The sequence below is a fragment of the Solanum pennellii genome, chromosome 9 (genome assembly GCF_001406875.1).
Source record: "Solanum pennellii chromosome 9, SPENNV200".
In the NCBI taxonomy this organism is placed as follows: Eukaryota; Viridiplantae; Streptophyta; class Magnoliopsida; order Solanales; family Solanaceae; genus Solanum; species Solanum pennellii.
Window position 1 is genome coordinate 82,543,940 of NC_028645.1, and position 72,089 is coordinate 82,616,028.

General features: G+C 30.6%; 4 protein-coding genes and 1 long non-coding RNA gene across 5 annotated transcripts in view; 4 read left to right on the plus strand and 1 right to left on the minus strand.

Annotated features, from left to right (window-relative positions):
• The first annotated feature begins 6,435 nt into the window (after positions 1-6,435).
• LOC107030716 lies at positions 6,436-9,572 on the plus strand. The gene is made up of 3 exons (XR_001458134.2): positions 6,436-6,865; positions 6,948-7,101; positions 7,183-9,572. It is a non-coding gene; the product is annotated as an uncharacterized LOC107030716 (long non-coding RNA).
• Positions 9,573-13,209: 3,637 nt separating this feature from the next.
• On the minus strand, positions 13,210-14,446 carry LOC107030840 (F-box/kelch-repeat protein At3g06240-like). The gene has a single exon (XM_015232076.2). The coding sequence runs from the start codon at positions 14,405-14,407 to the stop codon at positions 13,301-13,303; it is 1,107 nt and encodes a 368-aa protein (XP_015087562.1). The 5' UTR covers positions 14,408-14,446; the 3' UTR covers positions 13,210-13,300.
• Positions 14,447-22,058: 7,612 nt separating this feature from the next.
• On the plus strand, positions 22,059-38,084 carry LOC107029172 (chromosome transmission fidelity protein 18 homolog). The gene is made up of 23 exons (XM_027911911.1): positions 22,059-22,689; positions 23,589-23,650; positions 24,533-24,670; positions 24,983-25,252; positions 26,119-26,205; positions 26,785-26,886; positions 27,046-27,111; positions 27,748-27,858; positions 27,952-28,013; positions 30,130-30,174; positions 31,175-31,248; positions 32,308-32,375; positions 33,235-33,303; positions 33,699-33,799; positions 33,871-33,952; positions 34,068-34,146; positions 34,223-34,310; positions 34,389-34,542; positions 34,982-35,167; positions 35,296-35,355; positions 36,187-36,476; positions 37,514-37,619; positions 37,814-38,084. The coding sequence occupies exons 1-23, from the start codon at positions 22,131-22,133 to the stop codon at positions 37,865-37,867; spliced, it is 2,913 nt and encodes a 970-aa protein (XP_027767712.1). The 5' UTR covers positions 22,059-22,130; the 3' UTR covers positions 37,868-38,084.
• A 17,339-nt stretch (positions 38,085-55,423) lies between these two features.
• On the plus strand, positions 55,424-64,064 carry LOC107031316 (pleiotropic drug resistance protein 1). The gene is made up of 20 exons (XM_015232640.2): positions 55,424-55,794; positions 56,575-56,695; positions 56,810-56,983; positions 57,517-57,676; positions 57,793-57,869; positions 59,091-59,144; positions 59,343-59,735; positions 59,831-60,112; positions 60,215-60,531; positions 60,618-60,778; positions 60,863-60,966; positions 61,049-61,205; positions 61,286-61,482; positions 61,587-61,919; positions 62,036-62,326; positions 62,416-62,499; positions 62,587-62,948; positions 63,033-63,204; positions 63,288-63,542; positions 63,625-64,064. Exons 1-20 carry the CDS (start codon positions 55,424-55,426, stop codon positions 63,880-63,882), a joined length of 4,323 nt encoding a protein of 1,440 aa, XP_015088126.1. The 3' UTR covers positions 63,883-64,064.
• A 6,188-nt stretch (positions 64,065-70,252) lies between these two features.
• LOC107029669 (pleiotropic drug resistance protein 1) overlaps positions 70,253-72,089 on the plus strand; it is a 7,193-nt gene continuing 5,356 nt past the window's right edge. Inside the window, exons 1-3 of the mRNA XM_015231105.2 lie at positions 70,253-70,696; positions 71,254-71,374; positions 71,972-72,089. The exon at positions 71,972-72,089 is cut by the window's right edge and continues 56 nt beyond it. Of these exons, the coding sequence (XP_015086591.1) occupies positions 70,356-70,696; positions 71,254-71,374; positions 71,972-72,089 (580 nt within the window). The 5' untranslated portion in view covers positions 70,253-70,355. The remainder of the gene's footprint in view (positions 70,697-71,253; positions 71,375-71,971) is intronic.

Below are 72,089 nucleotides of genomic sequence, written 5' to 3' on the forward strand. Positions count from 1 at the left end.
AACCCAATATATCGTGAAAACAAATATGAGTGAACAACATGAAGAATATTTATTATGGTATAATTTATGAAGTAAAACTTAATTTACAAAAAAATAATTTTAAAAAATAAAATTCAGTTGTTCTCTTCGCATGTTCATATGACATCTACACAATTTAATGTGAAATACAAGTGCATAGCACATGTGCTTAGATGACAAGAATAATATACAAAAAATAACGTCTACAAGGTAATATTAGTGATATATACTGCAATAATATTTTGTGCAAAGTCAATTATTCAAATCTTCGCTTAAATAAACTATTTTATTTATTATAACATATATTTTTTGAATTGGTAATCACGTGCAACGCACGTGTCGAAAAACTAGTCCAGTAAAATATTAATAACTTTTTTTCATATATTTAAACAACACAAAAAGATAGGATTATGTGGTTTTAAATTATCAAAACAAAATTTGCACCACATGTAATAATAAGTTGATTTTTTACTCTCTTTTTTCTTAAATTTGACAATTATGTGGCTAAAATTCTAAAATCTTTCTTTAAAAAGGGTTTCAGTTTTGAGAACGTGAGGTTGAGCTGCAGTATGTGTGAAGTGAAAGATGGAGGGACCAATTTTTGTGGATCTTGAAGGCAAAACTTATAATTGCAAATTCTGCAAAACCTAATCAATCGTGAAAACAAATATGAGAGTCAACAACATGAAGAATATCTATTATGGTATAATTTATAAAGTAAAAATTAATATACAAAAAAATAATTTTAAAACATAAAATGTAGTTGTTCTCTTTATATGTTCATATGACATCTACACAATTTAACATGGAATACAAGTGCAAAGCACGTGTGCTTAGATGACAAGAAAAATATACAACAAATAACGTCTACGAGGTAATATTAGTGAGATATACTACAATAATATTTTTAGCAAAGTTAATTATTCAAATTATCGCTTAAATAAATGATTTTATTTACTATAACATCTATTTTTTGAATTGGCGTTGCACGTGTCGAAAAACTAGTCCATCAAAATATTAATAGCTCTTTTTTATACATTTAAACAACACAAAAATATAGGATTATGTGGTTTTAAATTATCAAAACAAAATTTGTGCTACATGTAATAATAAGTCGGTTTTTATTCTCTTTTTTCATAAATTTGACACTTATGTGGGCTTAATTCTAAAATCTTTCTTTAAAAAGGGTTTCAGTTTTGGGAATTTGAGGCTGAGCTGCAGCTTGTGTGAAGTGAAAGATGGAGGGACCAATTTTTATGGATCTTGAAGGCAAAACTTATAATTGCAAATTCTGCAAAACCCAATCAATCGTGAAAACAAATATGAGAGTCAATAACATGAAGAATATCTATTATGTTATAACTTATGAAGTATAAATTAATATACAAAAAAAAATTAAAAAATAAAATGTAGTTGTTCTCTTTATATGTTCATATAACATCTACACAATTTAATGTGGAATACAAATGCAAAGCACATGTGCTTAGATGACAAGAAAAATATACAACAAATAACGTCTACAAGGTAATATTAGTGAAATATACTGCAATAAATGATTTTGTGCAAAATTAATTATTTAAATTTTCGCTTAAATAAACGATTTTATTTACTATAACATATATTTTTTGAATTGGTAATCACGTGCAACGCACGTATCGAAAAACTAGTCCGATAAAATATTAATAGCTCTTTTTCATACATTTAAATAACACTAAAAGATAGATTATGTGGTTTTAAATTATCAAAACAAAATCTGCAGCATATGTAATAATAAGTCAATTTTTTACTCTTTTTTTTCTTAAATTTGACACTTATGTGGGCTAAATTCTAAAACCGTTCTTTAAAAGGGGTTTCAGTTTTGGGAACTTGCGGCTGAGGTGCAATGTGAAAAATGGTGGGATTATTTTTGGTGGATCTTGAAGGCAAAACTTATAATTGCAAATTCTGCAAAACCCAATCAATCGTGAAATCAAATATGAGCGAACAACAAGAATAAAATCTATTATGTTATAACTTATAAAGTAAAAATTAATATACAAAAAAAATTTTAAAAATAAAATGTATTTGTTCTCTCCACATGTTCATATGACATCTACACAATTTAACGTGAAATACAAGTGCAAAGCACGTGTGCTTAGATTACAACAAAAATATACAACAAATAACGTCTACGAGGTAAAATTAGTGAGATATACTGTAATAAACGATTTTGTGCAAAGTCAATTATTCAAATCTTCGTTTAAATAAATGATTTTATTTACTATAACACATATTTTTTGAATTGATAATCACGTGCAACGCACGTGTCGAAAAACTAGTTCAATAAGATATTAATAGCTCTTTTTCATAAATTTAAACAACACTAAAAGATAGATTATGCTGTTTTAAATTAACATAACAAAATTTGCGCCACATGTAATAATAAGTCGGGTTTTTACTCTTTTTCTGAAATTTGACAATTATGTGCGCTAAATTCTAATACTTTTCTTTAAAAAGCGTTTCAGTTTTGGGAACTTGAGGTTGAGTTGCATTTCGTGTGTAGTGAAAAATGGAGGGACTATTTTTAGTGGATCTTGAAGGCAAAACTTATAATTGCACATTCTGCAAAACTCAATGAATCGTGAAATCAAATATGAGAGTCAACAACAAGAAGAACATCTATTATGTTATAGCTTATAAAGTAAAAAATAATATATAAAAAAATAATTCTAAAAAATAAAATGTAGTTGTTTTCTTCGCAATGTTCATATGACATCTACACAATTTAACGTGGAATACAAGTTCAAAGCACGTGTGCTTAGATGACAAGAAAAATATACAACAAATAATGTTTACGAGGTAATATTAGTGAGATATAACGTATTACATGATTAGACCTTTTCTAATTGAAATAATTATATATTATAGGGATAATGCACAAGTACCCCCTCAACCTATACCCGAAATCTCAATGACACACTCATACTATATAAAGATCCTATTACACCCCTGAACTTATTTTATTAATAATTTTCTACCCCTTTTCGGCCTACGTGGCACTATCTTGTGGGCCCAACGCTGATTGATTTTTTTTTCAAACTAGTGTCACGTAGGCCCCAAAGGGTAGAAAATTACGTCTAAAATAAGTTCAGGGGGGTAATAGGACCTTAGTATAGTATAAGTGTGTCTCTGGGATTTCGGGCATAGGTTGAGGGGGTACTAGTGCATTTTCCCTATATTATATTGCATTTAACTAATAAAATTTTTCGTTGACCATCTGCAATAATATTTTGTGCAAAGTTAATTATTTAAATCTTCGCTTAATTAAGCGATTTTATGTACTATAACATATATATTTTTGAATTGATAATCATGTGCAATGCACGTGTCGAAAAAACTAGTCCAATGAAATATTGATAGTTCTTTTTTATATATTTAAATAGCACTAAAAGATAGTATTATGTGGCTTTGAAGTTTAACAAAACAAAATATACACTACATGTAATAATAAGCTACTTTATTTATTATAACATATATTTTTTGAATTGTTAATCACGTGCAATGCACGTGTCAAAAAATTAATCCAATAAAATATTGATAGCTCTATTTTATACATTTAAACATCATTAAAAGATAGGATTAGGTGTCTTCGAAGTTTAACAAAACAAAATTTGCCTCGCATATAATAATAAACGATTTTCTTTATTATAACATATATTTTCTTAATTGGTAATGAAGTGCAACACACGTGTCAGAAGAATTAATCCAATAAAATAGTGATTGCTATTTTTTATACATTTAAACAATACTAAAATATATGATTAGGTTTCTTGAAAGTTTAACAAAATAAAATTTGCGCCACTTGTAATAATAAGCAACTTTATTTGTTATTACATATATTTTCTGAATTGGTAATCGCGTGCAATATATGTGTCGAAAAATTAGTCCAATAAAATATTAATACCTCTTTATTATTCATTTAAAGAGCACCAAAAGATAAAATTAGGTGGCTTTGAATTAACAAAATAAAATTTGCACCACATATAATAATAAATCGGTTTCTACTTTATTTAATTATGGAATTTGACACTTCATTTTTGTGTGCTAAATTCTAAAACCATAAACCCCCTCAATAAACCTTTGTTCTTTTCATCTTCTCTTCGAAAAGGATTTCAGATTTTGAAATGTATTTTTCTTTTATAGTAAATATTCCTATATAATCCTTTAATCAAAAGTAGGATGATACTTGGTGATCTTTTACGTGCATTGTCAATCCCATTAAACCTCTAGACAAAGATAGTAATCAAATTAACAGCTTCCCCTTAGATAATTCTATAATATAGTAATTCTTTAAATAGAAACTCATTTAAAATATATTTTATATTTACATATATATCCAAACTAAGGTTTCAGTTAAATTTATTGTTTTTCCTTTTTTAATTTATGTAGAACACTTAGAATTTCGAGGTTCAATTTTTTAAATTTAGATCGTAAATTCAAAAACATTAGCTTTTGAAATAGAATATATATTTAAAAGAATAATATAATACAATAATTATCAATGTCATATAAATTGAAGCAGAGAAAAACAGCCAAACCCTGGCATTCCTTCTGAACACCCTTTCCACTAGGCCAAAAGCCTCTATTAATGAGGTAGTGCAAAATGAATTATATATTTGTATTTAATAAATTTTTACTTACCTTATTAGTGAAATTTTTCAATGAAGGATGGTCACGTGCACACTCTTATCAAGCTGTAGTTTCGACCCTGATTACAAACCATGAAAAATATGAAGGTGAATCAAAATAAAAAAGAAAATATTTTTTTCAATCAGTATTTTCTTTGTTTATGTCTTTTTATTTTAGGTTATGATTATTGTCATTTATAATTTTTATTTATGTTATTTTTAAATATACAAATTTGTATCAACATCACGTGTCAATTGAGCAAAAGGGATGTGTATATATTAACATGTCCTTGGGGAAAAAAAGATTTACCGTAACCAATCAAATTTCCATTTACCAACTGACAGTAAAATTTGTTAGAGTCAAGCCTAGAGTTGATAGTAAGTAAGACATTAAATTATTTCGATTTTTTGAATTTTATATTTAAGTTATTAGGGTATGAATTTTCAATCTGAATTATTATCAATAGTTTTTTAATTAAAAGTTAAAATACACCTCAATAATAAAATAGTGTTCAATTTTATGATTTAATTTCATTGATATAGTGTGTTTGTTAAGTTGTTTAAGAATAATATTGTTGAAATCGATAAAAACTAAAGGTATAACTTTTGAATTAATATTTGTGGCTAATGATAAATTTATTACATAATTTTTAGGGAAAAACATCAATTATATAGTAGTTTTACATTTTTCGCTTTATGAGTTTGAATTAAATCAGAGAGTCTGAACTATATTTAGCAATATTTCAAAACATAATGGGTAATGCATTGAGCTACTTCAGACTCTTGACAAATTATTAACATACCGCCCTAAAATTCATCAACTCCGGAATCAAAATTTTGTTTTATTTCCAATGATTATATATGATTTTTTTTGGGTGGACAAATTTTCATGTATGAGGTTTTTATTTTGCTATTAGTTTTGAAGGTATAAAGTTATAATCTTTTATGTGTATGTCAAGTTATTTTCTTCTTCATAGTTTCAACCTGCTATTTTGTGTGATTCTCTTTAGTTTTCTTATTTTGTCTATATACATTTGAGGGAAGAAATTGAGTTATGAGATTTTCGTCATTTATATTAGATATATATGATATTAGATTAGTTTTTATAAACTATCTACACAAAATTTTCTTTATTATTATAAACTATATACTAGTGTAATATATTCTATAAACTATCCCTATAGATTTCTAGTATGAATATTTTCAATTTCTTCATTGTTTTTTCAGTATAATTTGGTTTTCCCCTCACTTTCTTACTTCCCCTTCTATTATAAAATACTTAATTTAGCTATTAAAAGTAAACTTCTTGATACATATATCTATTCTTTTTGTGAATGTTGTTGATTGTATGCAATTTTTTATTGAATGTATTTATCCTTGTATACACTCATTTGTTTCTTTTGTTTGTATTTTTAGTTTATATATATGTGAATATAACAAGTTCAAGCGAACAAATCACAATGTATTCAGAAAATTTTTATATGTTAATAAAACTAGATTGAATGAATAGATACACAAAATATAGAGCGAAGAAATACCATCTAAAATAATATCTATGAGTTGTAATTAGTCAAACTATTGTTATGTTTGATAATTAGGCCTCAAATTATTGTTGTTTATGAATTTTGGGCTTAGTTTGGGCACAACTAAGGGTGTCAATATGGTCCAAAATTGATGGCCCATCTTATGTTAAACCCTAACCCTAGTTGTTTCCCCCCAATCTTATATAAAACTCTAACTCTAGCAACAAGCAGCCGCAATACATATCAAAATGCATAAAACTATACAATTCCCATGATATCATCATTGATGTACTACTAAAACTTGTGAAATCACTTCTAAGGTTCAAAAGCGTTTGCAAATCAGGGTGTTCTTTAATTGAACATGACAAATTCATCAATCTTTGTCAAGATCTATGCAATTGAACATGACAAATTCATCAATCTTTGTCAAGATCTATGCAAAAGTGATATAAATAGATAAATTGTTGGCGCTTTTGCAAATCAGGGTGTTCTTTAATTGAAGATGACAAATTCATCAATCTTCGTCAAGATCTATGAAAAAGTGATACAAATAGATAAATATTGTTGGTGTCTTTGTGTTGCAACAAGGATGATCCTTATTACTACTCCTCCGTAGACGCTTCACTTGGACATGATTTTGTTGTTTCTCTTGTTGAGGTAATCCCCTGAATCAACTATGATCAAATTTATTAACTTTCTGTGAAATCACATCTAAGGTTCAAATATGTTTGCGAATCAGGGTGCTCTTTAATTAAAGATGACAAATTCATAAATCTTCGTCAAGATCTATGCAAAACAAAAATTGTTGGTGTCTTTGTTTTGCAACAAGGATGATCCTTACTACTCCTCCGTAGACGCTCCACTTCAACATGATTTCGTTGTTTCTTCTTGAGGTAATCCCCTGAATCAACTATGATCAATTTATTAACATTATGTGAAATCACTTCTAAGGTTCAAATGCATTTGCAAATCAGGGTCTTCTTTAATTGAAGATAGCAAATTCATCAATCTTTATCAAGATCTATGCAAAAGTGATATAAATAGACAAAAATTGTTGGTGTCTTTGTTTTGCAACAAGGATGATCCTTGCTACTACTACTCCGTTGACGCTCCACTTCAACATGATTATGTTGTTTCTCCTGTTGAGGTAATCCCCCTTGAATCAACTATGATCAATTTTAGCAAGGTATGTATTATTTCTTGCAATGGAATAATACTTTTCATAGAAAGATTTTGCGCCGCTCACTAAATTCAGTGGTTAATGAGATTTGTAAATCGAATGTTCCTATTTGGAGAAGAATCAACAAAATAGATAATTACATAAAGACATATCCAAGTAAAGTATAAAAGAATTTTTCCTTTTTGATGAAGTTATTTTATGGAATCCAACTACTAGAAAATTTTTTTAAAAAAAACCTTAGTCTAATTTTTTTTTCTAATCCTTAGACATTATGGAATTGAATTTAGGTTTTACAATTCAATAAACCATAGTTTTGAATATAATATGGAAACAATACTTCCTGAATAGCATTAAATCATTTTCTCTCTGACTTTTTACTTTTTAGGGATTAAGCTAGGGAAATGTTTTTTTGATTCAGAAGAACTAATAAAACTTATTTTATTTAAATGATTGATTCCTGGTAGAGCTATCAAAAAGGATTGGCCCAGCCTAGCGGGCCCAAGCTTCGCATGTCAAGAAATTTGAAGGGCTAGGGCAGGCCGGCCCTTCATTTGCAAGGACCTAAAAATGTTCAACCCAACCCAACCCCAGAAGGGCCGAGGGTTGGGGCGGACTAGCTGTTCTTTTTTTCTTTTCAAATTTATAATTTTATAACATTAAGAAAATGAGAAGATTTTCAAATCAAATATGATGAATAATGTTGTTTCAATAACACAAGCAAAAAATTTAGTGTAATTAGCATGTATCTTGCATTACCAAATATGCTAGCGAGATAAGAGAATGACAAGTAAGATGGGAGGGAAGCGAGGGTGAGAGATTTGTGTATGTATCCTAGACACATGAGAATCTACTCGGATAGAGTGTACTTAGAAAAAATTAACTTAATTTTGAGTCCATATATATTGAGATACATGTATCTGAATGTACTAAAATTTGTTTGTGTGCATTGAAGTAACTAGATTATATATTATTGATATTATTGTAAGTTACCCTTAAATAAAAGAATGGGCTGAACCCGACCCGACCTTAATCAAGTCTCAAGGACCAAGGACTTATATAGGTCGGACTTATAAGCCCTAATTTTAAATGAGCTTGAATAATTCTATTCCAACCCTATCCCAATAACGGGTTGGGTCGGGTCGGACCCAGCCTATTTGACAGCTCTAATTTCTGATATCGGAGGCTCAAGAAGAGAGGCAACAAAATCGTATTGAAGTGTAGCGTTTATATAGCAGCAATAGTCGTCCCTGTGTCAAATAGACGACCATGCATAAAAATATTATGACGATTTACGTTACGTCTAGACATATCGTGGTGATGCTTGATGAATTAGAGATTTTCATAAAAATTAATGAGAGTCATGATTTTGCAAACGTGAATCGTAAAAGCGATTTGACCGAAAGTCTTAGAAGTATATTGATGGTGATATCATTAGGCATTTCAAAGATCTTTGGATTTAGTAATTGCTTGGTTTTGGATAGTGTTTTGAGTTTGAATTTTTCTTATTCTATAAGAGGGAGTATCTAAGCTCTTCTCTCTCAACATATTTATTTCTTCACTAAGGTAATCTTGTCATTTAATGTGTTTCATGAGGATAACGATCATCATTTCACGAGCATATGGTTGCAAGTAGAAAGTTCTTCTAAGACTTGTAGTCGAATCGCTTTTACGATTCAAATGCATTTGCAAATTATGACGCTATTTAATGGAAGATTCCTAATTCATCAAGCATCATCATGATATGTTTGAAAGTGATGTGAATCGTCATAAAATTTTAAATAATTAACTTCAAAGTCATAAATATTAAAATCAACTGTTATATTAATTTATTTTGAACTGTGCAAGATCCGTGAGAGTCAAGTGTTTACGTGTAAGAAATAAAAATAAAAAGCACATTCATAAAATAAAAATACAAAATTATTAAAATTTTTGTATATATACAACTTTAACATAATAGATCTGAATTGTAATCAAGTAAATTGTATTTAATAATAGATAACGCCTCAAACTATTATTATTTCTAAAACTATAAGCTAAATTTGGGCATAACTAGAGGTATCAAATATGATCCAAAAATAGATGGTCCGCCCAAAATGTAGGCCCACACTCATACTTTATCATATGAGTAAAAATAAGGAAAAATTACATAAATTGATATATTTTAATAAATAATTACTGATTTTAGCAATACTTTTTATTTATTACCATTTATAGCAATCATATGTTAAATTTATCATATGTATTAAAAGTGAATTATGTATGTAATATATATGAATTATAATTATTTTTTAAATATATTATGTTTGTTTGGTAAAAATTTGACACATTGTATTATAAGTGAATTAAAATGTGTAATAAATAAATTATTTATTATTAAAATTTGTATTATATATGAATAAAGAATTGTTCTTTGTAATATGAATTAAACTTGTATTATAAATGAATTAAAAGTGATCAAGTGAAAAAGAAATATTATTGCTATAAATGATAAATATTTTGTTATTATAGTATATTTATGTAAGTTTCCCTAAAAATAAGTATATGCTCACACTAGTTATAACAATTCATTTAAATCATATTCACAAATGTGTGGGGAAAAAGAGAGAGAGATTAGTAGTAGTTTATCCTTAATTTTTTTTTTTGAGTAAATTTTAGATTTAGCAAACATAAAAATTATATTTGTATGTTATAACTATAGTTTGTATTATTACGCTTTATAGCAAATTTTTTGTTTGCTATGGCTATTATTCTGTATATTTTGGTATACATATGTATTTGATCTATTTGTATATTCGGTATACAAATGAGTCTTCTATTTGTATATTTTGGTATATAAACGGGTTCTGCATTTGTATATATCAGTCTATTTATATATTTAGTATACAAATGGGTCCTGCATTGTATATTTTGGTATTCAAATGGGTCCTGTATTTGTTTATTTCGGTATACAAATGAGTCCTGTATTTGTATATTTTGGTATACAAATGGCTTGGCAAAAACTATGAAGTGTTTGCCGCGAATTACAAATAAAAAACTATGGATATCACATTTAATTTGAATTAATAGTTTTGTTATTTCGTACAATTTTCTTTCCTTTTTTTTTCAATTGTTAAATTGAAATATGTGTATTGCATTAATTATGGTTTACAATTCAATAAAGGGCAAAAGACAGAAATCACATACTTTTAAAGTAAAATTATCATTTGTTCCTTATAAGTTTATAATAACAAAAAATCCTCAAATGATACAATAATACAAGGGTTCATACATTAATATGATGCGCTCCATACATTAATTGTTAAGTAAGATACATTACATTTTATACATGATACACTAATTTGATATACATTTTATACACGATACATTAATTTAATGCGTGTGATACATTAATTTGATGCGCGAGATACATTAATTTGATGCACGAGATACATTAATTTGATGCGTCAATACATTAATTTGATGTGTGAAAATAAGGGATTTTGAAAATTTATAAAACTAATTGGAGATAATGGTAATAAGAGACTTAAAGGTGAGATTTCTGTCATTTATCCTTCAATAAATCATAAATTTGAAGAAGTTAAAGTTAGTGGGCTTGTACCTTACTACACTTTGTTCTCTCTTCATTAAATTGTGCTTCATCCTTAACCAATAATCTCGAGTAATGAAATTGGTTCACTCTTAATCTAAATATTGGGTTCAAGATTTGGGAGTTCGGTTACACGATTTGAAGTTAGGAAAAAGGCAAATGATCTTGGAGTTTATGTTTCTTCTCTAATTGATAATTTAATTTGCTTTTAGTTATCTTTCATTGATTTTTCTCCAGTTGTTTCCTGTGTTGTAGTAAGATTATTTTTAGGAAAAAATGATCAAAACACATAATTTATTTTACCATATTCGCTAAAAAAATTTATTCTCTCTTCTATTCTCGAATACATCATTCTTGACATGACATATCGAGACATGTGTATTTGTATCAACAAAAGTAATATGTCGGGACGCAATGTATTGGAAAGTTGAGGGATGTGTTTGCAATACCCTAAAAAATATTTGAACTAAGACTCGAACTATCCTTCGCTGTGAGTAGGATTCTACCAATGAATTTGTTAAGTGTTAAGGTCACTAGATATAGCACCTTGAATTCAAAAAAGAACTAAAGAGAATTCATTCAAGTTATTTGTAAGTTCTTTACGTTTTGGGTCAACTTCAAATGACCATAATTTTCGATACAAGATAGTTAGATAACCCATAAGATATCAAATGAAACTCAAACAATGAAATTTGTTTATTAAAACATACCTCAACAATTGATTATTGTTCATTTTTTATAGTTAACTTAATGTTCGGGTATGAAACTCAAACAATTAATAGTTGAAATGTTATTTAATAAACGATATGAAACTTAAGAAAATTAGATACTTCTTATATGGCGACCCACATTAAAAAAAAGGAAAAAAATTTATATATAGTACCTTAATATAATACTACTAATTTCTTGACACGTGCATTGCACATGCAATATATGTATATGTCTGAATTTATATAATATACAATTTTATAAATAATACATTAGAAAGGATTTTCTCAATTTGTGCTACTCTATAATATATTTATTTTTTATCAAAAGTTTGATCAAATACGTTTACTTTTAAAAAATAAGCACTTCTTATAAGAAAATAATGATATTATTTGTAACCTCTTAATTTAGTAATTGTAATTCGAGTTGATATAGAATTTCTTAATTAAAATTTTAATCAATTTTAAATATTATTATAAAAAGTAAAGATTTAATAGAAACTCTAATTAATTTTGAAATCTTAAATAATTATTTTCAAAGTCATAAATATTAGAATTAACTGGCATGTTAATTCTATTTTGGACCGTACAAGACTCGTGAGGATCAAGTGTTTTTTTTGTAAGAATTAAAAATAAAAAGCACAGTCATGAAATAAAAATACAAAATCCTTGATTAAATTTTTTGTATATATATTAACTTCAATATAATATCTATGAATCGTAATTAAGTAAACTGTGTTTGATACTAAGGCTTCGAACTATTATTATTTCTAAAAATTTGATCTAAATTTGGGCATAACTAGAGTTATCAAATATTCACAAATGTATAAAATAAAAAAAGATTAAAGGTAGTGTTTGCAATAAATTTTAAACATATGAAAAAATAAATAATCCACACAAATAAAATATGAAGAAACATGAGATTTTATTAATCAAGATTGTGAGTACAAATCTGTTCCTCCTTGATTCTCCTCTAAAAAGATTTATCCATGATTCGAGGGCGTTAGTGTCGTATTTCTCGAACTATGATGATTTAGATTTAACCTCTATATGAATATTCCATAACTTTTATGGAATATTTCGAGATCTTGATCTCTTTATGAATTTTTTGAGATGCATTTTAAGGGAATTTGGTACCCTTTATATAGGCGTGAACTAGGATTTAGGGTTGAGCAGCCTCCAAAAAATTCTAATTGGAATTAAAAACACCTTGTAAAGTCCAATTCGAATCAAACACATCTTATAAAGTCCTACAAAATTTTAATGTCTACAGATAGTTTTCGATCCTTTAATTATTTTTTTTCAATTGTCAATTTGAAATTTGTATATAAAATTCACTTCTTTATCAAGCAACTCAAAATCGAAGCATCCACAACATCAAATTAGGCCCTGAAATCCAATAATTTTGAGCAATCTAACATGCGAAAATTGAAAAATATATCTTTATATATCTGCATCAAGGTTTTCATAATAAATTTAGAGAAACATCAACGAAAAAAGAAAATTAAAATATTACAAGATGATTTGATCATGTCAATCACAAAAGATAAAAGTACATTGAAATGATTACTAAACAAAAGTTAACTAGACCATAAGGTTACATTCATTTTCTTGAACTCTTAAATCCGTCTCTGTTTAGGAGAAAACAAACTTTCTACATATGGTACAATACAATTGAAGAAAAGGGAAGACTGAAGCCCAGGAACTTCAACTATTTCGATTTGCTCTCCATCTGAATTATAGATCTCGAAATCACCCTTATGCTTCAGAAGCATTATGTATCCATCAATCTTCATCAAACACACGGGACTCAAGCAACGTCCACAATGCATCGATGGAATCGTCAAGATCTTACTCCATATGTTGTTCATTGATCCGTCTTTTATCATATGCCAAACTTCAAAATCTCGACTAGTTAGATTCTGCATCCTAGTCAAACAAAGATTTTCTCCTAAAACATACAAAATAGGATCTTGGAACTTTTGAATTTGATCCGGAAACAAAACATACTCAAACTGTTCATTTTCCAAGCTAAAACTTAATATAGTAGCTCGATCAATATTTCTAGTAAAATCCGCCATCTCTATCATATAAACGATACCATCGATGGTAACGATGCCCCCTTCGAAGCAAAAGTTGTTAGGAGAAAACATGCCAATTAATTTCCAAGCGTTACTTTTGGTCGAAAATAATTCAATCTCAAAATGTGCATGTGAGTTATATTTTCCCCCTATCCTAAATATTTTATAATCATCGATAGATGAAACATAGCCAAAACCATAAACAGCAGGAAATTGTCTTCTCTCTGACTTTTTCTTTTTAGGAATAGGGCTAGGAATTTTTCTTGATTCTCCGGTGGCCGGGTTCCATAAAATGATTAAATCATAAGGAAAAACTATAAGAATTATTCCATTACTGGAAGAACTAATAAAACTTACTCTACTTAAGGTATTGATTCCGGGTACCGGAGTCTCGAGAAGAGAGACAACAGAATCATGTTGAAGTGGAGCATCTACAGAGTAGAAATAGTTGTCCATGTTGTCAGATACACCTCCTGTTATAAAGATTTTATGACGATTCACATCACTTTTAGACATAGCATAGTGATGCTCAATGAATTTGGGATCTTTAATTAAAGTGCGCCATGATTTACAGACACATTTGAATCGTATAAGCGATTTGACAGGAAGTCTTAGAAGTATATCAAGGATGATATCATCATGCATTATTTTTTTTAATTTGGATTGAGAAACTAATAGGTTCTGGGTAGTGTTTTTCTTTGTGATTTTGTTATTCCACAAGAGGGGTATTTAAGCTTCTCTTAGTTATAGTCAGTTCACATGCTTCTGGTTGAATGTAGAAGAATCTATTGTCTAAACACGTGTATCCTAATGTTTTACTGTAACCGTCGCGTTATTTTGTGTTCTTTTGCCAAATTTCTTGTTATGTTCGCCCTTTTCCCATTGCTATTAGTAAAGCAATAGCCAATTTGTCTGATAGTAATTTCACATGTTTCTGGTTGCATGTAGAAGGTTCCTCTATCTAAACACGTGTATCCTAATGTTTGACTGTAACCGTTGCGTTATTTTGTGTTATTTTGCCAAATTTCTTGTTATGTTCGCCCTTTTCCCATTGCTATTAGTAAAGCAATAGCCAATTTGTCTGATAGTAATTTCACATGTTTCTGGTTGCATGTAGAAGGTTCCTCTATCTAAACACGTGTATCCTATTTTTGCTAGCTAGAAAATATTATTTTACTGTAATGGTCGCGTTATTTTGTGTTCTTTTGCCAAATTTCTTGCTATTAGTAAAGCAATAGCCAATTTGTCTGATAGTCATTTTACATACTTCTGGTTGCATGTCAAAGGTTCCTCTATCTAACCACGTGTATCCTACTTTTGCCAGCTAGAAAATCATCATTTGACTGTAATCGTCGCGTTATTTTGTGATCTTTTGCAAAATTTGTTATGTTTGCCCTTTCCCATTGCTAATAGTAAACCAATAGCCAATTTGTTTGATAGTCATTTCACATGCTTCTGGTTGCATGTAGAAGGTTCCTCTATCTAAACGCGTGTATCCTACTTTTGCCAGCTAGAAAATCATCATTTGACTGTAACCGTCGCGTCATTTAGTGTTCTTTTGCCAAATTTCTTGTTGTGTTCGCCCTTTCTCCTATTGCAATTAGCGAAGGAATAGCCAATTTATCTGAACTTTTATGAGATCAAAAATATTATTATTATTATTCCTTTTAAAAAGGTGGTTGTTTTTAAAAATAAAGATCTTTGATCAAACTTTTGAGAAAAAAATAAATATTTTTGAAACTAGCGCAAATTGATTTTCAAAAGCTAAGAGATAAAATTTTATTAAAAATACCTTTGAAAATAATTACACCGCAACACTCCGAAAATTTCTAAGCTAAGGCCGAGTCATTCTTTAATTGCCTGTAGAATTGGATCGAGTGATCCTTAAGTTACTCATATATGAAGAGTTCATTTCTTTGATGTTCGAATGGATTTGGATATGAATTAAGGTCAGAAAAAACCCCTAACACAAAGTTAAGTTGGAATCATCACTTCAGATTATGTTTTGACAATCGATTCTACTTAGGTCAACTTCAAATGATCATATCTCCTATCACATAATGAATTAGGTGGCCTATGACCTACCAAATTAAAGGTTTTTTGAGATTCCTTTCCAACGCCACCAAGTTTGCCTCATTTCATGTCTGGAGTAAAAAGTTATGACTGTTTCATCAAAGAATGTCAAACAAGAGTTTTCTGAGTCTGTGAAAGATGATCCCAACCGATGACTGTAGGTTAAACGACGACCGATCCTGTAAGGCCGTCGGTAGAGTACTGGGGTCAACTCTTGCGACCCAAATCCTACGGACCTACCAAAGGGCCGTAGGTGGACCTACATGCTGTCGTTTAGACCCATAAATGAACTTTTGAGCCTAAAAAACTCAACATAGATCCACGAATGATATCTACGGTCCGTGGGTCAAACTACAACATGTAAACGGACACATAAAAAGGTTTTTTCACTAGTTTTCAGAAGGATAGTTTAGTTTTTTCCTGCCTTTTCTAAGCTTAACCCACTACCTTTTTTCACCTAATTAAGGTCTAAACAGTGTTATAGTACTATTTTACGTTTTTTAACACTTTAAAGACTTAGAGCGCGGATTCAAGAGGAGAAAAGGTAGGATTTTCTACTATTTTTCAAATTTCATCAATTTCGCTAAGAACTTTGTTCTTCACATGTATGTAGGATATTATAGTGATGGAATGTGTTCGTCCTCACGCCCTACATATACATCTATCAGTAAATAATAATCTAGGGTTACATCCTTAGTTTTTGTTAATTCTTGAGATGAGTTTGTTGTTGAATTCCAAGTTGTTATTCCTGATTTTTGAGTTGCTATATATTATGTATTGAGATTTTTGAGTTAATTATTCATACCTGATTTTCACCATGAACAGTAGTATTATTTGAAGTATTAACTGATTTATTGATGAGAATCTTTTAAACCGAATAAAGAGACGTTTTCTAGGAAAGTTAAAAGAGACATTTTGACTAAAGCTTAAGGGAATTATTGGCTCCAAAATTTATCATTTTTACGTTGACAAAAGAGAAACATTGATTTCTCAACGAGAAATGAGTTCAATGTTGGTTCAGAGCAGTTGTCTCTTTTAAGAGGATAGTCGAACAATTATCTCAAACCAGAGAAAGAATAATGTTTTTATTCATTGAGCAAAGGTAAATATTATCGGGAGTAGTATTGAGCATCGATGTAAGGGAGAGTTTAGACAACTCACAACCCCCATAAATCATGTCTTGTCAATATGGGTACAAGATAATGTTTTTTAGATAAATCCTTAGCGCCTTCGGGCATAGCTTAGTGAATCCACTTATTTGAGGTGTTCTATATTTCGACACGATATATGACAGTTCTGGAAGCGTGGACAAGACGTTGTATCATCGCTTAGCTCACAATGATAGTTGTCGATAAGAGAATATCCCAATAGATTTAAAGTATATATTATTGGAAAATAGCATACACAGCGGAAGCATTCCAGAATCATACATCTTGCATGAATATAAATAACAATCACAAATAGTCATCACATACAAAGTATGCTGAAAATTAACTCAGGATTACCTCTTGAAGCGTGTGCAGATATCTTGAAGTAAATCCAACTCCATCTCTATAGTCTTCTACAGTGATCCCAATCAACAATTGAACTCTCTCAATACTTGGGTGGGCAAGTATTGTGTAGAATACTCTCATCAATCTAGATTAGAAGAATCCCTATTTATAGAGATGTCTTCCTAGTCCAAAGAGGAGAAGAAAAGCAAATCCTTTTTTTTTTCAAGAAAAAAAGAAAACACACGTTTCTTCCTTAAAAAAAACACGCTACTTTTCCATCTTCTACTAGAAAATAGGATTCTGAGTTCTAGTTAAATTGGGCACTGGAGGGACCACAGAATTTATTACTGAGGCTTCCTATTATGGAAATAATTCTAAATAATTAATTTAAATTATTCTTACCATAATAAATTACAAATCATTCCACTAAAAATTCGTAATTGAACTCCTCTATTTATTTCGAAATTCACCACTAAACACTTATTTGATTCCCCATGTTAAGATTACCGATACTAATCAATAAATTAAATTACTGACGAATTTAATTCAATGATTAAATTCTTTTAGAGCAATACTTAACTTATTTCATGTGCCAGATTCATAAATCTACCGGCCGGGTTTACACATAAAAACTTACAAGCTTCTCATAAAAGGTGTGTCATCAATCTCTATACTGAGACATGGATTCCATCAACTAACTAATTATTTCACCAATATATATTATTATCATCCAATTTACCAGGCATATTGACCCATCTCAGAATCTCACCTTTTAATAAATCAAAATGATAAATAATATATACAGATCATAATCGTTATATCAAGATTAAGAATATAAGTACATTTAATAGTTTAGAGAATATGTTTTTATCAGTCAGTCTAAAACAACTATCTCTGCTTGGTCCCGTTCAATACATACCAAATGCACTAGCACGAGAAGTTAGAACTATGCCATTCTCATAATCAAGATAAATTACATTTAATCTCGTGCTACAATCTTTCTGATGATTTTGTCCAAATTTCCATCTATGATTGTGAACTATAAATTTTAACTTATAAGAACTGATGATTTAATCTTCTGTGTATAAGCTTAAACTCTATACACCAAATCATCTACTATATAAGTTAAGGACACATATATGATAATTGATCTATTTAATGTAACACTTTATTGAATTGAATAAATGAATAAATAATTGTTCAATATTAATACTATATCAAAACGCATGGTTAATAGTATATCCTTTCATATATCACTTATTATGTTAAAACTTATAGAATGAAAAAGTATTTTCGTAAAATTTTAATGATTTCACTTCCTTATTTATTTACATTCAGACGATTATATATCTACACATATTGTAGTCCTTTCATTCAATTGTTCGTCAGCTATATTACATACTCGTAAACTCAATTTACTTATGTCATTCGACTTGAATCTTTTATGATGTAGATACAAATGTTCAGATCATCAACATGCGTTTCGTTGAGACCATTTTGCGCTTCAGATAACCTTGGTGAGCCTCCTTACTTTCCGGAGGATTACACAATTTACTTTTATGTTAATTGTTAAATTGTCGTGGGTCTTGTCCCGAATTCTATCCTAGTATTAGAGGCTCATAGTATAAAAAAGATTAATTCAAAAGTAAGCTAATTTATAAAGATATCAATTTCATTTTTTTTACATTAAAGGCATTAATGTGTTCGGCTTTTAATTTAATTGTATTACATTGATTGCTACATGAAGCAAAAAATAAACATTATGTTCTACATAACTCCAAATTACAACTACTTACACATCATAAATATATAATTTAAATTAAACGATATTATTAATATGAGTTATAGTGTATTAATGAGACTGCTTTATCCCTAGGCCTGAATCAGAGATTTCGAATATGAGTTCTGGATATGAAAAAAAATCTTGTTACATATGTCATCCCGAATCTTAATGTGATAGTTATATTAGTGCTTACTTTTTCACTTAACTCTTCGTACTTCTTAATCACTTACTTAAAGTATATTAAAATATTTTTCCTAATTTTCCTCTTTTGTAAATGACTTAATTTTGGACTTTGATTCTTTGTTCTCTCTCTCTCACTTTTTTCCCCTTTCCTTTAATTGCTTTATCCAATTTTGCCTAAAACCATAAATTGAATTTTTCTTTTTTAAAAGTTTCATTTTCCTCTTTTCTTCTTGTTTTCTCATTTTCCCGTCAATAAGCAAATCCTATCTATTTACCTTCGGATTGAACTAATATACGATAAATATATGTTATATATATTTATTGAATTGATATATATATATATATATATATATATATATATATATATATANTATATATATATATATAAAACTTATGAGAATAACAATTGTTATTTCACGTGCTTATGAGAATAACGATCGTTATTTCACTTTTACTTTTAAAAAATAGTAAAAAAGTTCAAATCAAATATTTTGTGAGAAAATTAACTACTTTTTGGGAAATAACAAAAATAAGCTAAAAGATATAGTTTTTCTCATTAAGTACTTTAAAAGAAAACTATTGTAAGCAGCTTTTAAATATTTGCTCAAACACTAATTATTACTCAAAAATATTTTCAAAATAAACTGATTTCAAAGAATTGTTAAATAGGCTATAAAAATGACTTTCTTTTGAGGTATAGCTAATAATTTAGTCACATTATTACAACATGAAACACAAAAAATAAAAATTAAATTCTATATTAGCTTTCATTATAATTACCAAACCAGACACCTTATAAGTATATAAATTATGTTAAATTAAAATTATATGCGTAATTTGAGATGATGCTAAGTGCTTACCTTTTAACTTTAACTCCTCATACTTCTTAATCACTTATTAAAAATATATTAAAATAATTATTTTTAATTTTCCTTATTTCTTAAATGACTTAATTTAGGACTTTGATTCTTTGCTCTTTCTTCTTTTCTGTTCCTTTTTTTTTTTAAATTAAATTATTCCAATTTCGCCTAAAACCATAATTTTTCCCCTTTCTTTATCTTTTTCTTTCTTATTTAATTTCCTATCAAATAAATCCTACATATTCCTTTGAGACATACTTCCTCCGTCTAGAAATTGAAATGTTTGTCATGTTGCGCTTATCGAAAATCAATTTGACTAATTTTCAAAGGTAAACTAGATCACATTAATTTGATATTTTAAATAAAAAATTAGATATTCTAAAACTATATGAAAAGTACTATAAATTATAATTTTTTGCATATTTATATGATGAAAAAATGCATCTTAAAATATTAGTTAAAATTTTTATAATTTAACTCTAAAAATAGAAACAATACCGGATAGAGGGAATAATTAATATACATAAAACCATGTCATATATTTATTAAAATTATATAAATATTAAATGCCATATACTTTTGGACCCCCCCCCCTTCCCAATGTAGTCATTCCAATACAATACATTGTATTGAGGTGGCTTTAAATTGTTTTTTTCGTCAAACAACTGTTTCTAATTTTCAAAAATAATTATGTTGGTAAGGAGCAAGTAGTTCTAAACTATTTTTTAATTTTCAAAAATAATTATGTTGGTAAGGAGCTAGTAGTTCTAAACTATTTTTTAATTTTCAAAAATAATTATGTTGGTAAGGATCTAGTAGTTCTAAACTATTTATGTCGATTGCCTGACAATTATATTCTAAAGTATTTTATGCTCGTCCGTTTAAATTTATTTGATCTTATTTTATTTTTAGATTCATTTTTTAGAAAAGATATTTTTTTTTTGACAAGTTTAATTTTAATTTTCAACGTAGCATTTAATATCGTTAATATAATTTTACTTTTAAAATCATAAAGTTCAATTTTTTAAAATTTCAAATCAAAATCAAACAGATAAAAAAAATAAATTAAGTATAGTTCTTAATTAACTCATTTTATATTGATGTACAATTGAGAAAGCATCTTCAACAAGTGAAAAGTTATGCCCATCTTCAAATTTAACAAACAAGACCTTTCCAACTGGCCAAAGAAGCTATTATTTCGATGGAATTTATGACAATAATAACATATTTAATGAAATTATATATATAAGGTATATGGCATATAGAATGTATGTAAATTTTATTATTATTTTATGGGGTAAAAAAAATAATTTTTGAAAGATTCTCGATTCAAATGTAATAAATTTCAATATAAAGAAGAAGACAATGACAAGAAAATCAAAATAGAAAACAGCGCAAAAATAGCCGAATCAGCAATAAAATCGTGTGATAATCCAAATGTCATGAACAACACACTAGGATAGATTATTATTAACAAATAGTAAACCATGCCATCGCAAACACCACCACCTAATGCAAGACGACACTACACTACCTTCTACTCTTCTACGTACCCTAATACGAGTCCTCCATACCTCATATTTAGTAGGTGTTTGGCCATGCGATATCATCTCACAATAATCAGAGTTTAAACATACAATTTCACGCTAATTCCATCTCGATAATCTAAAACTGCATTATATTCTATCTTATCACATCTCCCAATATAGCATCATAATCTATTTGTTTTAAATAATAATTCTGTTAAATATTTAAGTTTTGTTAATTTGAAGGATCAATATCATACATTTCAATTAATTGAAGATTTAATGTGGTCAATTAAATAATACAAAGGACAAAAATTGTTTTCAGAAGGGTATTTATGGAAATTCACATTCTTATTTGCCGCCCCTTTCACCTTCCCATTTCCCGCCAAAAATATAGCAAAGAACACTTTAGAGAGAGAAAGGGGAAGAGAGAGAGAGATCGGAGAAGCCATGGATATGGAGTTTCCAGATGCAGCAGAGCTCGAATGGCTCGAAGCCAACGCTACTTACCCTGATGAAGAAGAAGATGACCTCGAGTTCGATGATGATTTTCTTCAACAACCTACATCACCACCCGGATCCGAACAAATTGCATCCCAACCCGACCCGAAACCAACTCTCTCACTTCCCCCGAAACCTTCAATACCGAAGCCCCAACTTCCGATCAACAGTAGGAAACGGTTCCTGCCTGATGATCCAGAGTTGTCGTCGGATGATAGAAATGTAGTAGTTATAACTGAGGAGAAGAGGAGTAGAGTTGAGGATAATGATGAGGATTGGCTTAGGTATTCGCCTCCGAAGCAGCCTGAGGAGGATGAACCTATGGTGGTTGAGCAGGAACTGGAACAGGAACCGGAACCGGAAGAGAAGATTTTAGCTAAGTATGCTTTGGAGATTGATGGTGATTGTACACCGGTGACTGGTTTGGACGGTGAGAGGGTTTATGCTAAGATATGCAGAGTTGAAGATGAAAGGGTTAAGAAGCTAGAGGTTAAGGGATATTCTACTGGTGAGTTCAATTTTTATTGTTATCTAAAAATGTGGCTTTTTTCTTTATATCATGTCAAGTGCATATGCCTAGTCATTTATTTTCCCAATGGATTATAATTTATTATGTCTGATGAGCTACTCACTTTGTGTCGTGATTGTTGGATGTCTGAGTCTTAGTGTAATGGTTAAAGGCATAGATTTTTGGGTTGAAGTTTCTGCTGTAGGTTTATGAAGGAGTAAACAAAGAGAGATGCCAAACACAAGAATGTGTGGATAAGTGAATTTGAAATTTTTATGAGAAGGAAAGGGAATTGAAGTGTGTTAGAGTTCCATATTGGTTGGGAACCGAATTTGGCAATCCCCCTCATGAACTAGCTTTTTTGGGTTGAGTTAAGCCCAAATGCCATTTCTTTTACATGGTATCAAAACCAAGTCTATTCTTGTTTGGGCTCTTGACTGCTCCTGTTTGGCTTGGTGTGAAAGGGGTGTTAGAGTGGCCAAGAATTCCCTATTGGTTGAACAATGGATTGATGATCTACTTATATGGACTTGAACGATCCTCCCTCACGAGTTAAGATTTTAGGTTGAGGAAGGCCTTTGTTCAACCCCTTTGTTCTTACTTTCACATACTCCCTTTGTTCTTACTTTTACGTACTTTTAACTTTTTACCTGGTTCCTTCATATCTGTCCTCGTGTAATTAGATGATTGCAGATACTGGAGTTGATCAAGCATTTCAGTACCTACTGGAAAAGCTTATGAATGTGAAAGTACTACTCCAAATCATATGTGTTCTCTGTGTAATTAGCCATCCTCTACATCTCATTGGCATACTCTGTGGCCTGTGCTGTTTTTTCCATCTTTTGTTTACTCGGATCTGCAAATCGCTGAATATCTAAGAGAGTGCAAATGTTATCCAGGTCTTATTCAGGAACCTGTCAGGGCCCTAATGCAAAGAGTGGAACACGACCAATTCACAAAGGTACAGTTTCTATTTTGCTATCCCTGCTCCGCTTTCATTCTATCAATCAATCATTTAATCAATTTATCAACTACGCCTCAATTCTTCTCCAATTTATAACTATAATTTTTTTTTGGTGATCAAACTTGAATTGATCACCAAAGTGGAGAAAAGTTACAAAGCTGAGGTCCAGTTAACACAACTGGCCTTCCACAGTTGAATATATAGCTAAATTTACTCTGAGTGATCCTGTCAAATTGAAACAGAAGAAAGATGAGAGGAGAAGTAGATTCCTCTCAGGTAGAGAACAATGAATTCATACTTCTCAATGGAATAAGTAATAACGAGTAGTTATGAAATGGAAAAGGAACCCGATCAGTTCATAAGAGTTGAGTTATTGAATAAGGTTTCCTAAATCTCTGATAATACCACAACAGTTCTGAATCGTCTTGCATATTAAATGGAGGAAAACAATTCGCTACTATAAACTTCTTTTAAGAAGATGCAAAGGAGATATTTGTCCAATCCTGTCAATTATAGTTCTTTTTGAAGTCCTGCATTGTTTTCCTTCTTTCTTTCGTTAGTGTACTAAATATACTAATAGTACTTCCTCATTTCATCTCAACTTTTTTTTTTATTGAGAATTCATCTCAACTTGGCTTTTGAAGAAAATATCTTAGTTCCCCAAGCCCTTTTGCTATAGGAGGGATGATATCTTTGACGGTTCACGGGTTGTCTCTGTTGCCCAATTCCCCTCCCAATTTTCCTTTGGATGAATTGGAGATTTGTGAAATGAAGCATTAACCTTGTAGCTAAAGTTTCGAACAATTTTGTACGTGCTTTTTACTTTTTATGTATAAGATCTTTATTCCTCCTTGAAAGCTTTCCTCCTTTCTCTTGAAGGCCCTGGAAGCTAGTTCTGAAGATCTAAGTGAAGCAAATCTTCCAATAGGAGCTGTGGTGAATGAGAAACTTTGGGTGGATAAATATGCCCCTAGTTCGTTTACAGAGCTCCTCAGTGATGAGCAAACAAATCGTCAGGTACTGCATATCTTAGCAATTTATTTATTCTTATAATAGTTTCTATTTAGTACAACAAACAACATACGTAGTATAGTCCCACAAAGTGGGGTTTGGTGAGGGTAGAGTATGCAGACCGTACCCTTACCTCAAAGGTAGAGAGATTGTTTCTAGTAGACCCCCGGCTCGAGAAAAACAGTCCAAAGCACATGGTTTCTATGTAGTATATTTCATTTAAAAATTTAAGGTATTTCTCACCTATCTAATCTTTTTAGGTGTTTGCTTAGAGATATTCTGAGTTGGGGTCTTGACTTTCTGGTCACTCTCCTGTAGGTACTAATGTGGTTGAAGCAATGGGATTCCTGTGTTTTTGGAGTTGAAATTAAGAGTACTACAGATGACGTCTTGTCTTCTCTAAAACGGCATTCATTGGCTGTCCAACATCCAAGACGTTCTTCCAAGAGTTCTTTTGGAAATAGCAGAGGACCCAGAATAGACAATGAGAACGCTCATAATGATTTGCATACAGAGAATAGTGATTCGGACAGAATTATGGACCTATGGGACAAGAAGCACAGAAAAAGTGGCCCTCCAGAACAGAAGGTCAGTCTGGCCCTTTTCCACTTTCTTTGTTGGTGTTCGAACCCCTAACCTTGTAGTTGTAGGTGGATGACCTTAGCTAGGCTATCCCTCCCTTGTCAATCTTATAGTTTGTGTTTGGAAGGACCCTTAGCTTGTGTGCTTTATCGCTTGCCTTGCTCTGATTTTTTATATAAGCACATGATCAAAGAGTTGATTCTGATCTTCTCTTTTTTTTTTCCATTTTGCACAATATTATTGTAGGCACTGTTTACCTCTCTTCTTTTGAAATACATATTCCTTCTCAAATATTAGCATCCAAGGGTGTGGCGTAGTCGTCAATGAAGTGGCTGAGAGCCATGATATCTCAGGCAACGGAGACAAAAATACTTGGTGATTCTTTCCACTTGTCCTAACCTTGGTGGACAGAGTTACTCGGTACCTGTTGCCGGTGGGAGGTGGCAGGTGGCAGGTATCCTATGGAATTAGTCAAGGTGGGTGCATGCTGGTCCGGACACATTTTTTTTTTGTAACTATAAGATGAAGTCAACAACAGTGAAACGAATGACAGTAAACCCTTAGTGGTTGTTTGGTGTGTAGACAAGCTATGATGGTCTTAGTTATGCAAGGATTGGTGTTTTCGGGATTAGATTAGTGGTCCAGATGCCCGATGATCTCTCATCATGTACTTCCTAATATTGCATCTGTGGTCATATCCCCATTTTATTCTGTTAGCTACTATTCTCCCCAATTTTTAGAGTACATATTGCACATATGGAAATTATGTTAGTACTATACTTGTCGTCTGCTTGTCCTCTATTTTTAATTCCTTGTTTCTTACTCATTTTTATTCTAATTTTAGTAAATTGTGAGAATCCAATTGCTTGCAGATTCTTTTGCTTTGCGGTCCTCCTGGGCTTGGGAAAACAACACTTGCACATGTTGCTGCTCAGCATTGTGGGTATCGAGTGGTTGAGGTCTTGTAACCCACTCATTCCCAACAGTCCCATATAGTTGTTCATTTAAACTTTATCTCCTTTATATCTTATCATCGCATCATTGTTAACGAGGTCTGGTGAGAGAGTGTTAGCTCATTGCCAGTCACATTTATGAATTATTTTGTTACCATGAAAGATCTGAACAGGTTAACTTATTCTACTCTTTAGTATGTGCTAGAATAACAAGTGTACTTGACTCCACACTTAAATTCTACATATCTCTAAATCTCCGGGTGCTAGTAGTTTGTCTCTTATTTTAAATAAAAACTTTTTTGTGAATTCTATATTCTTTAAAATCAGTTCAGATGAAACAACAAATGTGCGATGCAACTCAGCCCTACATATTAGAAGCCTGAAACCGATGGACATTATGCTCTGTGCCTGCATTCTAGTGTATGCTTGACATCTCTCAAGTTTCATGGATAAGTTTCATGGATAAGTTGATGGCAAAACTCAAAATGCCTTCATACCTACCACCAACCTTGAATATCTTCGAATCAAATTAATATGGAGTAATAGGTGTCTGTTTATCTGTTGGTTGAAATGCTTCCTTTGCAGATTAATGCAAGTGATGATCGATCATCCGCCAGTATTGAAGCTAAAATACATGATGTGGTTCAAATGAACTCTGTAAATGCTGATTCAAAGCCCAAATGTTTGGTCAGTTTTAAGTTCTGTTTTTTTGGTTTTAAATCTTCCTCTGATGATTAAAGCCCAAATATTTTGTCAGAATGTAGTTGTGATTTTCGATTTCAAATATTTATCAGCGGAATCTACAATTTTTTTTTCTGAACCATGGTTCATCTTTTGCTGTTCTAGGTTATTGATGAAATAGATGGGGCTCTTAATGATGGAAAGGGAGCTGTTGAGGTCATCCTGAAATTGGTAATTTACGTATTCACTTTTGATTTGTTTCACACTTGTAATTTTAGTAATCCCAGTATGAGTGGTAATAAGAAAAATGTATGTGAATCTTTTGTATTGGTACAGTAATATTACTGGCTCCTGAAGATCAATTGAACTATCTTCAGCTCCTTGAACCCTCTTGCTTGTTCATATTCAAATTTAGAAAGTAAAAAGAAACTAAGATTTGTTAAGAATTTTAATTTGGATGATAGATTGATTTTAAGGTCTTGTGTACCTACTGCTGATTAAATTTCAATGGAGTCTATATGTTGCTATCTTTCTATTTTGCAGCTTGAATGATACATATATGTTCAACTTCATAAATCAACTAGTCACTCCAAAAGTGGGAGTCGAGCTGTCCTTTTTCTAGCCCTAGCTTTGCTTTATCAGTTCAAGCAGCTTAGACTCACAAATCCTTAAAATACCATGGTAGAAACTTCCACTTGGTTACTTGGTCTACTGGAACTTGATAGAATGATAATATACTATGTAGTACTCTGGCACCATGTGTTATTCGTAGTAATTATGAAGTGAATTTCAACCTTTGGTTGGACCTCTTCTTTGAAACTATGTATGTTTTCTGACAGAATAACAGTGTGTGCTTTATCAATGCAGGTTTCTGCTGAAAGAAAATTGCGTGCAAGCAAAGAAAATGAACCTGAGGGAGGAAATGCTGGGCAGAAGTCATCTAAAAAGAAGCATCAAAAAACATCTTTGCTAAGACCTGTAAGAGTGAATTTGTCTAAAAATGATTTGTATATATGAACTTGGTTATATTCATGGAGTTCTCTAATCTCAACTTGTGTGTTTCATTTGCAGGTTATTTGCATATGTAATGACCTTTATGCTCCTGCCTTAAGGCCTTTGCGTCAGGTAGCAAAGTAAGTATTCCTTAAGTTTTGCAGGACATCAGATTGAAGTGCATAGATTAGCATCTAGAGATCTAAATACTAGGTCCATGAAGAAAGCCGTAGACTGAACAATCACTTTTATATGACATTGCTGGTTTCACATGGATTCTTTGAACTTGATCTTGAGTTAGTTAAGGTTCTTATTGCTATGCACTCGCTTGCCTACCTTCAGTTGTCTTATTCTAGTTCTATGCATCATTTTTTGGTTTTTGGTTCTGTTGGGGCTGTAAGCACAAAGCGTTGAAGTGTAGGCTTTAATAAAAAAAAATACAAATATAGACTAACAAATATAAGCATGAATAACAAATATATGGACAAAGAAATTGTAATTTTTTTTTTACATAAAGTGAATTACCATTTGCTTAGTGTCTCCTCTTCAAGAAACGCTCATTCACAAGGAAAAGTTTGTCTTATACCTTAATGACAACACTGAAGTGCACATTAAGCGAGTCAAAGCGCTCAACATGTTTTTGGCCTTGCTTTAGGGCTAAAGCGTGCATTAAGAGTGTCTGTCTTTGACAACACTGGCCTGTATACTAGTGGTGAGGTCATCGGTCATCCATGACTAGGGCAAATAGAATGGGTCAAGCTTGATCCTTAGTGTAAGCCCACGGTTAAAGAGAACTCATGTTGTAGCTCTGTCCACTGTTTTCTCATGCGTGACGCTCTCTCGTACATATCCTATTATGTTATTTTATATTTGATGTGAACTCTTTCTTCCCAAGCATCTAAAGGACTTCACTTACCCACTTATTGTATGCCTTCTCTATGTAGATGAATATCAATGGGAGATTCTTCTTCATCTCCCTAGAAATTTCCGTCGATCATCTTAACAAACTAATAGCCTTTGTTGTAGGTCTACCTGACATAAATCAGTTGAATCTATGTCAGCCTCGTAATGTCCATAAGACTATATTCTACCACTCTTCCCCATAATTTCATGCATGACTAAGTTAGTACATCCACAATAGTTAGCCTAACTTTGAATGTCACATTTATTCTTATATATTGGTATCTGTTCACTTAGTATATGGAATAGTTTGGTTAGCCATACCACTTCAACCTCTTCAAGGTACTTCCAAACTTCTATTGAGATATTATCTGCCGAATAGTCTTCTAATTCATACTCGTTGTTGTATCTTTTATTTCACTATACCTAAATTTACTTGTGCAGCTAAGAAGGTTTTTGTCTGTTGTGGATGTATGAATATCTATGAAGTTATCTTTGTGATTTGTGTTAAGCAATTGATTGAAGTAGCTTCTCCATCTCTTTGATCTCATTATCTCTTAAACTTGTGGAGATCTTAAGTTCACTTAAGTGGAGATCTTTAGTTCACTTAACTTGGTTGAAGTATTTACTCCTCTTCTCTTCAATAAGTTGAACATTTCTTTTTTCCTATCTGCATCCTAGCTTTTGGTACTGGTTTCTTAAGTACGGTCCGCCAATAGTCTGCTTAGTTCCTTGATTTCCATTAATAGTCTGCTTAGTTCCTCTATTTGTTATACTATTCAAAAATTTCTATCTTCTGTTGATGATAAGTTACTGCACCACTCCTGTTTTGATTTAATAGCTTATTGCTCCTTCAAATTCCACCACCATGATTCCTGTGGCCGAGGTCACAGGTTTCAAGACATGTTTCTTGGTCAAAAGGTTTCTAGACATGCATAGTGCTTCACTTGTTATTTTCTTAATGCAACTCATTGTTTCCTACCCCAAGGTATCTGTGTTAGCATGTAAGTCCCATGCAACCCCTATCAATAATTTGTCATTAAATGCTTTTGGTTTTTACCTTTTAATATCCATCATCAAATTGTTATTGCTACTTCTCTTCCTTTTCGCTTTACTCCTTTGCTTCACATCTAGGACGAACAATATATGTCGCTCAATTAGTGCTTTTCTCCTGGTGTAACTTTATAGTCCTTATCCTTTCTCTTTTTCTGGCATTGGATGCAGTCTATTTATGTATGATCCAGATTCCCTTTTTAGTGATATGTTAACACTATCTATTGGACACTTTCATATAGTACCTACATTATATCTAATTACATAACTAACAAAGTGCTTATTATGTGGTTGAAATTGCAGGGTTCATATATTCGTCCAACCAACTGTAAGTCGGGTTGTTAACAGGTACTTACTACTAAATTATCAGACGAATCCCCTGGAATCTGTTTTTCATTTTCTGTCTGATTTACTGCTTGGTAGAGTATAAAGGAAAACCTACTGGATTAACATCCAAGCATAAGCCATCTTTCAGATATAAGTAATGCAATACTCCAACCAATTTGAGTGATTTCAAATCCTAGGGAGATTTTGTAACTTGTAACAAAATCTCCTAATAATTTGGCCATGTTGAGCAGATAAAATAATTAAAATTCAATGATTGCTCGTCGTAAAGTTGCAAAAGGCAAGGATTTGAGTCAGATAAAATTGAGGATATTAAACAAAGCTTAGACATTAACAAAAGGATTTGCATCTCATTGAATTTTATGGCCTATAAAAGGACTTCAAAGTTTCATTCAAATGGAGTTTAAGAGCAGATTGAGGGGGCTAATTAATATCCTAAATTGCAAATCAGAACGTTTTTCTGCTATATATATGCTATTATCTAACATTTAGAGTTAACAAATTTTATTTTGGGAGTTCTATATTTCATATGGCTTCTTAGCCTATCAAATTGACGAACGAGAACTCTATTTGCCATTTGGTGTAGATGTCTAAAAAGTCATGCTATATTAAATTATTAATGACCTGTAAAAATCTTCCCGTCAAAGCTATTGGAAAGTTGTATCTTGGCTGACAAGGTGATTGACAGAATCTGATAAAGCATCAAACACATTCTGCCCATTCACTTTTGTTTTGTGTTCTTATTTCTTGGATATGATCAAATGGGTGATTGACGTTTCCATGTTGTAATTCAAAAAGTATTGACACTTTCATGTACTCCTGAATCGTTTATGTTTTAAGAAGTATGCAAATAGTGGAAAAGCATGAATCTTGTTCCAATTTTCAGTTTTTAGGACCTTGCTTTGATTTAGACTCAGAACAATGTGTTTATTTAGCAGAGCCAGTATCTTCACAAGATATTTCTAAGTCTAACAAAAGCCTAATTTGTAATGCGTAATTGTAGGCTCAAATACATATGTAACAGAGAAAGAGTGAAGACAAGTTCCATCGCTCTTACTGCTCTAGCAGAGTATACTGGTGAGTGCCATTCTTTCGTTTTGGTTGAAGACATCACTTATTAAATATGAATTTCTCTGATGAGATGTGGTGTAATTATCTGAAACTAAAATTCTTTGAGTTCATGAACTTCAAATTATGAGTTGTGAACTAAAAATTTGTTGAGAATAGTGCCTTGATCTGCAGTTACATCTAACAGTAATGACGGGTGACTGCAGATGTCACTAGTAGAATGAGTAATGATTGAAATCCACACAGATTCTGCTCGATTATGCCTCGATATAAACTCCAGTTTGATGGGGAGGGAACATACAGTTTGTGTGGTAAAGACAATGAGAAATAAGTCTCTTCAGTTATGTCTTTTTGCCCCTTTTTAATAAGGTAAATACTTTTATTAACTATTGAGGGAACCCTGTATACAAGTCATATACCAAAAGGAGAGAACCTACATCAAGACAAACTGAAGTGTAAATGAGCCCTGTTTTATTTTCTTTATTTTTTGTGTTTCAGTTGGTTATACCACCCTTATGAGATGATTTATTTGATGGGACTTGATATAACAAAGATTTGGGGGAACTTGTGCCTCACCAATTCTATGATAGAATTCTTAGGTGCTTTGAAAATGTGAAGACGTGAAACACATGCTGATACCAAGTACTTAAATACATCTTTTGATGTATGGAAGAATGTGCAGCAAGGTTGAAGAGATTTGTAATTTTTAGCACACCTTAGTTTCTGCCGTTTGTTATCTATTCCTTCTTTGCCTTTGTTACTGCTATACATTTTGTACGCATCATCTTGGTTCTCTCTCTACAGATGGCATTCTTACTTTACTGATCATATCATATCATAAAAATAAATTGTTGTTCTTGAGGGGGAAATGCTATAAATTGCAATTTTTTTTGTTTTGTATTATTGAGAATTCTTCTAATTGGATCTTTACTCAGCTGCTGTAATAGCTTATTTATTCAATATCCTGCATTGTTCCTTCTTTTTGTGCTTTGGATTGTTACATCTTGCCAAGTATGTTTTCCTGTTAATCTGCAACTTGAACTTGATTTCAATTTTTTTTTTTTGCAGACTGTGACATAAGATCGTGCCTGAACACCCTTCAGTTTCTTAATAAGAAGAAGGAGACTCTTAATGTGGTATGGATTTGTTGTACCATACATTTGTTTTTGTGGTATTACTTGCGCGGACTCTTCGCTTTTGATGCCGCACCCGTCTCGGATTCTTAAAAAATATAGTACTTTTGGCGAATCCGACACGCACCCGTTGACATTTTTTAAGAGTCCGAGCAACATAGGGTATTAGTCCAATAGAGGAAAAAGACTAAGAATTCGTGAAAAATCATACTATTATGACTTGTAAAGATCAGTTTGCTTGCAACTACTAGCTTTCCATCAAGGACGTTTTCTTCTAATTACTTTGGGGGAAGGGGAAGGGGATTACAACGTGGGGAATCAAACCCTCACCAACAAGCTGAATGTTCAGGTAGTGCCAACCAACTGAGCTACTAAGATTCCTCCACAAGGATGAGATTGAAAGGGCTTATCAGATAAAGAATTGCCTCAATCGACCCTGACTCAGTTTATGTGAACAATATGTAACATCTGCTAACTATCTAAATCTGAATCTGTTTGTTTTTTTGACTAATCCAACCCTTCACTTATCATGTGAATTCTAGGGATACTAGTTCATGGTTCTTATCACCACCCTAAATTAATTTCTATGGAGCCATTGTGACATCTTTAAGAACTGTTTTGTAAAGCATAATTTTTTTGCTTCAACCTCTGAAAAATATCAAATTCAAGTAGAAAACAAGTTACACCTCCAAGGCATATTACCAGTTAACATTATATCATGACTCAATTTGCAATTGACGTAAGTGAACTTCACTGAAATTAGGAACTTCACTGTCTAAATGTTAAATGTGTTATATAAGCTTCTCTTTTGCGCATCCTTCTATTTTCTGTTTGATGAGAGATACATTCTTTCTAAACTTAGCTGGAGCTCAGTTCTCAAGTTGTTGGGCGTAAGGATGCAACAAGGAGTGCTTTTGATATTTGGAAAGAAGTAAGCATAACTGCTTAAATCATCAAGTTCTACTTTCATCTAACTATATTATTTGTCTTTTCTCCTTTGTGATCAATCTGTTGACCCTCCGTATTCTTCTTCTTTTTGTTTGATATTTGAAGATTTTGCAAAAGAGGAAAGTAAAGCAGTCAAAGAAATCCTTTAATTGCTTCAGCAGTGTGTCCAATGACTTTGAGACNGTCATGAATTCAAATGCTTAAGAAATGTCACAAAATTAAAATGGTATTGAACTAGCAGTATCTTTGGAAAGAAGTAAGCATAACTGCTTAAATCATCAAGTTCTACTTCCATCTAACTATATTATTTGTCTTTTCTCCTTTGTGATCAATCTGTTGACCCTCTGTATTCTTCTTCTTTTTGTTTGATATTTGAAGATTTTGCAAAAGAAGAAAGTAAAGCAGTCAAAGAAATCCTTTAATTGCTTCAGCAGTGTGTCCAATGACTTTGAGACGCTGCACTCTCTAATATCTCATCGGTAGGTGAAAAATTGGATTACCTTGGTTTGATGTCCTGGATTATCTAGTTAAACCTTTGATGATTCTTTAGGGGTGACTATGACTTAATTTTTGATGGGATCCATGAGAACCTTTTGCAACTCCATTATACAGACCCTGTGATGCAAAAGACAGTAAGTGCATCGAGTACCAGTTACCACAATTGTTTTTCTTTGTTCTTTTTATTTCATCTGATCTTCCGCATCTAGTTTGGCAATGTCACATATATGCTAATTACTTATCTTGAAGGTCCAATGCTCAGATATTCTTGGTTACTCAGATATATTTCATCAATACACCATGCGCACTCAACATCTCTCCCTTCAAGGTAAATGAAATACTAGTATCTGCTTGCTTGAAACTTAATATTTTTGTAACCTTACTTTATTATTTTCTCTCTGCAGTTTATCAGTCTCCTCTTGCAATGTCTATACATGGTCTTGTAGCTCAAATTGGAAAACCAAATATTGAATGGCCCAAGTCTTTGCAAAGGTACTGCTAGCTTTCCCTGGATACTCATCCTGAATATTGATAGTGGTGACTGATGTTTCTTCTTATCATAAACTGCAGATATCGAACAATGTCAATAGAAAAGAAGGAAATCTTACACTCATGGAAGAACAAGATACCGCCCTCCATCTCTAGGCATCTGTCAACTAAATCCTTTGTGGAAGACTTGATTTCTCCATTCCTACATATTCTGTCCCCATCAACACTGAAACCGGTAATTCTTGCTGAAGTATCTGTTGGTTTAGTTGCATTTGAGTTTTCTTTTCCTATTTAAATACACATAAAGCACTTTTGTTTTGACTATCATATTGTGTTCCCTAGGGTTTTGTCCAGTTATGCATATTTGGAAAAGGATTTTACCCAGGCTTTGTCTATTTATCATTTGTAAAGGTTGCAAGTGTATAAACATGGTGAATTTGAGTTCTGAAATGATATTCACCATAATGGGAAAGAAAATGTTTCGCTCATTTGAAATGATTTTGTGGTTACTGCCTCTTTAGGTTATCATTCTTCTGCTTAATTTCTTTATTTATGCTTAGGCTGGTGTTATTATGGAAACTAACCCGAGTTAGTTATAGTTTGTGAATGTTGCAGTGAGAACTTGGGTTCACCTACCGGTGAGAATTGGAACTGATATATTCTTCCTTTTGCAGGTAGCTTTGCATTTACTCTCAGAGAAAGAAAAAGCTGATTTGGCTCAGTTAGTAAATACAATGGTGTCCTATGCCACGACATACAAGAACATAAAATCTGATCCTTCTCGGTTTATGCATCATGGTGCTTCAGATGCATCAATGCTTTCATTGGATCCCCCAATTGGTGAATTTATAAACTTTAAGGTTAGCATGGTCAACTGCATCCATAGAAGGAAATTAGATTTGAGTAGTCTTTACATCCCATCGTTGTATCAAACTGAAATGAACTTAAGATTTCATCTGTTCTCTTTGATTTGGTGTTTCTTGGACAGGGTTATGATTCCTGTCATATTGTTCTGGCATCGGCTGTGAAAGTTTTCTTGGTACATGAGGTAAGTAGAGTACTCTCAACTCTCTGCTCGTGAATTTTAATGCACTATATAGCTGAAAAACAAAACTAGGTTGATACACTTTTGACACGTATATAGATCCCAAACTAGTCTCGCATCAGTGAACATCAGCTGGATCTCTAGGAAGTAGTTCCTCCATATATATGTGTATTGAAGTGTGTGACCGTCCCACTTAAAAACTTAAGCTATTAGACAGAGCACATCTTTAATTACTTGATTTATATTATGTCTCAACACGGCCCTCACCCGTGGGCCTGATTCTTTTTCATGGGCCAAACACATGGAAATATATTTTTGTCATTTGGAGGTGGTGAGATTTGAACCCAGAAACTTTGCCTGCTGTAGTACACCATGTTGAAGTGTATAACCGTCTCATCAAAAAACTTAACCTGTCAAAGATAGCGCATTTTTAATGACTTAATTTTTTTATTATGTATCGACAAGACACACACGTAGGTGGACACCGACATTTAAATGCGGTATATTGTGCTGGATATTCTCAGTGTAGAGTATAGTTGTTGGATGGCTTGGTCTCGACCCAAACTAGGGGTTTGTGACCAGTACCAACGAGCCTAGCTCTTGCTGAGCGAAGTTTTTTTTTTTAATCTCTCTCTCTCTGTCTCTCTCTCTCTCTCCCTCTGTTGCATGTATGTGCATGTGTGCCTATCTAGTTTTCATGTGACATTCTTCCTTGTCCAATGAGCATTCCTGTGATTCTCCCGAGATTCTATTTCTAGATTATGTTCCTTTTGTGGTGCATTATGGGAATTTTTTTATGTCGTATTTTCATGTATATGTTGAACATTATTTTAGGCGGAAAGGCAAAAAATTTTGCAAGGAAGTAGCAACCTTCACTCACCATCCACAGGTGCAGAAAGCCAGGACGTTTTGAGGTGTGAGAATAGTAGTACTATGTCTAAAGCATCAGCATCGTCAGATAAAACAACACATTTCAGAGATCCCTCTAGACAAAAGCAATTTGACTTGCCTAGCGCTTCTAGTCAGAATAAAAGATCTGCTGGAGGTACCACAGCTAGCGGGAAAGTGGGGTTGCCTGAAGGAAAGAAGAAACCGTTTGTCGATTCTCGTTCCTTTTTTGACAGGTATTGTCAGGCTTACATTCCTCTATTTTCTGTTGGAATCAATTATGCGAAAACTTATAGAATCACTATCAACTTTAGTTTGATTATGTTATGGTAAATTTGAGGCAGGATAGGTCAGTCTTTTCCCCTCGTTGTTTCTGTTACATACATGTTTTAAAGAACAAAATCAGTCCAAGTAGTTAGACTAACAAATTTAGAGTGGAAAACAATAAACACCATATAGAAAAGTCCTATTTAAGCAAAATATCTAACCCAAAATACCAAGTGAGGCATTTCCTTAGCATGTGATTCCTAGAAATAGTCAGTTTCAAACTTGTCTTCTTTCAATAATGTCATGTGCAGTTCAAATAAGTGAGAGCAAGCAGAAGTATTCAAGCCTATATTTATTATTAAAAACAAAGCCTAAGTACCTTATGTATGAGATGAGCCTAATCCTAAGGAAATTGTGGTAGAGCAATAAGAGGCGGCAAGCCTTACAACATGCACACTTTTCTTCTTTCCAATAAGCTTAAAGGATCAATATCTTTTTGTATTATGTTATGAACCATACCTCTTTGCATCATCTGGACTATTTGGTTAGAAAGAAATACGAGATTTTATGGAAATCAATAGAGTCAATTAGTTATTGTTAAAAGGGATAATATGATAGAATGAGGGGTCAGCTTATGGATTTCATAGAAGCTTTGAGATTGTAATTGCATAAATTTGTTGTAACTTGTTTGCTTCCAGTACCTTCTTGGTGTCTGGTTAGCGTAATTTGTAGTACCTTGTTGAAAAAAGAAGTTATGTCTCCCTTCAGTAGGAGGTCATCACTTTGTGTTTAGATTCATCTCATGTTTGACTGATCTTCTGTTTCACAGCAAAGTGAACAAATGATCTTATGGCCATTATTCACAAATGACATTTATATCTCTGCTTTGGGTACTCGTTAATTGCTTTAAGACCAATGCTTCCAGCCCATGCTACTTGATGAGCTTTTCGGAGACTATATAGTCAGCTGAGACACATCTACTCAATGATGATTCTCTGTTTATCAGGTTTAGGAAGCCAAGTGACAAAACTCCTCAAGGTAACGACCATGCTAAACTCAAGCAAAAATTGGAGGAGAGGGATTCACGTCCATTGTTGTTCAAATTTAACGAGGTATTTTAACCAATCTATATTCAAAACATGGTACCATTCTTTTCATATATCCTTGAGCTCAAACAGAGTATCGTGTCTTAACTTGTCTACCATCTTACTCTAGCAATGCTACTAGTACTATAAACTTGGCTTTTCGACAGTGAAGAAAGTGAATGTCAATTGATTTCGACATTTTGTTTGTTCATTCTATACAGGGGTACACCAATGCAGTCAAGAGACCTGTAAGAATTCGCGAATTTCTGGAGTAACATATTATAGAAACTAGTAAGAATTCGCGAATTTCTGAAGTAATATATCATACAAGTCTTGTATTTTTTTTTGATTTTTTGTTCAAAATAGTAGTTAAGGTTGAAGAAAACAGAACTACCACCATGTATTTCATGCCAAAAATAATTTTGTCAATACATTAAAGCCTGTATATTATCAATATCATTTATGTTAAGTTGGTTTTAAATTCAGTTGGAATGTAGCTTTTTCGTTTAATTACAAAGACAATATAATCCTTTTCCATTACTTATCCTTAAACTATATTATGTTATGGTGGAATTAAATTTCTTTCTCTACCAAAACCAAACTACAAAACAAGTCAGTTATTGTAAAACCTTGCTACTATTCAATAGCTTGCAAACCGCACAGAGACCATCTAAATTCCTCAAAAGACATAAAAGCTTTTGATGGGAAAAATAAAAAATCAGCCCTTGGTACTCACAAGTGGGGAGCTTGCCACAAAGACCCTTGTGGAGGCACGAAACCTTTACTTTTGCACTTTATTTCCTAACTTCGTATGATGATTTTATATTGTTAGGTGTTTGATATCTGCATTGAATTTTGTTATGCGGAATTCGAGATAATACGAGAAAATATAAACGCGAAAAAATAAAACAACAGATTTACGTGGTTCACCAATAAATTGGCTACATCCACGGGGAAGAGGGGGAGCAGTTTTATTATGGAGAGGCAAGAACAGAATACAGAATAGGGTTTGCCATAGCGTCTATATATAGTGCTAAGCTACGCCCTAACAGGCTTGGGCCCAAAATACAGAATTGACAGATAATTAAGGGCCCAATACAACAACATTGTATACCGTCGGGCCGGGGGCGACTCCGCCCCCCCGGACCCCCAGGCCAGGAGGCGCGTCGCCCCCTGGACCCCCCGACTCGCTGACCGGGCAGCGAGACCCCCGTTCTTTCTGCTGTAACGGGTCCGATTCAAGGCATTCAACAAATTTTGTACGGCGCACGTAGAGTCTTGAAGCATGTCTAAATTGATCTAAGAAAATAAAACGATAATCGAAGTAAAAGACCAACACATAATAACCAAACTTAAAAGATAAGAAATTACAAGAGTAATACTACGACTTATAGTTATCTAATTTACATGATGCCACCCTTGGTTTTCGTGATCAAATTTATAGGCTTTTACTTCTTTTAGTTGACTATGAAAAACATAGTTTTCACGAAAAGTAAAATTACTCGAATTCTTCATATACATTAAACAATCCATGCAACGTCCAATCGTTGTAGTAGTTGAGCTAAGGATGAATCTTGTAGGATGACAACTCCATTGAACATTAGCATCTACAAAAGTCTTAGAAATTTGATTTCCTATATATCAAGTAATATCCAACATAGGATACTCATCCTCAAAAACGGAGAAAAATAAATGTTCAAGAGTTGGTACTTCAATTTTTAACAGGTTGGTTTTTATTCATCCACATTGAAACTGATTTGGTCTTTTGAAGATTCGAAATCTCAATATTTTTTAACCCCGAATAATACTCTAGGGTGAAAGTGACAATCAAAAAATAACTATTAAGTAGAGTCTGAAGTATGTCATCGTTTAGAATTATATAAAATAGAGAAAGCTTATACATTAGATCACAATATATATCTATATTATATTAAAAGTGTGAAGTCGTAGATAATGTTGTTCGAACTCTTTGCCCTTAGACTTCACTCTTAAGACAAAATCGTGTTGTCACCATCTTCCTTCAATTATTATTTCATTGTTTTAATTATATAAGTGTTAACTATAATAAGCATAATAAAAAAAAATTAAATGGAAAAGACTATCTATGGTTAATGAATCTTTTTTCAACTAAAATAGACTTAATCCCAAAAAAATATAAAAAAAAATCAATATAATAAGCAAAAAAATGGGTTTTAAAAAACGTCCTAAAATATAGGGCCAACAAATAGCCCTAAAAGGACAAAAAAAAAGAAACGTCAAAAAGGTCCAAAAAATAGGAAAAGGTTTTCTACTCATTAAGACTTTAAAATCAATTAAATTTGTTATTTTAAAAATATGTCAATGTATGGATAAATGACATAAATCACACATTTAAGTTCTCTTATTACCATTATCTCCTATTAGTTTTACAAATTTTCAAAATCCCTCGTTTTTGCGCATCAGATTTAATGTATCAGCGCATCAGATTAGTATGTCATGTATAAAATGTATATCAGATTAGTGTATTATGTAAAATATAATGTATCTTACTTAACAATAAATGTATCTCGTGCATTAAATTAATGTATCAGCGCTTATATTATTGTATCATTTTGAGGGATTTCTGTAATTATAAATTTATAAGAGACAGATGGTAATTTCACCTTAAAAGTATGTGATTTCTGTCTTTTTTGAATTTAATTGACTAGAGAGAGAATGAAATTGATATGAAAATTGTAACTGAGAAGATTTTGTGGAGAAAAATTAGGGAGAGATCAAAACAGTAAAAAAAGAAAGGAAACGTGGGTTGAGGCAGGTATATTTATGCATCCGGTTGATTCGAGAATCAAGTGAAACAAGGGATTTAGGGAATAATGGAAATTACGAAAAATAAAAGTGTATATATATGTAATTTATGCTAGAAAAGTAATTGGAGAGGTACAAAAAGGTTATTAAGGAGTCCTAAACCAAATTTTGTTTGTTTAGAACCTAAAAAATGAAAATCAGAGTTTTAAGGGAGAAATTTAACATTTTAAAAAGTATTTTCCCTTCCTTTTTAAGCATAATAAATAGGAAAAATGACAGGAATCCCACCTTTAAGTTCTGTTATTATCATTATCCGCTATTAATTTTACAAATCCTGAAAATCCTTTATTTTACGCATCAGATTAATGCATCTTGGTATCAAATTAGTGTATTATGTATAAAATGTACATCAAATTAGTGTTTCATGTATAAAATGTAATGTATCTTACTTAACGATTAATGTATCTCGCACATCAGATTAATGTATCAACATTTATATTATTGTGTCAATTAGAGGAATTTCTGTAATTATAAACTTATAAGAGACAAATAGTAATTTTGCCTTACGAGTATGTGATTTATCCAATTTATTGTAATGGTTATTTATGAAATTTTCCCCTTTCAAATATAATTGGGTAAATAAGCCCAGTCTTTACCTAGCTCAGCCCATTAGACTCATTCAGCTATTCAAAACTAGGCCCACTACAAATGCTACATCTCATTGAGTCTAAAATTTGTTTGAACTAGAAATCTATACTTGGGGGGAAATTTCATTCGGTAGAGATTAGATATGTATATATTTTACCGTCTTTAAATTTGATTTATGAGATTTTACTAGATATATTATTGTAATTTTAGAGAAAAACTGGTGGTGAAAGAAGAGAATAATCTTGAATATTATTCACTCCATTTTATTTATCTAATTTTGACTTGATATGATGTTTAGAATTAAAGAATATTGTTGAATTTTGTGATCTTAAATTAAAAATATGTAGAATATATTAAAATATTTATAGTATTGTGGTTTTAAATAGAGGTGCTCGTGGTTTGTTTTGGATCGATAATTGGTTAAAACCAAAATCAAATCAATCTAGTTGACTTTTTAAATTTCTAAAACCAAACCAAATCAAACGAAAAAAAAACTATCAATTTGGTTGACGGTTTCGTTCAATTTTTCTGTTTTTTTTTTGTTTGAAAGTAATAAATGTTTGTGCACATACATATCTTGATAGACACAAACATCTAGTACATGAACAATCCACTGAAAAACTATTGTTGGTTCAATTAAGCAATTAAACAATTTTAAAGTTATTATTACACAAACAAAGTGATTCAATTAAGAGAAGGTGTAACTATCTTATGAAAGGTGTGGTAAGTAAAAACTAAAGGAATGAATTTTGATGGACTTGGACTTATGATTGTAATAGACAGACTAAATTTACGTGCTAGACTTGAGAAAATTGTAAAGTTAATGACTTAAACTACTTAAAATTTAAAAAAATATTTGTATTTTATTTATGAATAATGAATAGATAATTATACAATTTATATCTCTAGTTTATCCGTTCGTTTTGGTTATTTTTAGTAAAATCAAAACCAAACCAAATAGTATTGGCTTTTCAAAATGTAAAACCAAACTAAAATGTTTAATCGATTTAATTCAGATTACGATTCGATTTAATTTTTTAACCATAATCATAATCAACCCTAGTTTTAAACATGTTATATAGAAAAATAAAATTTAAAAACTGCAAAAAGGGGTGGGGTGGGGGATGGGGGATTTTATTTTAAAAAAATAAATTAAAAAATAAAGTATAACAAACAAATTAAAACGAAAAATTATTATGAAATTAATCAAAAACTCATCATTTAATATTGTTAAGATAGTCAACCAATCATGCCAAACTAGAAATGATTCTAATTGGATTGCTCTTTTAAGTCTTAATAGTAATACTAATAAGATGAATCCACTAAATTTGTAATGACCCGGAAGGTCATTTTTGGAAATTTGAATATTAGTGTAACGTGAGTTAATTAATCGATAGATAATGGGTTAAAGTAATAATTTACTTAAAACCCTATATTACTTAACCCATTTATATTAAAATAAGTAGTAGGTCTTCTCACTTTTAACATATAATTAATTTTAGAAGAAAAAAAAAAGATCATAAGAGAGAGGCGAATGGCATAGTTCGAGGCCACAATACAAGCGACCCATGCTGCAGGTAAATCCCAAAGTTTATTTTGTTTATGTATTATTTGTTTTTATAGGAAAAGAACATCATATTAATGGTTGGTGATGAGTTGTATTATTATATTAATATGTAAAATTACAAATTTGAAGGATTATAGCGGTCTTGGTTGAATGTTTTAGGGGCATTAATTAATGATATGTTCTTTCAATGGTGAAAATCAAATTGAAATTGGAAAATGCTATTGTCCAGGTGGAGTATACAATTAGATTGGATAGGTTGTTAGTTAATGTGTGGGTATTAGGGGTTAATTAATGGTTGCCGCCACTGTTCATAATCGGTTGGCTTCCATTAAAGAATTTTATTTCATTATCATGTTATAAAGTAAGGTTTGATATATTGAGATAGATAATTAAATATTAGGTAATATCATTAGATTTACGGTATTGGAGAATGAAAACTCAACCCTAGACTTGAAATTTGGAAATATGAGGGTTGACATAATAATTGACATCAAAATTTAGGAACTTGATTTCAGGTTGATGTAGACTTTTCGGTCTAGGCCATATCTATAATAATATGGGTGTGGTTATTTTCGATATCTCATTGTGACTATGTACTTGAATAGATTGCATTGTTTTGGAAGATCAACATAATGAGAAGACTCAAGTCCCGGAGTAATCATTCGATTGTTTGAGGCAAGTGGATTTCTAAACCCTTGTTAAGCGTATGAAATTCGTGTATTTCCTTGTGTGGTATTGAGAATGACTTGGAGACTTGTTGCTTATTTGTTGGTGTTGTATTCCTTGCTGTAAATTGTGTTTTGTTATCAAAATGGTTATCTCTTCATTTTCAATTGAGCATGTCATTTGCATTGTATCTGAGACATGGTTGTGGTAAGAGGATGTACCATTTCGAGGGTCGTATCGCGCGCCGCGATGGATATTATATTTCGAGGGACGTATCGCGCGCCGCGAAGGTTACTATTATCGAGGGTCGTGTCGTGCGCCGCGACAGATGCATGGACAGATATGTCCCCCATGGGTCCCGGACTGAGAGACAGCGGGTGTGTATCGTTAAGAAAGACATGCATCACGATATTTGACATTGCATCCCATGGCATTGCACATTTTATTATTGATGAACTTGAACATGTGTTTTGCTGATCTTGTGATTGTTTCTCTGTGAAGCTTGTGACTGTTGAATATTGAGTTGTTATTGAGAATGTGTAAACTGATAGAGTGTGGTTATTGAGTTGTGTGTTTGGTAAACTGTTACGCTGTAGCGTGGAGGTTTAGATAGCGCGTAAGGAGTACCCGTATTTTGTTCACTTAACTTGTGTTTAGAGGTTTGCTTGTTGGGTACCGCGTGGTTTGGTACTCACCCCTTGCTTCTACAAATTTTTGTAGGATACGAGCCTGGATCTTCGTGATACCTGTCATTCTTTTCGTTTCCGAGGCATCTTGCGGAGGATTGTGAGGTAGCTGCTTGTCATCTCAGCGAACTTTCCTACTCCAGTTTATGATTTTGTTTTTACTTGAAAGACAACTTCATTTTAGACTCCTATTTTATTTCAATTCTAATATTTACATTAGAGGCTTGTGCACGTGACAACCTGGTTTTGGGAATTGAATTAATATGACTTGGTTTCATAATAGAAATTGTTGTTGAATTGTCATTACTTCCTCACTTTGTTAGATATTTGGTTTTAGGCTGACTTGTCTTAATGGGATAAGACGAGTGCCATCACACCCATTTTTGGGTCGTGACAAAATTGTACCTAATTAATTTAATAAATTTAATGATTCATCCACGCAAAAAGCATATCATATAATAAGATTAATATATAGTGGGCACACAGTACTATTTTGTATCCACTCAAATTTATAGTTCTAAATTATAGAGAGTGGAAAAAGTATAATCTAGCCTATGCTATTTTATTTAATATTATAAAATTGATTATCATATTCTAGATACGCACATTCCGCAAAATAATTTTTGATGTTGACAATTGTAAAAGACAACAATGTAATAGGGATAAAAAAAAAATAGCTAGTTTACTATTTTTTTACAATTAATAAATTAAATTATTATAATGGTATATAATATGTTCATACTTCTTGAGTCGTAATCAATAATAGAATTAAATAAATATATATTTTCATCTGAGTGATAAATATCTTTTTATAATAATAACTATGAGCATGTAGAATAACAATTCATGTAATTACAAAAATTCTTTTTTAGACTATTAATCTGCCTAATCAAGCTTTTGAGAAATGAAAGTTCTTATTAATTTTATTTATAAAAAATATTTATATAAAAAGCTATATATTTTGCCAAGATTATAAAATTTAAAAAAATTATGAATATGATTTTTCTATGGGTGTTTTATTGAACTCTTATCAAACAAATAAATTATAAATTTAATATTGGTAAAAGTATTTTTTAATTTAAGTAGTCAAATAAATATTGCTCTCTTCGAAAATATTTTTAAATTCTCACACAAAAATATTCTTATTAAATTATGTAATAAATGTCCATTCATCACCTCAAAAGAACATCCTATTTTTCATGTCCAAAATCACATTATTTTAGTTAAGAATAGTCATCTTGATAAATAAATAATATTTGAAGAAAAAAAGGAACAGCACACTATATAAGGTTGAAAAATTCTTCCTTTAATTTAATGAAACTAGAAATCAATAAATTCTTTGTAAAATTATTTTTTAATTAAGATTATCCATGACCATATATCCCTTTGAATGAGTATTACTATATTTTATATTTTTTATACTAGGTTTTTATTACATACATTTTTAAAAGTTTGAAAATAACAACTATAAAATTTGATTTCTATTCAAATTATATGTAGTCCCACTAAATTATTTTGTCAATCATTGTCTAGACATTCTTAATAATATTTTTTAATTTTTTCTAAATAACTTTTTAGTTATTAGTTCTCTTGATCTAATATTTTTATAAGATAAAGTCTTCGATAGAATTGAATAAATAAACATGTTACATTCACCATTCTTCATTATATTTCTTTTAAATTAAAGGAGATTGAATTCTAATATGTTTGAAATTTTAATTTTAACTAGGAGAAATAATTAGGTCAAATAAACAAGATAATTCAAAAAGTAAAATTTTTGACTTTGTATAAGAGTTTAGTGGACGTTATTGACTTGGATAATCATAACTTTGAGAATTCTTAGCAAAAATTTCTACATGAAGTTCTTTTAATTCGTATTATTATATTAATAATATATTAATGGTGTGGCATGCAATATTTAGACTTAGGACCATCATCATTATTATTATTATTTAGTAAACAATTGTATACAGTGTGGAAAAAGTAAATTATAACAATTATATATTTTAAAAAATTATAATGAATATATTGTTGTTATTATTGACTTTTACTGGTTACTAATTATATTGGTGAAATTGACCAAAAGAAGCTTCTATTATTATACAAAAAGGTCAATAAAACTAAAAGAAGAAATTAAACGGATGTAACAAGCTTGAAGATTCCAATACTTTATATTACTTGATTTTTATACCAAAAATAATAATAAATTTTACTCGTTTAATTTTTTAAAAATTAAGAAAAGTTTTCTTTTGTCTTTAATATTACATAATTATATAAAATAATACTTGTATTTAGATTTCTAAAGTATTATAATTTAGTAAAATAGTATAATAATAAAAACACATTCAGTAAAATTTTATAAGTGATATCTATGAAGGTAAAAATATTGTTTTTCGAAAGATCTTCAATTCTAACAAAAAAAATTTCGAAATAAAAAAGAAGATAATAAAAAAAATATAAAAAATAACAAAAATAATTTAATAAAATATATTTCTAACATTTTTTAAAGAAAAATTGTGTCAAAATAATATGAAACAAAGATAGCTATTGGATAAACATTACATGGTCAAAATATTACTTGAAAAAAAATTGTAATGAATAGTCAACTTAGTTTTGAATATCTTGTCTCCTACAATTAATTTTATCAATTGATTATAATTTAAAATAATAAAATAATTTGTAAATTTTATTGAAAGATCAATTGCAGGATAAATTTTGAACATAATATTTTTTCTAATATAGCAGGGAAGAAGGATTCTAGACCAAACATTTATAAAAAAAAAAAGAAAAAAAAGTGAGAGATAATAAGAACGAACTATAAAATTTGTTGTTTATTTATTACTATATAAATAGACCTTTATTAAAATACATTTTGATAATTCGTTACTAAATAGAATTAACATAAAATCCGTATGGTTTACAACAGAAATTATTCATCACCAACTAAGTTCCTATTACCCCCTAAACTTATTTTATAAGTAATTTTCTATCCCTTTTCGGCCTACATGATACTAGCTTAAAAAAAAAATCAATCAGCGTTGGGCCCATAAGATAATGTCACATAGGCCGACAAAAAGTAGAAAATTATGATAAAATAAGTTCAGGGAGTAATAAGATCTTAGTATAATGTAAATGTGTCTTTGAAATTTCGGACATAGAATAGAGAACTACTCGTGCATTATCCCTAAATTTAACAAAACACACTATCATTAATGAATATTAACTATGTGTTTTCATTTATAAATTTATCACTCAATCATAATTAAAATGATGTGACACATTATCAAATTAACGGTTTATATTATACTTATAAGTTGTGAAGTAATTGAAATTTCAATAGCTAAAGTCTAATCTTTTTAATTCCTTTACGGTTCATTTATGTGACAACTATGTAACTTGAACAAACTATAATAATGAGTATTGTTTTTTTTTTTTTACGTGACGATTGAATCTTTCTATAAATAAAAAAAAGAATGATATTAATTAGACGTAAGCACATGTAATTAGGAAAAGAATAGAGTGAAAGAATAATCTCAACCTAATTCGACAGATCATTGATACAAATAATATAAAAAAAAATATTAAACTTGACCCAAAAAGAAAAAAAAAAAGAAATATTTGTCGATGCTTACATCTGTTGGATTAGAGGGAATAATACTTTATGAAGTTTTTTAATTTAAATTCACATAAGATTTATGCTATTAATATACTTATGCTTTTTTTTTAACCTCTAAAATAATTTACATTTGTTATTTTTGGATGCACATAAAGTAAATTTGTTTCTGTTTTAAGGCTAGCAAATTAGATAAAAAAACATAAATCATACTGATTAAGTCAAATACAATGAATAATTCTATTGAAATATAATTTACTGCACCAACACAATCATTCGTATCGATTAAATATAATTATAATGTTGTGCCATGTATTTAGATGGGGGACTATTTGTTTCTTTGTAAATTATTGTAGACAACATGTGTATATATATATATATATATATATATAAAGTATCGTATATAGTATGATTATCTTAGAGCCACAACTTGGATTAAGCACATGGATAATGTATTTATATATCTCATCAAGAGATTATTGAAATTGATTAACTTTAAGTAGCATGAAATTTAATAAGTTAATCCCTTTTTTTTTTGGCCGTATAGCAACATAAATTAGCCCACTAATTTTGAAATTTTTTTTTATTTTTTTGGGTAGTTAACACAACTCATCAAAAGATTACAAAAAAAATGTTGGCATACCTGTTAGGTTGTGGAGTCTGATTAATATATATAACTGTTTACGCGGTTTAACCTAAATTTTAGGCTTTACTATTTATTCTCTGTAACAAAAAATACTCTGATTTATCAATATATATACCCCACCGCCGTGGAAGTTTACTCACGGGGTGTTACTACGAAATATTGATTTCTCTCTTTCTCTCTCTCTAGATCTCTCATCTTTTTCTCTCTAAAATTCTTGTGTTCTTTATTCATCAACTGTATGTGTGTGAATTCGATCCTAACAAATACCCTTTAATGTCTTGTAAAACTAATTAGTCTTATTTGTCCTTTATTGGAATTAAATAAGCACTCAAGTATGAAATATTAAAATGTTTAATAATTGTCTATTTTAAAACGTTAAGATTTATATCTGTCATATAAATTTTAAAGGAAAAATTACATAAATAAATACATTTTAAAAAATAATTACTGATTTTAGCGATATTTTTTGTTTATTACCATTTATAGCAATGCTTTGTTAAATCTGTAATATGTATTAAAAGTGAATTATGTATGCAATATATATGAATTATAATTGTTTTTTGAAATATATCATGTTTGTTTGGTAAAAAATTATCACATTGTATTATAAGTGTATTAAAATGTGTGATAAATATATTATTCATCATTAAAATTTGTATTATATGTGAATAATAAATTGGTCTTTGTAATATGTATTAAACTGTATTATAAATGAATTAAAAGTGATCAAGTAAAAAAAATATTATTGCTATAAATGGTAAATATTTTTTTATTATAGTATATTTAGGTAAGTTTCCCAATTTTAAAAATAATATATATTGAATCTGTGTTAATACGAACTTACGTAGCTATAGAGACCTAACAAAAATTTAAAACATTAAAGGCTATATGACAAAGATTTCAAATATTTTGTCAAAGGTCAAGCCTTAGAATTAAGTCTATGAAAATTGTCTTTTTTTTTTCTTATGAATATTCAACATTTAGTTGTGAAGGTAAGTATGAGTTAGTTGACCGCATAATAATAGCACATATTTTGATGACGAATTCCACAATAATTAAAATTTGAAAATTATTTGTTCGATGTCAACTTATTTTTCTCTTTTCAATTTTCAATTAACCTAATTAGAAGTTGTTTTGAATAAGACATGAATAAAAGCAACATTGAAGGAAAAATAATTACCTTTCGAATGAGTCTCTATCCTGTGTGAATTTAGATTAACTGAATTTCAATATATGTGTCGAAATGTCGAATAAATATTTTTTCTTTAAATAAAGAAGAAGCAAGAACAAGAGGGAGAGGGAATGAAATACTATAAAAGAATTTATTTTTAGATGATCCATTAAAATTTGAATATAGAAGCAATGAGGTCTTACGCATAATTCACACACAAAAGCTAGCTTAAAAGGAGGAGGATTGTCCAGATGTTATAAGGAGTTCACCCATCTCATTAATTCTATACGTTTTATTTTCAATTTTTTTATTACTTATACAGTTTTAAATTTTCGTATGATTAAAAGTTTTTAATTGAAGGCAAAAACGCTTTTACAGTAAATATTAACTCTCTCTGTTTAATAATTATTGTTAATCATTGACTTGACACATACCTTAAAGTGTATCATACTTCATATTACTCCTTTCGTTCACTTTTTTTATTTATTTAAAATTTAAAACATAAAATTTCACTCTTTCTTGTTATTCTTTTTTCCAATTTTACCCTCAATAATCAGTTATTTTCAAATCGTTTGTCAAGACCTAAGACTATATATCAATTAGTATGTCTAAATCATTACTCATTTCTTAAAAAACATGAAAATTAAAAAACTTTAAAGAATTGTTGGAGTAATTTATTAACAAATTTAATGAAGGCGTTTGTAGTTGAAAGTTGAAACATAGTAATCACGATTTCAAGTTTTCAACACTATAAGTTGAAATTTCAGAACCTATTCATTCCCCGTGGCAATTACTCACTTTGTTCCATTAAAAATTTCGATATTCAAAAATCAATTTAACTTAAAAAAAACATGTTATATTAATTTAACTTAAAAAAAACATGTTATATTGAATTAGATTACTTTCAATATCTTAAAATAATGATCTATGAATTTTGATGTTATACAAAAATATTGTAAGTTATAATCCTTCTCGTATATCAAGAGTAATAAAAATCTTAAAATATTAATTAAAATTTATTTAGTTTAACTTTTAAGAAAGAAAATCTAGAAAGTTTTCTGAAACCAAATTTCCTATTACTAATATTATTTATATATATTTAAAATATATTTTCCATGTTTGTTTCATTTATTATGATAATAAGATGATATGAAATAAAATGAATAGTCAATTTCATTTTATTTGAGACTGAAACATAATTATTGTTATACTATATGCCTTAATTTATTTGCGCATGATGCAGACATTAGTTAGTTTTCAGGTTAAATTATGAGGATATTCATAATTAAATTTGAAATCATCTGCATCATTAGTAATCAGTATTTGTTTATACAGCTAAAAATCTTGGTTGCTTTACTTTAATTTTATTTTCTTAATCAAGTAATTATAAAATTGACTCTCTTATTGAATGCCACATCTAGGTTGGAAAAAGAAGAAGAAAATAGTATTTAAATACTCCTTCTAAGTAACTTTAGTCTTATTAACTTTTTCATTCGGGTTCGGTGATGTTAAAGCTCTGATTAAATTTAAATCGTGCACAGCAGGGTTTATTCGAAATACTGTTTTCAATAAGATTTTTCTAATATTTGAGCTCAAATTTAAGATTACAACTGTCAAAATGGGATGGGCTCAATCTAACCCAACCCAACCGTAACGAGCTAGAGAGTTAAATGGATTGGGGAGGGCTGACCCTTTTAATTAAAGCGCCAATAAAATAGCGGCTCAACCCAGTCCTAAGCGGGCCACGAGTTGGGACGGGTTGACCCTTCAATGAAATAATGAACAATATTATTCTCTTAGAAGGAGTATCTAAGAGAATCGAATGTTGACATCTATGATACAAATTTTCATTTATGAATCACACACTTCAATGAATACTTATAAAAGTACATTTATAAATCTCACACTTCGGTGAATGCTTACTGTATGCATCTAAAGTTTCGTTCCTGAAAAACAGCCAACAAGAAAGGAAAATAGCAATCAAACAATAATATTTGAATTTGGATTTATGCGAATGTTACAATCTTTATGAAATCTTTAATAAAAGATGTAATCCTCTGATTTTTCTCTTCACGAATGATCTTGATGGAATACTTGCGGCTCAAACACTTGGAGCGAAGACTTCTTTGTATGCGGAAGACTTGCAGATCACCACTAAAGAGCAACTATGTATTTTTGTATGTATGTCTTTTTTTGTGTTTTGATCAGAAGAAGATCACCTCTTTATATAGGCTTGAGTTAGGGCTTTAGGGGTATTTTGGTTCGAGCAATTTTGATCCTTGGGCATGAAGAACATGGTTTGGGCTCATCTTGTCAACTTAATGGACTGACCCAAGTAATTTGGATTTGATTTAAGTCATACGATTTTGACTTAGATATTAATCCGACTTTATCAACCAGAAATTTGACTTGGTCAACATATGCTGATTTAAGATTTAATCCAAATTTAATATGAATTTATTAATAAAACTTCACTCTCTACACTTACCAAAGTACATAACAGTCAACAGTCAACGTAAGATTTAGCGAAAAAATATTGATCATTAACCATAACCCCCACAAAAAATAAGCTAATTTAAAAGACTTGATTTTTTATGTTTTTAACATTTTTATCGATAAAACATTTACAAATAAAACACTAATATATATATATATATATANAAAAAACCTCGTTTCTAAATGGATCAAAAAAACTAGGCCCGACCTCACTTAATTCAAGGGTTGGATTGGGTCGAGCTCGCAGATCAAATCAATTTTAACGACTCTATTTAAGATATTTGATAGATAAATAAAATAATCTTATCACTACACCACAACACAATTATTTATAAGCAATTTTTGTTAATTCAGCATTTGACATAGGATCGATACTTCTTTATTTTAAATTAAAAAAATTGCACGTGAAATATAATTTTGATTTTGCATAAAAAGTTGGGAAAGTTTAGTTGGAATTATTGACTAAATCTTATAATACGTATAATTAGTATTATCATTATCATTATATATTATGCAAGTAATAATATACTATTGCGTGGCATATATTTTAGACTTTGGGGACCATCCATATTTTTTTAAAAGTAAACTATTGTACATATATAGTATAATGACATATATATGTATATATATATATATATATATATATATTATTTTTTTATTTTCCTTCTTAGATTATATTGATATGTGTCATTAAAGGTGAAATTGTAATTTCCCAAAAAAAAAAGATATTTCTACCTCAACGAGGTAGGAATAAGTCCGTATCCACTGAGCACTCTATCCTCCTTATATTTTACATATGAGATTAAGCTCAAACTATGGTGAAGCTAGGTAGGATCGTGGGCCATTCAACAAAAAAATTATACGTTTAAAATAATTAAAAATATTTTTATAATATAAATAAATATCGGACCCTCTTTAATTTTTATGTATTTATTTTTAATACAAATTTCGATTTTGCTACTGCATTGGAAATGTTGCTATCGTATCTTATTCGAAAAATGATAAACTACTTTATACAATATGATTAATTTATATTCTAGAAGTCTGGTAAAGAGCCGCTGCCGCACACGATATAGTATATAATAGCCTAAATTATGGAAATATTTATTTAAATTATTATTCATTATCTCTCCTTATTTCTCCATTCATACAACTAAAGAAATAATTTTTTTTCTTTTATTTAAAAAAGATAATATTGTTTAAAAAAACAAGTTAGCAAGACGGTATATATTCAAGATGAGAATTATAATATATCTGACGTCGAATGAAAAATAAAAAAATAATAATTAAAGGGATATAAAAAGAATTTTAACATGTTGACCTTGTATGTGACGATATTTCTTTTAGCAAAACTTTTAATGCATTCACATGAATATATGTATGGAAATAATTCAGTCAATATACTTCTAGAATGATAGGCAAAATCAACCAACAAAAGACATTTCAAAATAAAGAAGATAAAAGTAAGCCACATTAATAAATGTTGGATTTATACGTGGATAGTATATGAACTTGTGAAAATTTTTATTTAAATATTAAAGTTTATTTTGATGAAGCGTTTGAATACATGATAAAATATTTTTATTTTATATTTTTAATTCTTTTCTTTTTTCGTATTTTCAAGTGTTTTTGTTACGTAAACAAGTTAGTAACATAAAGTGTCATTTTACTTTAATTACGTGAATTATCTTCAATAAGTCATAAAAATTCAAACTTGTCAGTTGATGTTGCTATTAAGGAGACGACAAGTGCGATAACTGTCAATTTTTTCATGTTTGGTTGATTAAAAGTTTTGAAAAATCAATTTTTTTTATGATAAAATATATTTTTTAGTGAAAGTAGAGAAAATAAGTTCGACAAGTGACATTTCACATTGATTGTGATCTTTCTATCCTCCAACTGACTTCATCTTCAAATCCAAATCAGTTAATTCCCATCCCCACCTCCTAATCACGTTATGTATATTTGTCTACATTATATACAAATATTTGAAATAATAATTTTTTTTACATACATATTAAACATACTGACATATTTATTACAATTAACTAAGCTATATAATAGATATTTGAGAGTATGTACATTTTACTTTTCAAAATTTGAAATAAATTACTATGTATAACTATTTTTCAAAATAAAATTTATTGACGAATTCAACGGAGGAACTTAAAAGACAAATTAGTTAGGTTAGTAGTATTATACGGTTTGAAGTTGTGCCCATACATTTGGTCAGCATTGATCTTATATTCCCCATACAAAATATTTCATTTTCTATTTATAATATACACTTATTTAACTTTTATTATTTCATTTTCCTTTTTAGCTTATTTTAGGCTACTTCTTTTTCTAAGCAAGCAAGTGGTATTTTCTTATGAAGATTCAAAGAAAGTTACATATGGGGTTTCCAATTTTGATATCTTTATTCTCCCACATGTGTGCCCAAAGATATTACTATTTAACTACAAAGTACTTGAAGTTCAATAAATATAAATATTATACATATATAAGATGTTTACACTTTTAGCCTCCTTATTATTAATAAATGTCGAAGCTAATCATCGTAATATCTAATTAAAGTTATTTATCTTATCTTGAATTACCTATAACATATGGATTTGGTCCTTCTTTTTTTTTTTACAACGAATATTTGATATTTAAATTAAACAATAATAACATATTTAATACGATTTCATAAGTGGGATTCAAAAAATGATAAAATATATTGAAATGCGATTTTATTCACATTCAAGTTGAAAAATTCCACGTAAGACGCAAAATGCTTCCTAATAAAACGACTTCGTACCTAATATATATGTTTAAGATGGTTGCACTTTTAGTCATTCGATTATTAATATATTTTAATATCTATCATCATAATATCTAAATAAAAACATTTATCCTGAATTACTAGAAATATGTAATTTGGTCCTTCTTTTTTTTGTACAACGAATATTTGATATTTAAATTAAACAACAACAACATACTTCATACGATTTCATAAGTGGGATTCAGAAATGATAAAATATATTGGGATCCGATTAAATTTAAATTCACGCTGAAAAATTCTACTCAAGCAGTAGAATTCTCCCTAATAAAGGCGACTTCCTAATCAGAAAGATTCAACCCCGAGACTTAGCTAAAGATGAACTAATACTTATTAAACGATTCTTGCATGATAGAGAGTTTGTTTCTGATAAAACTCTTATCTCGAAAGATTCTTTCTTAAAAAAATTTACAAGAACCAAAAGTAGAGTTTGTCAATTTTGAAGGACTCAAAACACAAATTTACATTTTCTTTTGGGAGTCTTGTGAATATATCAAATTTCTAAAGCCGCCTTTTCTGAAATAACTAACTATATAAATCCCTTCTTCTCTTTATAGCTTTTAACATCTCTTCTTCATTTTCACAACAAAAAAAAAAAAATTGAAATTTTTTTTAACAACCCCATTTTCTAATTTGTGATGATTTGAAGTTTTCCTAGTTAATTTGTGAAAAAAAATTGAATCTTGATTATTTTTTTTTTTGATTTTTAAGAATTTTGGGGTTTCAAAAAATGGAGCCTGCAAATTTGGGTAATTTAAGAGGGAGTAGTTTAAGAGGAAGTATAAGTGGAAGTAGAAGAGGAAGTGTAAGTTTAAGAGCAAATAGTAATTCCATATGGAGAAATACTGGGGTTGAGATATTTTCAAGATCAGCTAGAGATGAAGATGATGAAGAAGCATTAAAATGGGCAGCACTTGAAAAATTACCAACTTTTGATAGATTAAGAAAAGGTTTATTGTTTGGTTCACAAGGTGCTGCTGCTGAAATTGATATTGATGATATTGGTTTACAAGAAAGAAAAAATTTACTTGAAAGACTTGTTAGAGTTGCTGATGAAGATAATGAAAAGTTCTTGTTGAAACTCAAAAACAGGATTGATAGGTATGTTCATCTTTGTTTGAATTACGTCTCGTGTTTGATTCCTGGATAAATAAACACGTATACTATTTTTTTCGAATCAGACCCCACTTTGTGAAACTACACTGAATTTGTAGTTGTCGTTGGGTGAGAAGTTAAATTCTGTTTTTTTAATGGTTACCATATATGTTGTCTGCTATTCATATTGAGTCCGACTTATTTGGATTCACATAGTATAAGTCGGAAGAATTTTTTATATCCAAAACTAAAATTCGAGATATCTAGTAGATATTTTTAACAATCCCACAAAAACACTTTGTGGTGAGATGGGTTGGAAGGTCTTCATACTAGGATTATTTTAATATATCTAGAGCTGTAATTTGAGACCTCTGATTAAGAACATAGGCATTCTAACAATCGCACCACAAAATTTGGTGAGATGGGGGAATCTCTTCGTATTAGGATTTTTTTCATATGCAGAGCTGTAAGCTGAGACTTCTAATTAAGAACAGAGACATTAACAATCCCATGAGATGGGCGGGAAGGTCTTCATACTAGAATTTTTTCATATTCAGAGCTGGAACTCATAATAAAGAAGGGAGATATCCTACCAATCTCACAAAAATACTTTGTGGTGCGATAGGCGAAAAGGTCTTCGTACTAGGATTTTTTGTTCATATCTAGACCTGAAATTAGAAATTTTTAATTAAGAACAGAAACAACCTAACAATTCCGTTACAACACTTGTTAATTTAAGTGGTTAAAAATTGATTTTTGACACATATTTTGTTGGAAAATTTGCAGAGTTGGGATTGATTTGCCAACAATAGAAGTAAGATATGAAAATTTAAATATTGAAGCAGATGCATATGTGGGAAGCAGAGGATTACCCACATTTATCAACTTCATGACTAATTTTCTTGAGGTATTACAAAAAAAAATAAAAAATCGATTTTTTGATTATTCATTATTACAATTTTTACAAAAAAAAATCGTCGAATCTAACAAAAAAAATTTTATTTTTATTTTTGTTTTGTAGACATTGTTAAATACTCTGCATATTCTTCCAAGCAGTAAGAGGCAAATCACTATTCTTAAGGATATTAGCGGAATAATTAAACCCTGCAGAATGACTTTGCTTTTGGGACCTCCAAGTTCTGGGAAAACAACATTGTTATTAGCTTTAGCTGGAAAACTTGATTCTTCTCTTAAGGTATAATTTTTTCTCGTAACATATTCGAAATTTACTGGTCCGACTAATATGAATTTCAATTGAGGAGAGTCGTGTTTTCTTTTTATTTTCAAAAGTGGTTATTTGCATTTTTGGTCCCTCAATTATTGGTTAATTCTAGTTTGGTCCTTGTACTATGTAGTTAACACATTTTTGGTACAAAATATGTGAGTTTTAGAGTGTTTTTTAACCTTTAATCTGGAGTAAACATGATAAATTGATCATAACAAATCATTAAATTTTCAAAGATTTACTTTTGAAGGATCAAAACTACATATATGTATATATATATATATATATCAAATAAATAAAGATCATTTGTTCTTTAAGCAGGAATCGGAACCAAAACTACTATTTATTCATATTTGAGGGACTAAAAATGCTAATCCCTCCCCCTTAAATATGAAGGATCATGAAATCGCGAGGAACCAAAACTACTATTTGTTGATATTTGAGGGACTGAAAATGTTAATATTCCGCGAAAAAAAGACTAAATTTTTTTCTTGGAATATTAGGTGACTGGTAAAGTGTCCTATAATGGACATGAACTACATGAATTTGTACCACAAAGAACAGCAGCTTATATTAGCCAACATGATTTACATATTGGAGAAATGACTGTAAGAGAAACTTTGGAATTCTCCGCGAGATGTCAAGGAGTTGGATCTCGTTATGGTTAGTAACAGTTCAACACTAATTTTTAAAAAAATATAATTTTCTACGAATCGATATTGTTAGATAAATCCTGATATATCAAAAAAAAAAATTTGTTTGTTGAAAATTTTCTGCAGAGATGTTAGCTGAACTATCAAGAAGAGAGAAAGCAGCTAATATAAAACCAGATCCTGATATTGACATTTACATGAAGGTTAGTATGTGGACCTATATTATGTTTACATATGTGAACAGAGGCGGAGTTGGAATTTTTAATAAGGAGGTTTAAAATCTGTAGAAATAGACACATGAATTAGAAGTAGCAGAAGAATGTTCGACATCTACTATATATATATACATATAAAATTATTCTAACCATGTATAAATAATATAATTTTTTTTCTCCCTTCATGCAAGGTGACTCCGCCCCTGTGTGTGAACATCAGGGGCGGAGTTAATAGCTGATATGTCAGTTCGATTGATGCATTAATATATTCATTAAATATGTAAGAATGTTAAATTTAGAAACTCAGTTATTATGTTATAGTGAAAATGATCATAACTTTTAATTCAAAAATAAAAATGAAAGAAAGTTTGAAAATTATTGATCTATTAATAGAACCCCCACAGAAATAAATGATTTTTTAATTAGAAATTATTGGACAGATATTAAGGAAAAAATATTAAAAAGCATTTTTTTTGTGGTCCAAAAGAGTAGGCTAATTAATTAATTCGTGGTATATTTTGACCCCACCACTCCAAAAAAATCCTAGATAGGAGACAAAGAAATCAAGAAAAAAAAATAAAAATTGGAAAGTAAAAAAAAAATTATTAGAAAATTCAAAGTTATACTTATAGTTTACTCTTTTTCAATTGCTTTTAAATGTATGCTAACTTTTTTTTCTTAATTTCTCGCTCGATATTTGGTACCGCTTTATGGGCCGATTAATATAAATTTGCACATGTGTAATAAGTTATTGATACTTATAAGTATGGTAACTAACCTATTATTAATAGGTTAAACTACATTGATAGTTTAATTTTTTTTTAACGTGGTGCATATAACTTAAATCTTTTGGTAAAATAAAATAAAAAAATCCATTGATATTGTGCATATAATTTGTAGTGTCATTATGTCTGTAATTTGAGATGCATTTTATAGTTTTAAGTAAAAATTTTAAAATACATTTTACTTGTTCGTCTTAACAAATTAAGAGAGTTTTATTACTTTTTCCTATATTACCCTTCGAATTAAATTACTACATATAGTAGTTGTTATAGTTACAAAACATCGTTAATAAGGTTACTTCAGTAAAATACACCTCTAATTAAAATTTTCTAAAGGAATGTGCCAAGTCAACGGATTTCAAGTGAATTTTTTTTTGTTCCTTTATTTGAAAGTAATCATACTTATTACTTCTTTTGTGGAATTTAGGCTTCAGCAACAGAAGGACAAGAAGCCAATGTTGTTACAGATTATGTTCTTAAGGTAACGTTTAGAATATCCGATTAGTCTTATATTTGAATTATGAAAGAAATGAGTCGAGGGTCTTTTGGAAACAACCTTTCTACCTCCATGAAGTAGTGGTAAGGTTTACGTACATTCTACCCTCCCCAGACCCCACTTGTGGAATTTCGCTGAGTATGTTGTTGTCGTTGAATTCTAATAATGTAAATGATACTGCAGATTTTGGGACTAGACATTTGTGCGGATACTATGGTGGGAGATGAAATGTTAAGGGGTATTTCTGGTGGACAAAAGAAGCGTGTAACGACTGGTGAAATGCTTGTTGGACCATCAAAGGCACTTTTCATGGATGAAATATCGACTGGATTGGACAGTTCCACGACATACTCCATCGTGAATTCCCTAAGGCAATCTGTTCAAATCTTGAAGGGAACTGCTGTTATTTCTCTGTTGCAGCCTGCCCCCGAGACCTACAACTTGTTTGATGATATCATTCTGATATCGGATGGGTACATTGTCTACCAAGGCCCTCGTGATGATGTGCTTGAGTTCTTTGAATCCATGGGATTCAAATGTCCAGAGAGGAAAGGCGTGGCCGACTTTTTGCAAGAAGTATGTTTCATTATAAGAAACGAAAACGGTACTTAAAAATTTAGAAGTGTTGATGCAATTTTGGTTCTAACGTGGAAAGTCGGAAATTTTTGCAGGTGACATCAAAGAAGGATCAACCACAATATTGGTCAAGGAGGAATGAGCATTATAGGTTTATCTCATCGAAAGAATTTTCTGACGCGTATCAGTCTTTCCATGTTGGGAGGAAACTAGGCGATGAGCTTGCGATCCCATTTGACAGGACTAAATGCCATCCTGCTGCTTTGACTAATGAAAAGTACGGTATAGGAAAGAAAGAGCTCTTGAAGGTTTGCACTGAAAGAGAATATCTACTAATGAAGAGGAACTCATTTGTTTACGTGTTCAAGTTCTTTCAGGTGACTTACTTGACCTATATTAGAAATGTTGATTTAAGTCTTGATCTTGTCATATCCGCGTGCACGTTGTAATGCTTGCCTTGTTTTCATTTCTTTTCTCAGCTTACAATAATGGCTCTTATGGCAATGACCCTCTTTTTCCGAACTGAGATGCCACGAGATACAGTAGATGATGGAGGCATATACGCTGGTGCTCTCTTTTTCGTGGTGGTTATGATTATGTTTAACGGGATGTCTGAGATGGCCATGACAATTTTCAAGCTTCCGGTCTTCTACAAGCAAAGAGACCTTCTCTTTTTCCCTTCATGGGCTTATGCAATTCCGTCATGGATCCTCAAAATCCCCGTAACACTTGTTGAAGTCGGTCTTTGGGTGATCCTTACGTACTACGTCATTGGATTTGATCCTAATATTACAAGGTACGGAAAGAATAGGCCACACAAAATAATGATGAAGTTATCATTTTTGTCCCCCGACTCTTGATTAATCACTAACGTTTTTGCAGATTTCTGAAACAATTCTTGCTGCTCGTATTAGTAAACCAGATGGCATCAGGATTGTTTAGATTCATGGGTGCAGTTGGAAGGACCATGGGAGTTGCAAGTACATTTGGAGCATTTGCTCTTCTTTTACAGTTTGCATTGTGTGGTTTCGTTCTTTCACGAGGTATGTTTGATGATATAGGTATTTGCAGAAACTCTTTTTTTGTTCTAACATATTAATATTTTGTAATTTTTCCTAATGCTGCAGAGGATGTGAAAGGCTGGTGGATTTGGGGGTACTGGATCTCACCGTTGATGTATTCCGTGAACTCAATCCTTGTGAATGAATTTGAAGGGAGCAAGTGGAAACACGTAAGTTTGTATTACATAAAGTAACCTGCAATTGCCTATTTTTTTCTTCTATGAATGCTGACATCAACTCACACTAAAACAGATTGCACCAAATGGAACCGAGCCCCTTGGAGTTGCAGTTGTGAAATCACGAGGGTTCTTTCCCGATGCATACTGGTACTGGATTGGTTTCGCGGCACTTTTTGGATTTACAGTTGTCTTCAACTTCTTCTACAGTCTTGCATTGGCGTATCTCAAACGTGAGTTTCTTGAATTATTTCCATTTTATGTTTCACCAAGAGAAACAAATAATTTACTAACGTAGTATAATTATTTGCAGCATATGGTAAGTCACAAACAGTGAGACCAGAAGACAGTGAGAATGCTGAAAATGGTCAAGCTGCATCCCAGATGACTAGCACAGACGGAGGAGATATCGTCAGTGCGGGTCAGAGTAAGAAGAAGGGAATGGTTCTTCCGTTTGAACCCCATTCTATCACCTTCGACGATGTTGTATACTCTGTTGACATGCCTCAGGTAACATGCCAAATGTTTTAGTAAACGCAAAATTGGAGCTGTCAGGCGTTAGCAACACTCTCGTCCTCTGACTAATACTAAAACTGATTTTGGATGACTTACAGGAAATGAAAGAACAAGGTGCCGGTGAAGATAGATTGGTACTTCTAAAGGGTGTGAGTGGAGCTTTCAGGCCTGGTGTTCTCACAGCTTTGATGGGCGTTAGTGGTGCTGGTAAAACAACTTTAATGGATGTTTTAGCTGGAAGAAAAACAGGAGGATATATCGATGGCGACATCAAGATTTCTGGCTATCCCAAGAAGCAAGAGACGTTTGCTCGTATTTCTGGATACTGTGAGCAGAATGACATCCATTCACCTTACGTTACAGTGTATGAGTCCCTGGTTTACTCAGCATGGCTGCGTTTACCCAAGGATGTTGACGAAAAAACTAGAAAGGTCCGTTCCTCTGAGGTTTCTTCATCCGTTAATAAGACTATCTCTTACAGATTGGACAAACCTCTAAGAGAAAGTAGCAGCCTCATAACATTTTCTATTGTTTATTTCTTTTACAGATGTTTGTTGATGAAGTTATGGAACTTGTTGAGCTTGAACCCTTACGATCTGCCTTAGTCGGGTTGCCAGGAGTTAATGGTCTTTCAACCGAGCAACGCAAAAGGTTGACCATTGCGGTAGAACTGGTCGCGAACCCCTCTATTATTTTCATGGATGAACCAACTTCAGGGCTGGATGCAAGAGCTGCTGCTATTGTTATGAGAACTGTTAGGAACACTGTCGATACAGGAAGAACGGTTGTTTGTACTATCCATCAGCCAAGCATCGACATTTTTGAAGCCTTTGATGAGGTAGAGTTATTATCTTTTAAGCAAAGTCTAGCTAGTATATATTTCATCTATTTATAACATCGAGTACTAAAATCAAAATGGCTTCACAGCTATTTCTCATGAAACGAGGAGGACAAGAGATATACGTTGGTCCATTGGGTCGCCATTCTTGCCATTTGATCAAATACTTTGAGGTAAGTTGTACTAAAGAGAAAATGACTACTTCTCTATTTCCGATATTATACGAGAAAATACTGACCTCCGTTTTGGGTTGAACGCAGTCGATTCCCGGGGTAGCTAAAATCAAGGAGGGTTACAATCCAGCTACTTGGATGTTGGAAGTCACAGCCTCGGCTCAAGAAATGATGTTAGGCGTTGATTTCACCGACTTATACAAGAATTCTGACCTGTACAGAAGGAACAAAGCGTTGATTACTGAATTAAGCGTCCCTCGCCCTGGTTCAAAAGACCTGTATTTCGAAACTCAATACTCACAGTCAATGTGGATACAATGTATGGCTTGTCTGTGGAAGCAAAACTGGTCGTACTGGCGTAATCCTGCTTACACTGCAGTCAGATTCATCTTCACAATGTTCATAGCACTAGTCTTTGGAACAATGTTCTGGGATATCGGTACCAAAGTGTAAGTACCGAAACATGAAAGCTTACAAAAGTATACTTATTAAAATCCTTCACACATTCTTAACTTGATCTTTATTTGTTACAGGAGCCAGAGCCAAGATCTTTTTAATGCTATGGGATCGATGTATGCTGCTGTTCTCTTCCTTGGTGTACAAAATGCATCATCAGTGCAACCAGTTGTAGACGTTGAGCGAACAGTGTTTTACAGAGAAAGAGCTGCTGGAATGTACTCTGCCATACCTTATGCCTTTGGACAGGTGAATAGACAAGTTCGATTTCTGGTAGCGATAACAACTTCAATGTTATAATAGAAGTTCATTGAAACGTTCCTATATTGCAGGTTTTCATTGAAATCCCTTACGTATTCGTACAAGCTATAGTATATGGTATCATCGTCTATGCTATGATCGGATTCGAATGGGAAGCTGGCAAGTTCTTTTGGTACTTGTTCATCATGTTTACCACCCTCTTGTACTTTACATTCTACGGTATGATGAGTGTGGCTGTCACACCAAATCAAAACGTTAGTTCTATCGTTGCTGCCTTCTTCTATGCTATATGGAACCTCTTCTCAGGATTCATCGTTCCACGACCTGTAAGATCCTATACCTTTTATATTCTTGCTTCAAGATACACATCTAGAGCTCGGAAAATTGATTCATTTTCTTTCCTTACAGCGTATGCCTATATGGTGGAGATGGTATTACTGGTGCTGCCCTGTTGCCTGGACCTTGTATGGTTTGGTTGCATCGCAATTCGGAGACATCCAAAGTAGACTAACTGATGAAGAAACCGTGGAGCAATTCTTGAGACGTTACTTTGGATTCAGACACGATTTTCTTCCAGTCGTTGCAGGTGTGCTCGTTGCATACGTAGTTGTTTTTGCCTTCACATTTGCTTTTGCTATCAAGGCATTCAATTTCCAGAGAAGATAAGTGAAATCTAACCAAATGAAGAACTTTTGAGGAAACAGTGGGTACAAAATTAGTATAGAGGGATTAGTTACTACTTAAGAAAGTTCATATTTTTCAACTTTTTGATGATTACTAGGTGTAATTTTTCTTTGTAATATTCATTTTAACTCTTTATGTTTATTTGTCAATGTACAATGAAAGTATAACAAGAGTTTTGTTACAAGGTTTGTCTTCATTTTAGTTTTTACCATTCCCTTCCAAATAATTTTTATTTTTTCGGTACGTTATGATTGAGCTACCTCCTTAGGGGGGTAAGGTGTGCGTGCATGTTACCCTCTCAGACTCCACTTTGTCGGATTTTACGGAAATAAATAATATATGAGCATATATAGTAGGGACATACCTTCAAAAGTGTAACAAAGGTTAAAATTCCATGGCTTCCATAAAAACCTGGAAAAAAAAGAGAAAGAAACTAAGTAATGATTATTGATAATACATCAAAATTGGTGGGAAGATCGTGGGTTCGAATCCTAGGTATAAAATTGTCTTAGGTAAGGAGAATTTTACCCTCCGTAGTAGTGAATATCCCATGCATGAATTCGGATTAGTCAGATCTAAAGCAAATCTCAGACACCATATGGAAAAAAAAAAAAACCCTACTTGATTGGACACTAACCCTATCTATAATAACCTATAAGTAATCCGGATTGGTCAGATCCAAAGCAAGTCTTCGACACCAGATGAGAAACAAAAAAACCCTACTTAAGTGAACACTTATCCAATCTTATATATAATGATTGAAAAGTACCTCGCTCCGACTCATCAAAAGTATTCTCAGATGTGTGGCAGATCCTCCGAAACTAAAAATAGTACATTTTTTTTGGAGGATTCGACACAAATACTAACTTATATTGATAATATATACTATATCAAGGCTTTGTTAAAGTAAGATACTAACACAAAGGGAAACAACAAGTGGAAATTTACATTGATCAGAATATTGATATAACATGGCTCTCAATATGCGAGTTTGGAGCCTAAAGGGTATAAAATATTAACAAAATTTCTAAAACGTTATATAAAATTTTATTTAACCAAAACGGCAAAATCGCTGAAACAATAGCGATTTCCTCCGCTGGAAAAAGCAAAATCGTTGCAGTAGCAGCAATTTTGCAAAATGTAATTTTTTGAAGAAAAAAAAATTCAAGAAAAGGCAGCGATTTTCATTTTTAAAAAAAAAAATTCAAATGAAGATGTGTGCCGTCGATTTTCATGAATTTTTTCTTTTAGCAGCGATTTTCTTTTTAATTTTTTTTTTAAAAAGAAAATTGAAAATCACTGCCTAGGCAGCGACTTTCTTGAATTTTTTTTTTTGCAAAATCGCTACTGCTTTTTCCGGCGGAAGAAATCGCTATTGTTCCAGCGATTTTACCGTTTTGGTTAATATAAGATTTTATATACCGTTTTAAATTTTTTTATATTTTATACCATTTAGGCTTCGGACTCCTCAATATGCTAGATAGTAGAACAAGTGTATACACATTGAAGTAACCAAAAAAATACAACAATTTTTTTTATAGAACAAGTGAGCAACCATATAACACATCATAAGGGAACAAAGGCAGATCTGTCTCGATCATAAAGTCACTAAAGCAATCACAATATTGAAAGCAAAAATACGCGATATTGAAACACAGTAGCCATGCACGTTAATTTAGTGAAGCTTACACTTCAAACATGTTGTATAAAGTGGTTCAATCAAGAATTAGTTGCTTCTTGAATCTTTAAGTTTGAGGAGTTCGAATAAATATCTGAATTTGAACACAAAAGAAAAGATAAAGAAATGAGAAAATATCATGAAAATCATACCCGTTTTTACTTATTCTATATTCTGAATCTACATCTGAATATCACTTAAGATTTGTAAATAAAAAGACATACATCATATTTTCACCAAAACATATAAATTTGGAGATGGTAATAAAGATGAGTTCACCTTTTGCACTTTGTTGTAATCCTTCAAAATCTTCATATGTATTAAACTAACATTCATATTATATATATGAAAAAATTTTCCTTTAGGAAGATGAGAAACTTTTGATCCATATATTAAAAAAATGAAACATGAAAAAAAATGGTAGTTTTCTAATAATATAGTTTATGAGACTAGTTAAGGGAATGAAAAAGAAGACTAAAATTAAATTTGGATATTATAAAATAAAAATTTCCCATACATCTCTAGAAGAAAAATAAATGTGTAGGGTGTAACAACATAACTACATCAATTTAAGGGTTTATATAATAGACACACATACTTGAATGCTGTTCAAGACTTTGAAAACTCAACTTTAAGACATATTTTCACATCTATATATTAATTTAAACACATAGATAAAAAAAAATGTTTATTCGTACCAGGTGTTTACATTAAACTAATAAATATAAATTATGCGTATACATTTTTATCATTTAGCCATGATTAAATTTGTATTCTAACTTTAATTTGTTCCTTTTAATGGTTTAATTGTTTGATTTGATGCACCACATTATTGTATGTTTTCTCATTTACAAAATATATTGCACAAATGTAATATAGATCACTAAACTATTTTTTTCCAAGATGGCTAAATTTATTATTAGCAAACACCTATATAATTTATTCGTACATCTTTAATCAAAGGTTTCACGGATACGAGTCTTTGAAACTAAGAAAATTTGGTTAGGAGCATCAGCCTCGCCTTGCAATGCGCGAATTCAAATTTAATTAGACTTCAATAATGCGGATACTGAATTAAAAACAAACACATATAATCTTGATAGGCTTAAACTCATTGATTTTGATTTTTTTGTGGTTATATGATCCCAAAAAGTATTTGTTGAAATTCAAGATTTGTGAGCGGTTTAGAAGAGAAATTAGTCAATCTTGTAGCCAAATGGAAAATGGATTAGTAGGCCATTCCAGAAGGTCTCTTAATTGTCAATCAAAGTCTGTTAATTATTTTTGTCTATGTTAATCAACTTTTTAGTTTGGCATCAAGAGGAGAACCTTTTAAATTATTATTTTTTTTCAAAAGGTCCAGATTTAATTTGCATATATACTATTCAAAATTATTCAATTTACTCTTTGGTATTATATTATATATATTTGTAACTGATTTTTTTTCCATTAGCTATTTGATATAAACATCAGAGTTTGATTAATTTTAAATTCGTGCTCGAAAGTCATATTTAAAGGTGAAGCACGTTTTAATAAAGACAACTCCCTACTCGATTAAATTTATCAAGAATCCAAAAACTTTAATTTTCTAAAATTCTAAAATCTGTAAACTAATCAATTTAATGTAAAAACCCAGTATAGATAAATATTTTTATTTGTCATTTAATATATTTGGCAACTTCTAAGCAAGAAGGAAAAACTGAATTTTTAGATATTTAAGAAGAGTCATATTTAAGTGCTATTTGGATTTGGTAATTTTGAATTTTCATCACATTCATAAATAAAAAAAAAAGATTAAAAAAGGACTATGACTTAGAGAAAATTAAAATTTATATTTTTCTATGTGTACACTTTCAATTTTCATCGTCTCCCCAATAGTCCACATGAAATAATAAAATATGAAGAAAAATATGGAAGAAAGTTTTCCATATGACTTCAAGTATTTTATTACATGTAAACTTTCATGTAAAATCTAACAAAAATTTATTACCAAAAATATAAAGGAAAAGTTAAATTTTCCTAATTTTTAGTGAAGAATATAATCTCCTAAGGAAAATAAAAGTAGCTCTCCATAAGTACAAAGTAAAAAATAGGTATAACACATAAAAAAACACGTAAAGTTGATTTTAGATTTTTAGTTGACAAAATAAATATTTATATATCTAGATATCTTAATTTATTTTATTGCGTTCTTCGAACACTCTAATTAACTTATGATCATCTAAGTACTTCTGAAATATATGTTTCATGCACGCCAATATTGAATGTTCACGAGACACATTAGAGCCGAATTGAAACACTTAGTTATTAGTTAAGATCAGATTGAAGTGTCTAGATGTGTATATACTAACGAAAAGTCAAAAACGCCTAAGCTATTATAATTTTTCAAGTTTTCTACCTGAATTATCAATCAAATGTTTATCCATACACACCTCAACTATTAGTTACTCACTTTGCCTACCTGATTTGGTGGTGATATTTTCGATACAAAAATCAAACAACTGATAATCGAAGTGAGTTTAGATAAATATTTACTAATAGTTTAACTAAAATAAATTACATATCTAATCGTTTAGATAGAAAACTCAAAAAATCAAACACTTTAAATATATTTTTGACATATTTTATAAAACACATCTAATATATCGTTAAGAAAAATATTCGAACAAACGATATCATAAATAAGCCCATACATTATTAGTTGAGGAAGGAATGACTATATGTTGTTGACTCTCGTGTGCTTCTAGACGCTGGTGGCCCTTTTTGGCTGCTTTTTGACTTACAAATTAATTATAAGCTTCTATTTTTATTATATTATTCTATACGTTAACTTTGCCACCAAGCTTAAATGCAAAATCTAGTTTTCTGATTTTGGTGCAGAAAATATTTTAGAATTTAGAATAGGGAAAAGGGTCTGATATACCCCTCAACTTTGTCATTTAGAGCTGATATACCCCTCGTTATAAAAGTGGCTTATATATACCCCTACTTGTAAACAAATGGCTCACATGTACCCTTTTCCTCTAACGGAAATGAAAAAAATAATAATTTTAATCTAAATTTTTATTATTTTTTTCTAAAAAATATAATCCCATATGAGTAAATTCAATCCTCGTCAAACATATTTTTTTGACTTTTTTTTTGTTTCAATGACTAATTTATAATTATTATTTCTCTAATCAAATTTATTTATGTTTCACTAATATTCTTGTAAAACTTATTGTAGAAGACCAAATTTTTTCTTCAAATACGAAATTAAATTACAATACACACAAAAAAAATAGTTTAAATTTTTTTTCTTTAAACTAAGGAATGAAAGAAAAAAAACAAAATAAGAATAAGAAACTCAAATAATTATAATAAAAGAAGTCAAAAAATATTTTTTGTATGAAAAAATTTAAAATATCCCTTGAACTTTGATAGAAGAATCATATATCCCCCTAAATAATTTTTAAAAAAAAATTAGAAGTAAAAAATATAAATTTAAAACTAATTTTTTAACTTCCGTTAAATGAAGGGTATATGTGAGCCATTTTGTAACGGCAGGGGTATATGTGAGCTGTTTGTATAACGGTAAGGGCATATATGAGCCACTTTTATAACGAGGGGTATATCAGCTCTAAATGACAAAGTTGAGGGGTATATCAGACCCTTTTCCCTTTAGAATAATAAGTAGATTCTTTTTTTTTCGTGTGTGTTTAATACGTAATTAAATATAAATAAAAAATATATCTTAAAACATTTTTATATAATTTAAATAAATGGTCTGGTCGTGAGAGGTGGAGGGGATGCGGGCTATGCAATAGCGGAGCCAAAATTTCAACTAAGTGGTGTCAAAATATAAAGAAGTTAAATTATGTAAAAGTCGAAAAGTGTCAATATATAATATATATACACAAAAAATATATTTATATATAATTTTCTGACGACCGACACACCTCAATTGTATGTGACTCCACCATTGAGGCTATGATAAAGTAAAGATAAGGTGTGTTAGAGTTTGGAGAGAACATAATCAACGTTTTTCTTAAATTGAATTTATATCATTAGACAATGTTTAACAACTTTTTATTACTAAACAATAATAAAGATTTCAACAGAAATAAATACAAGCGAGCTAGACATTCTCTTATCAATTCTAATAAGTAACAAACCTCTACTAATTAATCAACGTGCAGAAAATAAAAATTAGAAAGAATTAACTATTTTATGATCATCGCATAATTTATTTATGAAACTTAATTATTTCGCTACAATTAAAATAATCATTTTCCTCATTTATTAAAAACCTATTTTTTTTAAAAAAAAAATCAAAATTATCGATCAGACATAAATAAAAAATTAAAAATATTTTTCTCCGTATCAAACTTTATCCTTTTTAAGTCTCATATGACAGCCTATGTCCTAGGAAGAAAACATAAAATTCCTCCAAAAATCTATAAACGTGTGACGGCTGCAAATAAACAGTAAATCTTAAAAAATTCCTCTAGAAGTATAGTACTATTTCATCAAATAATTGTCAACTAGTCAATAAATCCAAAAATAAAAAATAAAAAATAAAATTGACCAATACATGTACCTAAAAAAAAATATAATTAAAAAAATCAACATTAAAATCCTCATATTCCATTTTTCTTGCTTCTATATAACACCTTTACATTTAACATGAAAACTCCAAACTCAATAAGAAAAAATATAAACTCCATATTAATATAACAACAAATATATTGATCAATTGGTATAGTTTCAAATTTTTTTTTTTAAATTTAGTTCCAATATGGAGCCATTAGATTTAAGTAATTTACGCGGTCGTAGTATTAGAGGAAGTATGAGAGAAAATAGTAATTCGATATGGAGAAATAATGGAGTTGAAGTATTTTCAAGATCAAATCGAGACGAAGACGATGAAGAGGCATTAAAATGGGCAGCACTTGAAAAATTACCAACTTATGATAGATTAAGAAAAGGTATATTGTTTGGATCACAAGGTGTTACTGCTCAAGTTGATGTTGATGATCTTGGTGTTTCACAAAGAAAGAATTTACTTGAAAGACTTGTTAAAGTTGCTGATGAAGATAATGAAAAATTCTTGTTGAAACTCAAAAACAGGATTGACAGGTACTTATTTTTTTTAATTTTGTATACGTTTACTGACAGTATAAAGAATTTTTACGCGATCACAGATAGTGTTATTGATACTTGATATTTGGTTTTACTTGTATATAGAGTCAAGAGTTTATTTTACTCAAAAAATTGAAATTTAATTATAGTGGTTTGCTAAAATGGAGAAGTATAAAAGGGAAAATATATTGTACAAGTAAAATGAAATGAAAGTAGCTTTTTTTTTTTGAAAAAAAAAATTAATTCATGTGATGTATTTTTCATTTAACATGTTTAAGAAATAATGATTTTTTTTAATATTTAGAAAAAGTTATGAGATAATTTAGAGTCACACAAAATTTTGAAAGTATTTTTTTAAAATTTTCTTTCTTGACTATGTGTTCAGTTAAAACTCGTCTTATAAATTGATATACAAAGAGTATTAACTTGTTAAAATACCCTAATAACGTAAAAGATTCTTTTATACCGTCGATGTATATGAGTAAAACATAAAATTCTTTAGTTTGGTGCTAATTTTTCTAAAACTTTTATTTTTTATGATAAAAAAAAAACAGGGTTGGAATTGATTTTCCATCAATAGAAGTGAGATTTGAGCATTTGAATATTGAGGCAGATGCATATGTTGGAAGCAGAGCTTTGCCTACTTTTACAAACTTCATTTCTAACTTCATTGAGGTAAAAAATATTTGATTTATATTGTGTATAACTATATATTATCACATATAGGAGTACTTATGTTTTAGTGTTTGTTTCAATGAAAAAAAAAAGATTGTTTGATTCAAGAGTCGTATGACTCTTGAATTGTCGGAGTTGATTCCTCAGATAGTCAGTTAATTAATTGTTATTATCTCGTAAAATTACTTTTCTTTATTGACTTTCTGAGTTAATAACTATTAGTTGAGTGACCATCTGAGAAATCAACCTGAATTGATGGCAATCTTATAATCTTAAAAGTTGTCTACTTTTCGCCCTGGTGATTTCTTAGTATGGTAGAATTATCGATGAAGAAGAGATATAAGTTCAAATATACCTCAAGAACAATGTGAGATGGTCATTTGTATCATTTTTCGATTAAAATCAGGCGATTTTTGTGGTGCTAATCGTTTCCATTAGTGGAATGTAGGCAAAAGTAGACAATTTCGCATACTTCAGGAGTAAATTTTAACCTTTAACTGTGATAATGATCAATCTCGAAGATATTATAGTGTGATTTTATATAAGTGTTCTGAAAAACTAACATTTGTTGTTGTTGTTTTTTGTTGTCTTATAAAGAGCTTATTGGATTCAATTCACATCATTCCATCGAAAAAACGTTCAGTTACAATTCTCAAGAATGTTAGTGGCTACGTCAAGCCCTGTCGAATGACTCTTCTTTTAGGACCCCCTGGTT

What these genes read in the sequence shown, in the direction of transcription:
- LOC107030840 (XM_015232076.2), bottom strand. Translation starts at nt 14,407, where the DNA reads ATGCATGATGATATCATCCTTGATATACTTCTAAGACTTCCTGTCAAA.
- LOC107029172 (XM_027911911.1), top strand. Translation starts at nt 22,131, where the DNA reads ATGGATATGGAGTTTCCAGATGCAGCAGAGCTCGAATGGCTCGAAGCC. An exon ending in TCAACATCTCTCCCTTCAAG is followed by an intron (nt 34,147 to 34,222) that starts GTAAATGAAATA and finishes TTCTCTCTGCAG; the next exon opens with TTTATCAGTCTCCTCTTGCA. An exon ending in TCTCGTTCCTTTTTTGACAG is followed by an intron (nt 36,477 to 37,513) that starts GTATTGTCAGGC and finishes TCTGTTTATCAG; the next exon opens with GTTTAGGAAGCCAAGTGACA.
- LOC107031316 (XM_015232640.2), top strand. Translation starts at nt 55,424, where the DNA reads ATGGAGCCTGCAAATTTGGGTAATTTAAGAGGGAGTAGTTTAAGAGGA. An exon ending in ATTTGATCAAATACTTTGAG is followed by an intron (nt 62,500 to 62,586) that starts GTAAGTTGTACT and finishes GGTTGAACGCAG; the next exon opens with TCGATTCCCGGGGTAGCTAA. An exon ending in TGGGATATCGGTACCAAAGT is followed by an intron (nt 62,949 to 63,032) that starts GTAAGTACCGAA and finishes TATTTGTTACAG; the next exon opens with GAGCCAGAGCCAAGATCTTT.